The sequence below is a fragment of the Haliotis cracherodii genome, unplaced genomic scaffold (assembly GCF_022045235.1).
Source record: "Haliotis cracherodii isolate W230 unplaced genomic scaffold, xgHalCrac1.p SCAF_13, whole genome shotgun sequence".
In the NCBI taxonomy this organism is placed as follows: Eukaryota; Metazoa; Mollusca; class Gastropoda; order Lepetellida; family Haliotidae; genus Haliotis; species Haliotis cracherodii.
Window position 1 is genome coordinate 10,321,061 of NW_027266268.1, and position 53,484 is coordinate 10,374,544.

Sequence of the window (53,484 nt, forward strand, 5' to 3'; positions counted from 1 at the left end):
TTTCCAGAAAAATGGCGCTGAGCAAAAAAATGACTAAACATATATTTGTTTACTACCCCACCGATCCTCTTTGTCTATAAACATACGAAAGGGTAAACTTATATAGAGAAGGAAGACAACACATACATAAAATATTCTGTTGAACAGAATACAAATACGGCATATATCCACATTTGGCATTCATTTGATAGTCACTATACAAAAATACAATTTCGAGATTATAATGAGGACAGATTCCAGTGGCATGTCAATGTCAAACAATTTCAGAGACAAATTTCAGTGGCAACAAATTTTATTCCAGCCGATTCACTGCTGCATGTGTAAGGAAAAAACCAAAGTAGCTGATTTGTTTTTGGTTGTTTTTGTTTATGACCAACCTTAAAGACATTTTTTGGGGGGAAAAAACACCTAAACCTAACCTAATAAATTACGTCGCCTAGTGATTAAGTTGCCTGACAGCGCCGAACATCCGGGTCCATAATTGTAAATATGTGAAGCCAGTTCTTAGAGCTTCCCGACGTGAATGTATATATATGGAATATAAAGCTGAAAGCGGCGAAAAACAACGTTCATTTGCATACCCACTTTACCTAATGACGTTGCGCTTTAATACAATTGTCTGAAAACAAAATGTACTGCCAACAATGTGTCTTCTCAAGATAAAAATAAAATAACAGAAACGTGGATGTGAGATCATCTTTTATCAAGTTTATCAAGAACTTTACGGTGCTGATGTCAAGTGATAGGTATTATCAGTTATATACACTATTAGAAAACTGGTTAAAAATGGCCACACGTCAAAACGACCAAAAATTAAACGGGCCACAAACCGTCTAATATTACAATGTTTTGTTTCTATGAATGTTTGATTGACTGCGTAAAGGGTATTCCTACAAGGTTATTTCAAGATGATATTGTCATGCTGTGACTTCCCTTAAAATCGAAGTAATAATAGCAATGACAAGATAGACACAATTTTTATGGATAACAACTTCTTTAATACAGTATTAAAGAAGTTGTTATCCATAAAAATTGTGTCTATCTTGTCATCCGTCAACTTCTAAGTAATGCCTATCAAACAATTTAATAATAGCAATAAGAGGAAGACCTCCCACTCGAGGCGCATCAGCTGACGTGAGTGCGAGATCAAGCTCCTCACATCGATAGCCCGGAGCTTTCTCTACTAACCGAGAGTGTAAACGAAGGTGTCACGCGCTGGGAAGGAGCTTGGTGCGAAATATTGTAAGGGAAGTAACTCGGGGGTGGCCATCAGATTTCACGGAAATCCCCGAAAGTAAGTGTCGGAAACCCAGACAAAATGGCTGACCGGAAGTAGGCTGGGTGATCGCTATCACACAAAATATTGAACCAAAACTTGATCAGTTTGATCAAAAGATGGCTAAAATGAATTTAAGACTTTTGACTTAGTTAAGGAATGGAAGCAGGCAGACAGGAAAATCAGGTGAGTGATCATTCAAAGAATGTGTATCATTTGGATTTATCGCAGGTACGTGCTTGTAAGTTCGTGACACTGCGTTTGACAGGTGATATTTTTATGTACTGGTATCGGTTGAATTTGGTGGACGCTGTCATATTATTCAGCATTTCAGTCACGAGGACATTGTTTGTTGTTTACAAACGCTCGCTTACCGTTTTGAAACAGGTATTTATATGGAGAATGTATATTTTGTTTCGGTTTGGTTTCGTTCATGAGAAGATTTTGTGATCATGGTGATGCTCTGAGTTCACAAATTTCGGTAACTGGAATAATCATGAAGATAAATGGTGAATGCTGACTACGATTAATGAAACTCAGAAATACTTAATCCAGCCCCTTTAAACTTTAATTATCTTTATATTTCTGAATAGTTGACCTTTTTTCAGTTTATAACCAGCTGGTTACCGAGTGGTTATTTTGTATTTACTAATCAGTTGCATTTTTTCGCTCGCTGCTGTACTGGATTATATCCCAGTTTATCAAGTTTATGTGATAAATGATGCACATATACTTGTCCATTTTCGTGAAGCAAAGTACCATTTATCCCCAAATAAGTGATCCATTGTTTATTCTTTGAACAACCATCCAGACTTAGCGGGTAATGGAGGTAAGGCGGTAATTGAAGACCAGGCACTTAATATTTCAACTACAGTGCTGCATACTGTCACAAAATAAATTGACATACAATACAGTTTTATGTTATTGACAAAGAATGTATTTCAAGATAGACAGCGAACATGAACATAGTAATAAAATTGCAACAAATACATTTTGAGTTTGTGTTAAGCAAAGAACTACAAAACTGATGTTATACATGTAAAGAACAATTAAATCTAACATACATGGTGGTTATTGTGTTGCATGCTATTTCATACCCAGTAGTTATTGGAGGCGGGTGCCTATTACAGGAAATAGAGTGTGCAGATTTTTGGTATTATGTGGAATGGCAACGTGATAATTACGTTATCTTGTGTCAAGGGTTATGGGCTTGCGGTATAACAATCAATTCATCATATTCATAAGAATAATAACATAAAAACTTTCTTTTAGCACAAAAAATATTGAGCATTCTCATGTCACATCAATTTCACAGTATGCATGTGCAACTATTAAGACCTGTCATGCCATAGGTTTGTGGTTCAGGTCAAAATGAAAAACATTGTGTTTAAAAATATTTTGTCTTTTATTTGGTTTCAAATTGCAGTGTTCAAAATTAAGGAGGTCATTGTAATAAACTAAACTAAACTAAAATATTTAGGGGTCCCAAGATTAAAATACCAGGATGCCCCTTATCTTCAAGTGTGACTGTCTCTGTAGTCCAGTGGATAGATCATCTGCCTGGAGATTGGAAGGTCTGTGGTTCAATCCTAGACTAACATATAGTCTCTGAAATGAACATATCATACAGAAAATAAAAATCTAATAAAAAGGGAGCCCAGTGATTCTCTTCATTTTCAGATACTGCAATCTAGACTTGCCAAACATTATAGACTTGCATGGGCTGTAGTTGATATAAATGTATCAGGGTCTGCAAGACAGACTAGTTCAATCCTAGACAGGGGCGGTGGGGTAGCCTAGTGGTTAAAGCGTTCGCTCATCACGCCGAAGACCCGGGTTCGATTCCCGACATGGGTACAATTAGTGAAAACCATTTCTGGTGTCCCCCGCTGTGATATTGCTGGAATATTGCTAAAAGCGGCTTAAAACCATACTCACTCACTCACTCACTCACTCACTCACTCACTCACTCAATCCTGGACATGTCAAAAGACACTAAAAGATTGTACTTTTTGTGGTTATCCAAGGACTCATTGGCTTAGTAGAGCATTTGCTATGTTAGTGCAAAATTCATGAATGTGATGCTTAACCTCACCCTACCACCCTTTCAAGAGTTTAATGAGACAGGCCTTGAGTGCAAGTTGCAACAAACCAGGTATTAGAGTCGAATCATTCTGAACAAACAATGGGTTGTAACTGTATATTTTTCAAAATGCCGAAATGGCCCATAAATTTGGTTATTATTAGATATGTTAGAACATGTATACAGGTATGGAATTTAGATTGAATCCAATCATTATTTTGTGTTTTTTTCAGTGGGCAACATGGTGAATCTGTAAACAGTAACCCGAAACATAAATGATATTTGTCAAATGATTGTAAAAGTACCATGTTTCTTAATTGATTTAGAAGGTGTCTTTCCCAAATGAAAATGGTCTTGTTGGGGACTTCAGTCAAATTTCTAGTGAATCACTCACAAGTAGGAATATAATATACGAATGGCAATAAAGTCATCAGTCTGTGCAGACAATTTTGGGTCTGCTAGTCTGTACATGGCCATTAGTGTCCTTTTCATTACTTTTCTCTGTTGCTATAAACTTCAATTACTAGTTTACTCGATGCCTCTGACAGAAAGTTACTTTACTAAGGCTAGAATAAGGCTTGAAATCCCCAAATGCAGTCACTGTAAGAGTAGTTATACTGATTGAGGATTTGTAATTTATGAATTGTGTTAAGATTAATCAATGACATCTCCTGCTTTTAGATGTGTTGAATATCAACAATATCAATAGAAAGTATTCAATATATCAAATGTACAGAGAGTCAGAGGGAGGGAGGGGGTGAAGAAATTGAAATCTACAAAATGTTGTTTAGAGTGTATGAAGAATTAGAGATGCTGTTTGATGAAAACAGATGGTATTATAAGCATGCATAACATATGCAGGAAGTACTTTCCATAATTCTCTGCTGATGTGTTCAAGTGTTGGCAATTAATTGGCGGAGAATATATAATGACAAGAGGAAGGGCCTACTACATGCAATAGGCGGTCACAAATAGGGATGAACCTGTGAAGATCCGGGTTAGAATAGGTCTTCAGCAGCCCATGGTTGTCGTAAGAGGCAACTATGCTTGTTGTAAGATCGGGATCGGGTGTCATGCTCGCTGACTTGGTTGATGCATGTCATCTTATCCCAATTGCGTAGATCGATGATCATTATGTCAATCACTGGATTGTCTGGTCCAGATTGATTATTTACAGACTGATGTCATATAGTTGGATTATTGCTGAGTGCAGCGTTAAGCATGTTAAGCAACAAACAAACAACACAAACAAGGATGAAAACAGAACTGTCACATTCATTAAATACAACAGTAAAAATCAACAGGACTTCTCATGTAATCATATTTTGAAGAACTCATTGTTTGTAGTTGTTAAAATTACTCAAATGGTTCCACCCAATGTGGATACTGGTTTGGTTAACATGGCAAAGGTCCCCAGTCACCATGTTTGTCGTAAGAGGAATGAGATGATCTTGTGGTCAGACTCGGTGGCCTGGTTGATTGTGTGTCCTCGTACCTCAACAGTGTGGATCATTGCTCTACTTTCACTGGTGTGCCTGGTGTAGTTAGTTTTTTTGTCCTGATACTAGGCGTAATGTGAAGATGTCATGACTGCAGCTTTAGTTAACCCTGTATATAGGTCTGTGGTTAACCATGTCCCGTTGTTTGACACTTTTAGCCTGTTGTCTTATAGTTTAAGCTTTGTAGTGAATACAGAAATTTGCATTTGGTGGAATAAAAATAAAATTTGTTTTTTATCATGTTAAGACTTTATATTTTATTTGTTTGTGCACCCTGGGACTCCCACTTCATGCCTTTGACCATGACGGCAGACACCCAAAATTATTATGGATATGGGGAGGTCGGTGATTCGCGACCTGGCTGCGTCAAGGCTCCAGTCTTTCATGTTGTCTATTGGGTATTTTATGCCAATGAGTAAACCGTGTTTAAAAATAATTCTGTCAAAGCTACATTAAGCGAGACATTTCTTTTGTGCATTATTCAATGCAGTGTTTGTTTTTTGTTTGGTTTCACTCAGCAGTATTCCAGCTATATGACAGTGGTCTGTCAATAGACAATCCAGTGATTGATATCATGAGCAATGATCTTCGCAATTGGGTTACAATCACATGCATCAACCATGCTAGCGGGTTGACCACCGATTCTGTTTGTCACCTCTTACGACAAGCATGGGTTGCTGAAGACCTATTCTACCCCCTAAAATCATGTACATATGATCATGATGATGTCTGCATTTGATCAGTAAATATTAAATAAAGATCTGAAAAGGCTACTTTGGGTAATCATGGGGTATGTTTTCTAATTGTTTTCATGCTTATTTGTATGCGAGCAATTCAAAATGAATTGGGTTATAATGATTTATTTTGCATATTATGCAATTTATCTGGAGCTGTACTGAATTTGACTAGTCTCGCACGTGCAGATAGTTTCGAACCCCGCCTGGTCTCTGTGAACATTGATTACATACATGAACATGCCCTGGGCTGCAGAAAGTCATTGACTGTCAGTGGGTGGAGTACCAGTTATAAATGGCATTCTTTCAGCTGAAGATGGCCAACATATCAATTAGAAATTGTTGTTGAACAAGGAAGTTGTGTAGGAAGTGGTCATTTGTTACAGCGTGCGATGTCACCAACAAGTGGCACCTCCCTCATTGGGTATGGATTGGAATGTAGGCAGGCTGACCCTGTGATTGCCTGGGATTTCAAACTAAGTGTCTGATGCAGGAAAGTTGGTTATGGGGATTGCCATTATATTGTGCAAAATTGAATCCAAAAAGAAAATGTTATTGTGTTAAATTTCGAGGTATTTTACCAATGCATTCAGTATGTTCAGTGCAGTCATATAGACCTAAGTAATAACTTGACCACAGTTGAGCAATTAATTATAAATCATGGTAGTGTTATATTCCACTTTGGGAATTTTTCTGATATTTGCTTCAAACTTGGGGCCCAAAGAACATCCAGATAAATTCTTGTGCCTTTTCGTATATTTTGTCATGTTTAACTGTTCCACAGTATTCTTGATACTGTGTTTTCCACAAATTGCCAGTCACCAGGATCACTCATTTAAGTGTTTACATATATGAACTTTTGTTTCTGTACACTTTACAAGTACCCATGTCTGTATTTATAAATGGGTCCCATGTGAGGATTCTAGTGTAGAATAGGTCCTTATACCTCATGCTAGTCTGTCTCCCAGACCCTAGAGAAAATCTAAAAGGAGTCCAACTCAAGTCTAAAATGATTTGGCAAGTCTAAATTGCCTCCTGATATTAAGGATTATTCTGGGTTCCATTTGGATATTATTATTTATATTTTTTAGATATATATTTTTAAATAAGATATATTGAACCAGACTCAATTATTTTCAGGTAATCATGATATTGCTTGAATATTGATGACTGGGACATAAAACAATATTCATGTGCCTTATATTGATTTAGGGATTGCCAAATTAAACTACATACCGGAAAACAAGAACAAGACTGCCTTAGGGTCGTGTGTTCACTGTCTTCAAGTATGTGGATTATTCCTCTCATCACTGTTGTCTGGTGCATAGTCGTTGTCATAGCCCTTCTGAAAAAAACAAGTCAAGATCTCTTGATTCAAATACACTACTCGTTTGTCCAACCATGAAACAGTTTCTTCATGAGGACCTTCTTCTTGATCCCCATGTTCATCGTTACTGCTGAAAAGCAGTGATGAACTTACCATTTGCAAACCAGACTATAGTGTTATTATCATGATTATAAGAAAGCTGTCCATGTACATTTTGCCGTCCATGAAGTTGAGATTATAGAAACCGTATTCGACGTAATAAGCGCCAAGGGCGCTCTCAAAATTAGAAATAGGGGGCTCTTATCAGAATATTATTTTGGTGGAAAAAACAGAGTTGAAAGATAAATTTCGTGGTTTATGCTGACAGACTGATATGTTTATATGTGACATATATTTTTTCCAGAATTTAATTGCCCATAATTAAGAATGGATATAACACACGAGTGCATATTATACGCGAATAAATAAGTCTTGTGTACACTGATCAATCGGAAGGGGTGCTAATTGGGATTGTTCACTAGCCAATAATATATTAGCAAATATTGACGTGAGCGCTTATTAGAGGGTGGCGCTTATTACGTCGAATATAGTAAGCGTTTGAAGTGAAAGAGGTCCTTGAGGTTTGGTATTTGAATCTAGAGACCCCATCAATCTAAAATATTCAACGTTAGGACTAGGACAAGGACACCTTGACTTTCATGCTTCATTTTGTACACTGTGGATATGGTAGTTGCAGTCTTGATACTGTGTGTGCCTGTATGCATCCCACTCAAGCTGTGACTAGTTATTATACCACAGGCCTCTGCCCTCCTCAGTATCATGAATAAACATTCACTAGTCTCAGACAAAAATATCAGCCCCATTTGGGATTTGGGGTTAGAATAGGTCCCCAGCAACCTATGCTGGTTGTAAGAGGCGACCAAATGGATCTCGTGGTCAAACTTGACTTGTTGAATGAGTGTCATTGTACCACAATGATGTGGATTGTTGCTCACAATGTCAATCACTAGATTGTCAGATCTAGACTCAATTATTTAGAGACAACAATCATATAGCTGGAAAATTGCTGAGTGCGTTCTTTACAGCAAAGAAACAAAACTATAGCAACATGCCCTGCTCTAGTTTCTAAGACTGAAGAGGATGAATTTGTGTTGCAGGATGATGTGACACGATTCTGGCGCGAGGAGAGGGAAGATGGAGCCGTGTACAGTGCCTACCTGAAGAAAGTCACATACCGCTCTCAAGCTCAGGTACACAACCTTGCACTTTGTAACTGAATATTCAAACACCTTAAAGGGTTAGAAATTTTGTTTTTGCGTCACAGGACACACAAAAATATGTTGATGTATGCCCTTTGGCATGTGAGTCAGCGATAGAAACTAACATTTTTAGTCCACTAGTCCTTATAATATATATAGCAATATTCTTAAAAATGGCAAATTTCTACTAGTCCTTATGATACCTTAACTATTGGGCACTTTGGCAAGGACTACAGGACTAGTGCCAATTTCTAACGCTGTGAGCCTGACAAGAAGAATGTAAGCTTTGATCCATCTTCAAAATTGATGAATGTCTTTTGACCATTAGCAGGTGTAAGCAGTTGTAGTTTAAAACGTTTGACCCTTTCCTTTTTATTGAGATTGAAAACTCTTCCCTTTTTTTTAATTCCTGGGATTATTTTGTGAATCATACTGTGCATGAAACACATGTTAAACACATTCGTATGGTCCTCAGATCTTCGCATAGCAGTAATGAGCACTAAGGTCTGATTTTAATGAAATTGGTGATTAGGTTGTCTGTCTGTTGTATGTGATTGAAACATGTACTACTAGACATATCAGATACTGTCCCACATTTCCCTCATCCTTATGGTAGAAATAGAAGTTAGAAATAGAAGATAAATATGACTTCATTGGCCATGGGATGATGTAGATGCTGTACCCTGTTTGAGGTCTACTTGCTTCACAAGTCCGGTGATGCAATGGTTCACAAATGTGGAAACTGTTTTTTCTTCCCTCAGACAATATCGATTCATGTACATTTGCTGTTTTCAACAATGAAAACACAAACAAAATAGAAAAATATGAAAAGGAAAGACCCTAAATGGCATGTTAAATGCTTTTCATTTCCATTTTATGTTTTTCCGTGACGATACATTTACGAGATCACAAAAACATGGTTACATTTTATTTTATCTCAACAACCTACTCGAGTCCATAAACCAGGAAATTAAAAATAATGTTCTTAATTTACAACTGGCGACCTAGCCTTACATGCATTAATCTTACAGTATCATGTTGTGTTATCACAAAATTCCTTGAACCGCATGACATATGGTTATATATCTCTGATAGGAAGCATAGCATGTCAAGCATCAACGGCACTCCCATTTTCAATTATCTTCTTGGGCATATGGAGTTTACTCATAAATTTAAAAAAACAACATGCAGATAATGTTTTGAGGTGCCCTTTTATGTTTTGTTAATGTTAGTTGAAAATTCAACAGAGGGTACATGTACTTGTATTTTTCTGATATTACCCAACTGAAACAGATGGGTGTTGATTCAAAGGTCACCTGTTAAGCCAGAGAAATGTAATTTCTTGTTTTGCATATTTTGAGATAATATTATCCACTTGAGATAATATTTTGATGAAAACTACTGACCAAGAGCTTGAAAAGATATAAAAATGTGGTTTTTTTTAATCAAGCAAAGCATGTCTTTAAAAAAAATCCCATGTATTAAAGATCAAATTCCATCTACCAAGTGCTTGCTCATAGTGTAACATGGTACAGGAAAGATAAAGGTAAAACTCAAGAAATATACAAATATATAGTTCTGTGGTGTAGTGAAATTTTACTGATTGTAGACATTTTTGAAGAGGTGTGTCTTTAGTCCAGATGCAAAAGCCAACAGAAGGTGAGATATGTTGGCAGTTTGTTCCAAAGTACAGCTGCAGAGTAAGAGAAAAAAACCTGATGTTGTTTCAGCTTGAAGATGAGCATGAGCGAGAGTTTTCCCACTTGATGTGGGAGACCCAGAAGATCCGGGTGATCAAGGCAGGTACTCTCGAGAAGCTGGTGGAGAGTTTGTCAACCGTCAGAGGGGAGCTGGACTCCACCTACGTCAACATCTTCCTCGCCACCTACCGCACCTTCGCAACACCACAACAGGTGCTCAAGCTGCTTATTGACAGGTGGGTACTGATGCAGGAGAACGATGACTGACAAGACCTGGCTGGCAGAGAGCCAGATTAAAATAGGCCCCCAACACTCTTTAAGATGACAAACTTAGATCAGGTGGTCGGATGCCGTGATAAGGCTAATTGTGTGTCATCATTCTCAGTAACCATGTGACCATCTCCATGACATAGTGGATGGAGTGTCAGCCTGGAGAGTGGAAGGTGGGTGGTTCCATCTCCAGCTACATCATACCCAAAATGGTTATAAGATGCTACTTGTGTTAGCCTGCTGGCGCTTGGCATTAATGGGATAGACAAGGACTGGTGTGCTTGGATATACTGTGTCTGAGAGGGACATCCATGTTAAACTGCTGCATGGTGTCTCAGTGGGCTAGCACTATGTAACGGGCATTAGTCTGGGATAGTACAAGCATTTACACATGTACATATGCATGCATGGGCATTAGTGTAATAATCTTGAAAGCAACGTCAAATCCCATTTTACCTCACCTGTGAATCTGATGATGGTCATGCTTTCACTCACTGGTTGGCCTTCAGTTGATTATTAAAGGCCGTCTTGAAATGGATGCAAGATTGCTGACAGTGGAGTTCAACAACACTCACTCACTAACACCAAGACACAAAGCTATGATCATGTTGATGTAGACGAGTGTTCATTGTATTAAGTTTAAAATGTATCCATGATTTTATTCAATGATTAAATTAAGAAGAGTAACCATCAATATCTATAATTTATCATGAAGAACACCCCCATGAAGATCCGGTTAGAATTGGTCTTCAGCAACCAATGCTTGTTGTAAGAGGTGACTAATGGGATTAGGTGGTCAGGCTTGCTGATTTGGTTGAGGCATGTCATCGAGTCCCAGTGCTCATGATGCTCAAGATGTCGATTACTAGATTGTCTGGTCTAAACATAATAATGTACAGACCACCATCAAATAGCTGAGTGGCTGAGTGAGGAATTAACAAACAAACATGAAGAACAAGTAATCCCTGTCTGTACATTTCTGGGTCCTTTTGTTCCCCAGGTACCAGATGTTGAAGTTGTGTTGTGAGGATGACAGGACAGAACTGAATGAACTACAGCTCAAGTGAGTAGGCTTCTGCAGCTTGTGCAGTGTGGTAGCCATATATAGTCACCCCTTAGATGGGTGTCTCGTCAAAGTCTGTTAGAAGGTATAGAGACTTGATTAACAGAGATAACCAATAGTTCTTCGATGTGAGCTTCTTGTTTACAGACTGCATGGATATAGCTGGAATGTTGCTGTCTGGCATGAAACAATATTATCTCATTCGCCCTCTATTGTGGGGGATTGAGTGAATGTTGTTTAGTGCCAGTCAGCAGCATTAAACAATATTATCTCATTCGCCCTCTATTGTGGGGGATTGAGTGAATGTTGTTTAGTGCCAGTCAGCAGCATTAAACAATATTATCTCATTCGCCCTCTATTGTGGGGGATTGAGTGAATGTTGTTTAGTGCCAGTCAGCAATATTCAAGCTATATCACAACACAGTTACCATGTTACACCCGAGAAGATCGGGGTTAGAACTGGTATGCACCATCCTGTGCATGTGATAAGAGACGACTAACTGGATTGGGTGGTCAGGTTTGCTGTCTTGATTGATGCTTGTCTACATACTCCAATTACATAGATCAATGCTCATGATGTCAATCACTGGATTAACTGGTCCAGACTCAATTATTTACGGACTGCTGTCATAGAGCTGGAACATTGCTGAGTGCGGCATTAAACAACAAACAACCAATCATCTACTTTTAATACCTAACTTAAAATATCCATCATGTCCATCATGTATTTTTTTTTAAAATTCACTGCAAGAATCCATTGTTAGTTTTGATGATGGCATTAGTTGGGATAAAAATTCTTAACTATGACAGCAGGTTTCTAATGAATATTAAAGTTGATTTCAAAAACACACATTGAAACAGTCTGTTATTTCGGCCACTTGTCACAATCTTGAGTCGGGTAAAATTTATGTTTGGTGTTCTATGCTCAGCTGAGGAAGTCCATGTGTTAAAGATCCTAAGGCTTGTTGACTCGTTTTTGGCACAGACGGTTGAATCTGTGTAATCATATTTCTAGTCTTGTTTTTTTGTTCACAGAACTATTAAATCTGTGATATCCGTGTGGCTGGACACCTATCCGGAAGATTTCCGGGAGCCTCCAAACTATCCCTGTCTCCATACGTTAGAGAAGTTTTCTCTCCACTTCCTGCCTGACAGTGACCTCGCAGGTCGGGCACGACATCGGATCGAGCGCCTCACAAAGGATCATTCAGGTGCTGATGGTCAGTGTCATTTTGGTTGTGGGAAGATGTGTTGGATAACTAGATACAAGCCATGTTTCCTTTGACACTGTCAACCACTTGCAGGGAGTGAGGGGTAACATAAAACACTCTTCCTCTGTTATGCTTGGGGTTGTAAGACATGAGGGTAGAGTGGCAAGTGAAAATATTTCATCTCTTGTGCTAGCTCTGGTCATTTTGAGGGTTTATTATCCTAAGCATTACTGAGGAGAGGTTTACTTAGCATCATACAATGAAAACATGGGAAAGTGTCAGAATGAATTAAGACTAGGTCCCACCCACTTGATTTGACCACTAATCCACTTAAGTTGAGAATTTGAACATCAGATGATATTTATATAATCTCAAGCTTAGTGATGGGTATTGACATGTCTTTTATATAGTAATATATTGTAATAATGATTCATTTATTGTGATACGTACCACAATACATTATATGCATTCTATCATCTGTAATTTGTTATGAATCTGAATAATAATGAACTGATGCTTCAGGCTTCCCCTGCATATTTTTTACCACTTCTTCCGAAATTTTGTTGAATGTTGCTATGGTCACAATGCATGGGTAATAGACAGATTATACACAGAAAGTTGGTCATGAATACTTTAGCTTTTACGCTCAGAGGAATCAAGCTGCTAAATTCTGAATTTCATAATTTCAACGAAGGTAAAAAATATGATTTGAAATTAGTTAGTTTGCTGGAATTGTAGTTGAATATGTCGATGGAGACTTTGCTTTGTATTTAGCATGTACACATTCATCTGACAATTCATGAATAAACATGCAGATGATTTTTTTAGCCTAATGATATTCTTTCCTTTTTTTCTGCAGCTAATGAAATAGAATTCCGATTTTCCATCTGTGAAGAAGTTGATCATATGATAGACAATGAGTATCACAAGCCATTAACATTCAACGACATCTCTAGTCATACCTTTGCTCAACAGCTGACACATCGAGACGCAGTAAGTATCCGTCTCTTTTTGTTCTAATATTTCTGTTCTAGTGCACAAAAGACCTGGGTCCACTTGCACAAAGCGATCTTAGCGCTAAGACTATTGTAAGCCTATATTAAAGTATGGGAGTTACGATCATCTTAGCGCTAAGATCACTTTGTGCAAGTGGGCCCTGGATTTTCCCTTGCATATTATGAAGAGTTGGCTTATAAGGATAGGTTGGTTATATTTTGTGACTTGGCTAATTGTTTGTGATCATACCCTGGTGGTTTGGAGGATTGATGCTCATGCTGTCAACCACTTGTTTACAAGGCTGTTGTGATATAGCTGAAATATTCAATTCTTGTCATAATACAGGGATTTATCTTGACCTGCACAGAGGCCGATATTCAGCTCTAAGTGTGCAGCAAATGTCAGTAAATGTTCCCAAATTGGAATGAAACATTTCCCAATTCGTGCTGTCATAGTTGTAACTGAAGTTGTGGCTTGGTAGAGGTGACTTGGATTTCACTGATAGCAGCACCAGAACAGAGGCAGATGCTTAAATGCTCAGTTTAGTACTATTGCATTGTACAAGTTGAAAGTAATGTTCAAATTCAAATAATTACTTCAGAAAAATTCCAATTTTGAACAAAGTAACAAAGTTTCCAAATTTGCCTCAGTGTCCAAACTGTCGGCCCACCTGCCCGTGGCTGGTAACTTTTCTGTCTGGCTGCATCAAATATTCCTCTGTCTTGCTGGCAGATAATTTTAAGAGTACCTACAAATTCAGATTTATTATAACTCCTTGTAGATTCTCTGGTAATTGTTTGCATTATTTCAACTGAATCATGACGCAATTTGTCTCTTATTTTGGGATTTCTTAATATCTATAATATCTGAATGTGGGCAGGTAACTTTGAAGATGGGCAGGCAACACTTATGGGTCTTTCTGGGTTTTAAAAATTATTTAAAACACTGATGTGCCTGCCCAGGGCACTTTGTTTGGAATTCTAGGTAAATTTATGTAATCGGTGGCATATGATATTAGGATGGGTACAATGTGTGACCTACTTGTTTGTGTTTCATCCATCATACTCAAGAGCATGGATTGTCATGATTGTTGCTCTTGTTATCAATCATTGGTTTGTCTGGCCCAGGTTGATATCATTTTTTTGTATAAGAGTCGGACTGCACTTAAAGAGGACATTCCTTCTGTCTGTCAAAATCATAAATGTGAACATGAAACAGTTTATAGCTTAACATAATTAGTTTATCTGATTGTAAATTTCAAGTATACCCAACAGATATTTCTTGGGAAATAGGTCCCAGATATCTCGTGCTTGTCATAAGCTCAAACTGAAAGAGGATCGGGCAGTCAAAATGTGTGCCACTATACCCTGATATTGTGAATCGTTGCTCATTCTATCAACCACTTGTTTGTCAGACTGCTGTGGTATAGTGGTAATGGCAAAAATCACCATTGACATGCTTAGTTCTGAAATTTGTTTTTAGATTTTGGTCATTAAGTCACTGAGTCATAAATTTTAGATTTTAACCAATGCCCAATTCTTTTTCCAGGAGCTGTTTCGGAAGGTGGTTCCGCACCACTGTCTGGGTGCGGTGTGGGCGCGACGGGGGAAGAAGGGGGGCAAGGAAGCAGCCAGTGTTCTCGCTACTATAGAACAGTTCAACCGTGTATCTCTTCGTGTGATAGCTACTATTCTCAAAACTCGGGATCATAAGACATCGCAAAGAGCCAAAATTGTACAGAAATGGATACACATTGCTCAAGTATGTTGTCATGGTTATCTTCTTTTTGTTTAAAAAAATGCTGTTATCCTAGTGTTAAAAATGTAACAGGTCCTTTGATTAAATTACTATAACCAACCCGTGAAGATCCGTGTTAGAATTGGTTGTCGGCAATCCATGTTTGTCGTAAGAGGCAACTAACGGGATTCGGTCCCAAGCAACTTATGCTGGTAGTAAGAAGCACAAATGGATTGGGTGATCAGACTCAGCGATCTGGTTGATTGCGTGACATCATACCCTGACAGCGTGGATTGTTGCTCACAATTTTATTTCACCTGATTTTCTGGTCCAGACTTGATTATTTACAGACCGCTATCATATAGCTGGAATATTGCTGAGTGTGACGTTAAACAACAAACAAACAAACAATCACCAGGACACCACAGGACCCAACTTAATGTCAAACACTGGTATGCGGTTTACTGTCTGCACCAAACATTCTTTTTTTGTAGTTTTTTATCTCAACTTATGGACAATTCACAGACTAGCTTATTACCTTTTAACAGAAATAAACCTTACTTAACCCACCGTCCTGGCCTGGACAATCATAGCTCTTTGCAAGAAGTGTCTAATTGGAATTGGGTGGTCAGGTTCAGTGACTTGATTGTATGTCATCATAGCCCATGGTGCGTTTCTCACGGTATCAATCACTGGTTTCTTTGGTGAGTGAGTGAGTATGGTTTTATGCCACTTTTAGCAATATTCCAGCAATATCACGGCGGGGGACACCAGAAATGGGCTTCACACAATGTACCCATGTCAGGAATTGAACCCGGGTCTTTGGTGTGACGAGTGAACGCTTTAACCACTAGGCTACCCGACCGCCCCGGTTTGTTTGGTACAGACATGGTTATATTCAGGCTGCTGTGATATTGCTGACTTGGCATTAAACAACACAAGCAAAGAAACAAACAAATAATACCTGTGAAAATGATGAGTAAGGTATCAGTGAAATATGAGACTATTTGGGAATACATGTTTAGTTAATGTCAGGGGCCAATGATAGGGCTCCCCAGACAGATCTGAAGCTCTGGCCTACATACCTTAACTGGATTTTGGTTTTCTCTCTTAAAGTAGAAATATCTTTAGATTTCATGAACTTTTGTACAGATCAAATGTTGTTTTGTCCTTAAACAGGAACTCAGAGAGCTAAAGAACTTTTCGTCTCTGAAAGCGATAATCTCGGGCCTACAGTCTCACCCAGTCTACCGGCTACGCAGGACATGGTCGTCTCTACCAAAGTAAGTCTACCGAACCGTGTAGGGATTTCAGGTTAGAACTGATCTCCAACAGCCCATGCTGGCTTGGGTGGCTGGACTCCATGACTTGGTTGATTGATTACTACGACAACATGGATCGTTGCTCACAATATCAATCACTGGATTGTCTGGTTCAGACTTGATTATTTACAAGCAGCCATCATATAGCTACAGCATTGCAGAGTGTGGCATTAAACAAAGTCCACAGAGACATTATCATTCAGGAGGAAGAAGCTGACCGAAAGTATTACCTATCTTGCATGATGTTAGACCCGTGAAGATCCGATGTAGAATAGATCTTCAGCAACCCATGCTTGCCGTAAAAGGCGACTATGCTTGTCGTAAAAGGCGACTAACGGGATCGGGTGGTCAGGCTCGCTGACTTGGTTGATGCATGTCATCGATCCCAATTGCGTGGATTGATGCTCATGATATTAATCACTGGATTGTCTGATCCAGACTTGATTATTTACAGACCGCCGTCATATAGCTGGAATATTGCTGAGTGCGGCATTAAACAACAAAGCAACCAACCAACCAATTGTGTACAGTGTTTCTTCTAGCTTTTTGTCAATGCAGTCTAGGGATGCTGTTGCATTTCACTGTCGAGTTGGCTTTTCTGATACACTGCAGTGCCACCCTTAGAAAATCAAGTACGACATGTACAGTGCACAGGTATTGCAAAAGTTGAAGTAGCCGAAGTGGTCCCCATGGTATTTTATTGCCGATTATCATCCCGTGACTAACGTACATTTCATTGTTGCAGGGATACTATGGTGCTATTTGAGGAATTGTCAGAAATATTCTCAGGTGAAAATAACCAGCTCAATTCTCGGGAACTGCTAATGAAGGTACGAGTGCTGCTGATCTTTGTGTGAGGACTTGTGTGTCATCAAATACTGACTAACAGTACACACCATGTATTGTGTGATTAGAATTACAATTACTGAGCAATATTTTATTATTTTACCATATGCATTGATGTTTATAACAGAATTTAAGACTGTATCTTACAAGCATTATCTTTATTCCAGTGATTCTGCTGTTTCATCAGTGCTTCTTGTTGATGTTGACAGCTCGATAAGTTGTTTAATTGGTCAAATTTAGATTTTGACATTTATAGAAAAAAGAAGACGTTTACACAAAACACAAATATTGAAAGAAATGCAGAAATTATCCTGAGATTACATGAATTTTATTTACAAGGTATGTTAAGCTATTAGAATAACGTCCCCGTGGGGATACTGAATTGTTTTCGGTCACCGGCAACTTACGCTGGTAGTAAGGGGCGGCCAAATGGATCGAGTGATCAGACTCGCTGACTTGGTTGATTGCCTGACATCGTCCCCTGATGGCATGGATCATTGCTTCTTAATTTTATTTCACCTGATTGTCTGGTCCAGACTTGATTATTTACAGGCCGTCTTCATATAGCTGGTATATTGCCGAGTGCAGCGTTAAACATACAAAACAAGAACTACATGTGCAGTGTCTGACTATGCTCTGTTTCAGGAAGCGACAGCAAAGTTTCCCGATCTGGACAGCCAAAATAAGACATTAAAGCGACGTAACATGCAGAAGCGCCAGTCATGGATAGATAATGTAAGTCTTGGTTTCCCGGTGTTCATCTCTGTTGGGATGGAATGAGCATGTGAAAAATAACTGTTTGTAGATGATCCCAAAAAATCCACAGAAGATGGCTGGCTTCATTAGCTTGCTCATCCTTGAAAGGATAGGTTCCCAGTACCCCATGCTTGTCTTCCTTGAAAGGACAGGTTCCCAGTACCCCATGCTTGTCTTCCTTGAAAGGACAGGTCCCCAGTATCCCATGCTTGTCTTCCTTGAAAGGATAGGTCCCCAGTACCCCATGCTTGTCTTCCTTGAAAGGATAGGTCCCCACTACCCCATGCTAGTCTTCCTTGAAAGGACAGGTTCCTAGTACCCCATGCTTGTCTTCCTTGAAAGGATAGGTCCCAAGTACCCCATGCTTTTGCCTTGAGAGGATAGGTTCCCAGTACCCCATGCTTGTCTTCCTTGAAAGGATAGGTCCCCAGTACCCCATGCTTGTCTTCCTTGAAAGGATAGGTCCCCACTACCCCATGCTTGTCTTTCTTAGAAATATTGGTCCCCAGTACCCCATTCTTGTGTTCCTTGAAGGGTCAGGTCTCAAGTACCCCAGGAGGGGCGGTCGGGTAGCCTAGTGGTTAAAGCGTTCACTTGTCACGCCAAAGACCCGGGTTCGATTCCCGACATGGGTACAATGTGTGAAGCCCATTTCTGGTGTCCCCCGCCGTGATATTGCTGGAAGTGGCGTAAAACCGTACTCACTCACTCCTTCAAAGGACAGGTCCCCAGTACCCCATTCTTGTCTTCCTTCAAAGGATAGGTCCCATGCACCCAATCGTTATTCTCAACGGAATTTCCAAGGCAGAATATGTCTCCTCTATCCCATGTTTGTATCCTGTAGGAATTTCAGAAAGCCCTAAAATTGAAATGACATGATTCCTAGATGCACATGTGATGTTGTTGCAGGGTATTGTCCAGGGAACAGTGCCGTACCTGGGAACGTTTCTGACAGATCTGACCATGATCGACACAGCCAACCCTGACATGACAGAGGAAGGCCTCATCAACTTCGAGAAACATCGGAAGGAGTTCGAAGTGCTCGCTCAGCTCAAACTGCTCCAGTCAGCTGCTCAGATTTATAACTTCAAAGAAGATACTCAGTTCTGGATTTGGTTCGATTCAGTTAGAGTGTACAACGATAATGAAAGGTTAGCTTTCCTTAGATTGTGATGGAATTCAGCTTACAGTGATAATGAAAGGTTAGCTTTCCTTAGATTGTGATGGAATTCAGCTTACAGTGATAATGAAAGGTTAGCTTTTCTTATATTTGGTGTGATTCAGCTCACAGTGATGTATGAAAAGTTAGCTTTTCTTGTATTTGGTTTGATTAAGCTTACAGTAATAATGAAAGATTACCTTTTCTTAGATTCTGTATGATTAAGCTTACAGTGATATGTGAAAGGTTAGCTTTTCTTATATTTGGTGTGATTCAGCTTACAGTGAGATATGAAAAGTTAGCTTTTCTTATATTTGGCTTGATTCAGCTTACAGTGATAATGAAAGGTTAGCTTTCGTGGATTTGGTTTGATTCAGCTTACAGTGATAATGAAAGATTAGCTTTCGTGGATTTGGTTTGATTCAGCTTACAGTGATAATGAAAGATTAGCTTTCGTGGATTTGGTTTGATTCAGCTTACAGTGATAATGAAAGATTAGCTTTCATGGATTTGGTTTGATTCAGCTTACAGTGATAATGAAAGATTAGCTTTCGTGGATTTGGTTTGATTCAGCTTACAGTGATAATGAAAGATTAGCTTTCGTGGATTTGATTTGATTCAGCTTACAGTGATAATGAAAGATTAGCTTTCGTGGATTTGGTTTGATTCAGCTTACAGTGATAATGAAAGGTTAGCTTTCGTGGATTTGATTTGATTCAGCTTACAGTGATAATGAAAGATTAGCTTTCGTGGATTTGGTTTGATTCAGCTTACAGTGATAATGAAAGATTAGCTTTCGTGGATTTGATTTGATTCAGCTTACAGTGATAATGAAAGATTAGCTTTCGTGGATTTGGTTTGATTCAGCTTACCATGCTTACAGTGATAATGAAAGGTTAGCTTTCGTGGATTTGATTTGATTCAGCTTACAGTGATAATGAAAGATTAGCTTTCGTGGATTTGGTTTGATTCAGCTTACCATGCTTACAGTGATAATGAAAGATTAGCTTTTGTGGATTTGATTTGATTCAGCTTACAGTGATAATGAAAGATTAGCTTTCGTGGATTTGGTTGATTCGGTTGAAGTCTACGATGAAATTGAAAGAATAGTGTTTAAGCACACCTGAGTCTGACCCTGAAGGGAATCTTGGTTACCAACCTATGCTGGTCCGGCAACCAAATGGATTGTGTGGAAGGCCCAGGGAGTAGGTTGTTGCTCACAATATTGATCATTGGATTGTCAGGTCCGGACTCAATTATTTACAGAGTGCCATCATTTAGATGTAATACTGCTGAGTGCGGTGATAAACAAATACAAACAACAGCATCAAGTGCCCCTGTTTCCCTTGCAGCCATGAACTGTCTTGTGCAATAGAGCCTCCCATGGAAGGGTCAGCCAAGATCAAGAAGAAATCAGCCAGGTGAGCTACTGCTTTCATCATGTTCATATAACACAACTACTTCATTATCAAAATATATCCGTGTATTACTCTCAGCTAGATGCTATCGTATTTATTCAACAAAAAATAGATTTCTACATGTATGATAGAACCATAAATCCCAATACAAATACTTAAATTTCAGCAAATTTGTTTGGATATTAAAAGTAATATTTGAAGAATGATGAAATTATCTAAACTGATGTTATTTGAAGAAATCACCCTAAAACCACCATGTTTTCATGTGTAATGCAGTAAAGTAAAGTATTTCTGCAAATATTACCCCCCAAATATGATAATTTTGTCGTTTAGATATTATCATACATACATGGAGAATATTTTTGTTCCAATATGTATTTCTTGCACTGTTTAGAGCAAAGGCTAAATCTGAGCCTATCCTGACTTGTGCAATTAAATTTTGCTCTTCTCCCAGGTAAGATCTTAAATTGTCAGGCAATCCGCTTGCAGGGTTGGTTGTGGTGTCACGGTGATGGTGTCATTGCAAGAAATGTGGAGAAAGGGGTAACATGTTTAGCAAGCTTAGCTTAGATAGTGCTTATGTACTTACATCGTGCTTTATCATTTGTAGGTTCTGCTGGGGTGGTGGGGTAGCCTAGTGGTTAAAGCGTTCACTCGTCACAATGAAGTCCTGGGTTCGATTCCCCACATGGGTACAATGCATGAAGCCCGTTTTTGGTGTTCCACGCCAGTGATATTGCTGGAATATTGCTAAAAGAGGTGTAAAACTATACTCACTCACTCACTAGGTTCTGTTGGGAATTGGTTGCAATGTCACAATCAGTTTGTGGTTTGAAAAAGCAGGAAAGATGATCTTATGGTGATTGATTCTGAACGAGAATAGGACATCATAACTAGACAGCATATCCCTTTATCTGTCATCATTATCTACGATGAAACATTACAAAAGCAGCTGGCCATGAAACCTTGTGGGTAGTCACAGTTTCCTCATTTTATACATGTAATAATGAATCTTCTTATCCCTCACAAATTCATTAAATGAGAATGTAAACTGTATAATTAAAAAATAATCGATGACAGATTTTACCGGTTTGGTTTCCTGGTTGAAACTAAAACCAGCCAATCATTGGTAAAATGGATTAGTGTCATAAAACACCAATCACATACAAATCAAATCTTTGACTCTGATACGATATTCTCTCTGCATGAAGATCTGAGACATCTTCCTAGGTTGTGTCAGGTGAACCCTGCGCAAACTTTGTCCACCCAATCTAAATGAAGGATATGTTGCTTCTTCAGCCAATCAGATGTCAGCTTTCTAAGACAATTCGGCTTCCAATTCTTTTCCATTTCAATTTGGAAATTTCTGTCTCTACAGTCTGTACCAAAAACTCCTGACTCATAGTTTAAAAGATTCCTTTAGGTTGAAGAGTTACTCCTTCACAAGAGGTGTATTTATGTGTCATGAACTAGTCACTGTACACCTTTTGATGTAAGGATTTGGAAGAAGAAAAGTTGGTTATAGTCAGATAGCCTTGTGCTGTTACCAGGTTACCACTGACTGATTGCAGCATATTTGCTAAGTGCTAGATTTGACTTGAGATACAGTAAGGGGCATGGGGTAGCCCAGTAGCTAAAGCGTTGGCTTGTCACTTCGAAGGCTGGGTTAGATTCCCCACATGGGTACAATGTGTGAAGCCCATTTCTGGTGTGGTTTTGTTGGAATATTGCTCAAAGTGCCATAAAATCATACTCATTCCCTCACTCACTCAGTGAGAACCCCCCCCCCCCCCCTCTGAAGATCTGGGTCAGAATAGGTCTTCAGCAATTCATGCTTACCGTAAAAGCCGACTGTGCTTGGCGTAGGAGGCGACAAATGGGATCGGATAGTCAGGCTCGCTGACTTGGTTAATGCATGTCATCGCATCCCAATCACTGGATTGTCTGGTCCAGACTTGCTTATTTACATGCTGCCACTATATAGCTGGAAATTTTGCAGGGTGCGGCGTTAAACAACAAACTAACAAACAAAACAGTGAGAAACAGTAAATTGCCAGACTTGTTCGTATCCCACAGCCGTGCCTGAACCCATTCGCCATGGATTCAAATCCTAGATCCTCATTTGTCAACATCTTACCCATCCTGATGGGTTTCACCAATGTGGCAGATATCTGTTACTTGCCTCACTATGGGCCTTAGACCCACCGACCAGTGAAGATTCCGGGGTAGAATAGGTCTTCAGCAACCCATGCTTGCCGTAAAAGGTGACTATGCTTGTCGTAAAAGGCGACTAACGGTATCGGGTGGTCAGGTTCGCTGACTTGGTTGATACATCGATCCCAATTGCGTGGATTGATGATCATGATATCAATCACTGGATTGTCTGGTCCAGAATCGATTATTTACAGACCGCCGTCATATAGCTGGAATATTGCTAAGTGTGGTGTTCAACAACAAACCAGCCAACCAACCTTAGACCTACCAGCACATGGATATCATTGTGTTTTGTTCAAAAAGGCTTTGCATATGATTTAGCGATCAAGGTAAGATTTATGGTCACATTGGCAGTATCTGCCATATTGTAACTGTGAATATGATTGAAGCATGTTTGACATTAATCAGTACTTTAAATCGGGACCTAAAAACTTGATAGACAAATGGCATGAGGACATTTCGCAATTTCATCTACACTTGAGGGCACATTCTATTGAATCGTTATCAAATTTGAAAAATATTTTTGGATTATAATCAGTGAATGTCCCCGAAAACAAACTAATCTGAAATCCTGACATTGCTGCATTGGGATGTGGGTATCATGCATTCCTTAAGCTGATGACCTGTATCAGATACATGCGCAACTCACTGTATTTACTTGGTGACACGACTGCCTCTGGGGTACAGGATAGAAAATTTGCTCTGAGAGTGGAAGGTTGGTGGTTCAATCCCGGGCTGTGCCGTACCACAAGAAGTTAAAAGATGGTACTTGTTGTTACCCTGCCTTGTGTTGGGCATAAAGGGAATGAACTACAGCATAGCATATCTCACAACTAAACCGGCATAAGTCTGGACTTGAACAAGGAGCCACACACACGTATGTGGGCATCATCTAAGAGAAATATCTTGAGTGTGATGTTATCACCTCATATCACCTTGCTTTGCGAAGGACAATTTTGTCAATTTGAACAATTTTTAGGACTTCAAAGACTTTAATTACTGTTAAGATTATTAAGGTATTAATATCCTTGAATTTCAGTGAATTGTTCAAATATTAAGGAATCAGACAGCTCCCCCCTCATCTCCAAAAGTCTTTTCTGAAAACCAAATGTTTTACTTTTTCAGCCTAAGTAACCAGTGGTATGTAAATAATATGCTAATTCTCTGAGTGATATAGTTTCCATGGATACAAGATGTAGAATGTGTCGTCCCTCTGTTATAGGCATATACAGCTACATGAACCGACATTTGCTCAAAGCCTTAGGTGAGGTGTTGGATGCAGCCTCATGTCAGCCATAACACAGCACTCTTAGTTTCTTAGGCTTGAGGAGTTTCGAAATCATTCATTTCTTTTCTTTTTATGATAGACTTCTTAACATACAGTCAACTTTCATTACGTTTAAACAAAAGTGTCTGGTTATCTACTAATGAGAGTTGACTGTTCTTGTCAATACTTGAAGAAACTTTTGTTCCAAGTTTGAACCTAGGAACTTGTTAAACATGTTAAAGAAACAAATCATAGCTCTGTGAATGGCATAACTATCTTAACATACACTACCGTAGTCACTCTCAGGAACCCTTGTGTGCTCTAAGCACTCTTCTAACATGTTCTTTATTCCCTTACTCTGAGGTGAATTAATCAAAGTCAGGAAAAGCTAAAAGTATATAATCTTTTGAATTAATGTCAAAGAATTATCTTCATGGCCTATGTTGCCGTCAGCTGCCTAAGAAACCAAGATGTTTATGGCCATATTGTTGAATGATAGCACCATGTTTCTACTTCCTTACTGGTCAGGGGACAAGTATTAAGAACATAGACTTGAGACTATACAAGTAGTAGTGTTCTCACTGTTGGATCAAGATGGAGCAATTACTGAATATAATCTGGCAGTTATTGGGCTGGACCATGCAGTATTCTCGGGGAGGGGGAAAACCTTGTTAAAAAAATGGTGGAAAGAAATATCTCCCCCCACCAAAAAAAAATCAAGAAAGCTTGGACATTGCCTTAGTTCAGTGTTTGACTTGACTGTTCAAACTTTCAAAATTGTTTTTTTGCATCTAATGAATTCATATAATTTTTTGCTGAAGGTTGCTATGGTAACATGATATTTACCCCTGACTAGTGAGGATGATCCAGGTGGAGCGTGTTTGTCACTAACCCAGTAACCATGGAAACACTGTATACCCAGTGTTGTGTACCTAGCTGTGCGGTTGATGGTCACCAGTTGTGATATGATGTTGGTGTATGTGTGCTCATGTGTGACTGACATCTATTTGTTATACTTACACAATGTATATGTGAAGTATAGTAATGTTTTCTGCATGAAAAATATATACTGGTTATGTCCTCAATGTGTGCCAAATTATGAAAGTGGTGAATATGGATTACCATCCAGTTCTTCATCCAACATGTCCTAGTCAAGATTACAATCCACATTCCCTTCCAACATTCCAGTTATACCCCATCCAAGTAGAGATTACAATTCAGTTCCCTGTGCAAGTCTAGTTTACAATCCAGTTCCCCATCAATGTCAAAGTTACATTCCAGTTCCCCATCAATGTCGAGGTTACGATCCAGTTCCCCATCAATGCCAAGGTTACATTCCAGTTCCCCATCAATATCAAGGTTACATTCCAGTTCCCTATCAATGTCAAGGTTACATTCCAGTTCCCCATCAATGTCAAGGTTACATTCCAGTTCCCCATCAATGTCAAAGTTACATTCCAGTTCCCCATCAATGTCAAGGTTACGACCCAGTTCCCCATCAATGTCAAAGTTACATTCCAGTTCCCCATCAATGTCAAGGTTACGATCCAGTTCCCCATCAATGTCAAGGTTACATTCCAGTTCTCCATCAATGTCAAAGTCACAATTCAGTTCCCTCATCCAATTCGAGATTGTGTTCTAGCTCCCATTCAAGTTGAGATTGCATTCTTCAAGGGAATAGGGTGGTCCAGTAGTCAAAGGTATGGCAATAAGTTGTGCAGAGTTATTTCCCTCAGTGGTGCCAGGATAGGCTGTTTGTGGCTTCAGATTCAAAGATCCTCCCTGATCATGCTCCATGGTCTATCAGCACCATACGTGGACACTCAAAGGTTTAAGGCTGCAGCATTTTAAGGCTCACTCTGAGGTATACCTCAGGAATAGGTTTCTTTGTACAGAACTAATCATCTCCCCGTTTGACGTCCGATATTTGTAACTCTCTGTTTTATGAGGGGCAGGTAGCAAGTCACTTCCTCAACATTTTATTTTTCAACAACATATTTGCCCTTCATTCCTATGTTAACTTATATGAGGGGCAAGGGTGGACTAGTTTTCTACGATGCCACAATTCACTGCAGCTTTGCATCCTGTAGTCATGCCAACTACTGGTGGTGCTAGAATTTATCTAGGATTCCAAACTAAGTGCTCCTGGCAGGAAAACTGGGAAAAATTCATAATTCTTTGTCAAAATAGGGAATTTTGTTAAAGATTTTATCTTCTCAAATAGAAGGTAATTCAACATTGCATTCAATGCAGTAGTTTAAGACTAAACACTAAGGCCTTTTTTATCCTCTTTATTGGTCCTGTTACCAGTGAAATGCAAGTATCCTCCACAAAGCAATAACATAGGTTATCATTGGTTGTATATACATCGGAATTTGTGTAGATATTGGCTGCAGTCTTTGGACTTCTGAGCAGGATTAGATAAATTCACTGTCGTGTGTTTGAACTCCTGATTCAGCATGATTGTGATCCTGGTCTGTAAGCATCAGACCGTGTTTGTAGGTTTCACTGGTACATGCCTATAACCTGCAATACTTCTTTCTCCCAAATTTGGGACATGGGTGGCCTAGCAGCAGAAGGCACAGCAATTCTCTGTTCAGAGTCTTGCCCTTGCGCAAGCCCGAAACCTATGATCGTAGCTTTGAATCCTGGTTCACCTTGATGTTTTCAGGTTTGTCAGCATCATACCCATGCTAGTGGGTTTCACCAAAGGGGTAAATGTCTAAGACCTGCATCACTTTGGGCTTTCCTCCCTCATCAAGCTGACACGCCATGATATATAACAGGGCGGCATTAAACCTAACTCACCCTTCCCACATTAAGCTGATGCTCTGTGATATGGTTGAAAAACAGCCAAACAATACAATTCCAAACTCTGTGTGAACTAAGAACCAGGATGATCCGTGGGTGGAATAGGTCTTCACCGACCCATGCTTGCCGTAAAAGGCGACCATGCTTGTCATAAGAGGCAACTAACGGGATAGGTTGGTCAGGCTCACTGACTTGGTTGATGCATGTCATCGTATCCCAATTGTGTGGATCAATGCTCATGATGTCAATCACTGGATTGTCCTGTCCAGACTCAATTATTCACAGACGCCATCATATTGCTGGAATATTGCTGAGTGCGGCATTAAACAACAAACAAACAGTGTGAACTAAAGATGTGGTCTTGGCCTGCGAAATATATACTGTAATAATTACTTCGTCTAACCCTCACCGAGTGTCACGCTATGCCTTTGTTGTGTCTCTTCTTGTTTTCAGAAACTGATTGAGGACTGTGTATTCTTATGTTTATTGTTATGTTAGCTTTATTAGATTGCATTTGTTGTAACTATTTTATGGTCTTTGTGTTATTATGATGTGATGATATATATTGTCCTGCATTTGAAAATGTAAGTTTACTAATCCCTTCATGAAAGTACTGTACACTTTGTGATTTCTTTCCAATGTTCTTTTATAGGAAGCCATAATGAACTATGAGCAAGAGCACGAACAGATTACCTTTCCCACACATGTCAATTTTGTGACCAATCCTACATGTTCTTTTAGCATGCCCCTAGGGCAGTAATGAAACATCTACCTCACGAATTGCTACATATCTTGATACATGATTCACGATAGGTATGTGTGTGAATTCTCAATGTTTCATGTGTCCCAGCTAACAAGATGGTGTTAAGTAGGCCAGTTTGTGTATCATGATAGGTCAGTTTAGTAATTTAGGCTTGTTCTGTTAGTCATATGAAGTCATTCTTTGCATGGTAGGTGGTAAGGTAACGACAGCCCCTGTAGTCACGGTAGTTACTGGGGCAGGTTTTCGCTAATCTTACACATTAAATGTAAATATTACTTTAAGATGTTGATACAGAAATAAAACATTGCTAGGTGTCGTTTCATCAGGAGATTTCGCAATGCATGGATATGTCGATGAATCATGACATCCACAGGCCCAAATATTCCTTGTATGAACCTCATGCTAAACGTGTCAGGGTTCAGGGTAACCATTCCCTATTCCTATTAAGTGACAGGTCTCAGATCACTGCCTGATTATGTTTCTGGGTTTATCAGCACATGCTCATGGGTTTCACCACAGTCTAAGACTTGTGTCACTTAGAGCTTTTCTCCCACATGAAGCTGACACGCTGTTACTTATATCCTGTTCAAAGTGACATTTAATCTATCTCACTCCCTTACTCTCCAGTTCACAGATAGAAGATATGAAACTTTTTATGGTAACAACTTGTTTGTTGTCTGTAATGATTCAGGGCAACTTCTTGCCCCTAAGGGTCGGTCAGGTAGCCTAGTGGTTAAAGCGTTCGCTCGTAACGCCTGAAGACCCGGGTTCGATTCCCGACGTGGGTACAATGTGTGAAGCCCATTTTTGGTGTCCCCCTGCTGTAATATTGCTGGAATAATGCTAAAAGCGGGCATAAAACCATACTCACTCACTCACTCCTCATCAGGTGAATACTGTGTCAGCATACTATGTTACTATATAGACATGGTATTGTTATCCATAAAACAAATCATGTTCTTCCAACTTCAAAATGCCCAACAATGACTATGATTACTGATAATTGTTTTGACAAAGTTAGTCTTACTAAACCTAGCTAGGCTTGGACAATGTGAGTGTGTTCCTTGGGTAAGGTCAATAGGTCTGTGCCTGTAACCACAGATCAGCCAGAGACATGGCAGCCTTTGAAATTCACACTAGTCTGCTAGTTTGGTGGTAGAGAGATAGACTGATGTTTAGTTGGGCAGGAGTTACAGAAGGGTGGCGAGATAGAAAGGGTCTGGGTGTGGCCTCTAGTAACCTTGGCAAGGTTAAATGGACTACTGTTAAAAAGAAGTTCAAATATTACGTTGGAACTCAAAATGAAAAGAACGTGTTCCATGAGAAGGTCAAGTATAGATGTTTGGCTTGTTGCATGGAGGTCTATTGAAAACAATAATCTACTTACATTTATTTCGTTTACCAATATGATGACTTTAAGCAGGAATTTGTGGTATCCTGATATGAACTAGTAGAACTAAATCATCTAGTTTACAGAATTTTTCATTTCCCTCCAGTATTATTCCATTCATTTGGTCATGCTAGAATCCAATTTTTGTGGGTTTGAATACCACATTCGCTATGGTTATGATTCTCGTGCTGGTGAGCTTTACCAAAGTGGTAGATATCACTTTGGGATTTCCTCTCAGATGAAGTTGTGATTCAACTGAAATACTGTTCAAAGGGGCGTATACCCCATTTCACTCACTCTTGGTTGCAATTGACCAATATGATCTACAGATTGTAAATACATGTATGTACAGTGTATAATGATATCTTCTGTGTTTTTCAGTCTAGGTCACAAGCCTGCCAAATTTGACAGCAGCAAATTTGGTTTGTTTGCATGTGGGCTAGAGGACAGAAGTAGTCTCTCCAGTATTCCCGACACCATCACAGCCTCCCTAGCTGGGCCACTGGTAGGTCATCTTCTCTCCGAGATCTCCCTAGCTCGGCCAATGGTAGGTCCTGCTGTCATAGGGATCTCCTTTTACAGGTCACAGGTACATCATCCTGACATGTCATCTTCTCACCGGCTTGGTCATTGGTAGGTCATCGACTTACTGAGACGTCCCTAGCTTGGTCATTGGTATGTCATCGACTTACTGAGACGTCCCTAGCTTGGTCATTGGTAGGTCATCGACTTACTGAGACGTCCCTAGCTTGGTCATTGGTAGGTCATCGACTTACTGAGCCTTCCCTAGCTTGGTCATTGGTAGGTCATCGACTTACTGAGACGTCCCTAGATTAGTCATTGGAAGGCCAACGACTTACTGAGACGTCCCTAGCTTGGTCATTGGTAGGTCATCGACTTACTGAGACATCCCTAGCTTGGTCAATGGAAGGTCATTGACTTACTGAGACGTCCCTAGCTTGGTCTTTGGTAGGTCATTGACTTACTGAGACGTCCCTAGCTTGGTCTTTGGTAGGTCATCGACTTACTGAGAAGTCCCTAGCTTGGTCATTGGTAGGTCATCGACTTACTGAGACGTCCCTAGCTTGGTCTTTGGTAGGTCATCGACTTACTGAGACTTCCCTAGCTTGGTCATTGGTAGGTCATCAACTTACTGAGACGTCCCTAGATTAGTCATTGGAAGGCCAACGACTTACTGAGACGTCCCTAGCTTGGTCATTGGTAGGTCATCAACTTACTGAGAAGTCCTTAGATTAGTCATTGGTAGGTCATTGACTTACTGAGACGTCCCTAGCTTGGTCTTTAGTAGGTCATCGACTTACTGAGAAGTCCCTAGCTTGGTCATTGGTAGGTCATCGACTTACTGAGATGTCACTAGCTTAGTCTTTGGTAGGTCATCGACTTACTGAGACGTCCCTAGCTTGGTCATTGGTAGGTCATCGACTTACTGAGACGTCCCTAGCTTGGTCATTGGTAGGTCATCGACTTACTGAGATGTCCCTAGCTTGGTCGTCGGTAGGTCATCTTCTCTCTGAGATCCCCCTACCTTGGACTTGTAGGTCATTTACTTACTGAAGTCTCCCTAGCTTGGTCTTTGTTAGGTCATTTTCGTACTGAGATGTCCCTAGCTTTGTCGTCAGGTCATTTTCTTATTGAAATCTACCTTGCTTGATCATCAGTAGGTCAGTAGGACAAGTCAGTTTTGGACTAGTGGCTAAGTCACAATCATTCAAATCTCCCTACCTCATCTACGGTTAAGTCACCATGATGTATGAGTCAAAGATCAGAGCTGGTGACTGTCTAAATATCCCTTTTTGGCCTCATAGTCACTGCTATATCATCCTGTATTTGGCTGATCATTTAACACATCATCATGCATATCTTATGCCATCCACTTCCTCATCACAATGATAACATTTATGACATGACTTGAAATGAATCAGCTTGTAGCTAGTTATATATCATGTTCTCAGATAGTTTAGAAACCAAATTAGAGCTTTCTAGTTATTGTAATGTCATTGTTCCTTGTCAGTTTCCTTGTGTCCATTCAAATAACTGAAAACAGGGATTTATCTAGACCTGCTCAGATGCACGATATTTGGCCTTAAGTAATAATTCCCAATTTGAATAAAAAATTCCAAATTTATTCGGAATTTGAATAAGTTCATTTAAAACAATCTAATTTTGAACCATATCCCAATTTTTTTCCTCTTTGCCTGCCAAGGGCACTTCATTTGAAATCATAGATATATCCCTGTGCAACTGTCACATCTCTTTGCAACTGTCTCAAACTAAATACTGGTAGGTTCCTATGTAAACATGGTATTTGGTGTACAGTTTCTTTGTAGCAGATATTTTTTTATGTAGGGCCTTCTGTTTATTATTGGTTAGTTCACAAAATATCCTTCCAGATTAGTACTGCAAGTAATGAATGAAAAACAAACTTTGATGGGTAGAATGTCTACAGCTTCCTCGACATTGTCTATTTCAGATGTCTCATTCCTCGTCAACATCGTCTGTGATCTCCTCCGACAGTGACACCTCCTCCTCCCCCTACAGGTCCTGTGACACCTATGTGATCCGCGTCAGTCTGGAGCCCAGTGACCAGGCCAGCACCCACATCTACAAGAGCATAATGGTCAGTGCTTGTGTGGACCATGCTCCAGCCTGGGCTTGGTTAAAACAAGAATTGCAGTTAGATCCACTATCTGTCATAGATCTCCTAAAGCCAAGAGATGCAATAGCGAAGGCCAAACTAACTCTATTTCTGAGAGATGGACAGCTACTCGAATGTATTTAAACAAAGCAGCCAAAGATAAAAATGAAATCATATCAGTATGCAATAATAGAAATCATATCAATAAAAAAACCAGAATATTTTATGAATACTAAAACTCACAATAGAAATGTGTACCCAACTCAAACACATGAGTCCCAAAGAGGGACAGGTCAGCCGAAATTGCTACAGCAGAAGGCGACCGCTTTAACACTAAAAGAAACAACAACAACGCTTGTGTGGTCTAGTGGTTAAGCGTCTGCCCGGAGAGGGAATGGTCGGGGGTTCGTTTCCCGGCCGTGTCATACCAAAAGACGTTAAAGGGTCCTGATGGGGTATACTGTTCAGTGTAAAAGACAGCTAAAAAAAACTATTAAAAGATGAGTCAAATGTTTATCTAGAATTTATCGTAATCGATCAAAAATCTCATAAAAGTTGTATATCACTTGATATAATACTAGTGAAGCAACAAAACCAATCAGTGTTTGGTATTTGCAAAAGACAAATTACAGTAATGAAAAGACAGCAGAACTAGCGGTCCCCATGTTTTTCTACAGACGGACTGGTGATCTTCAATCGCATAGAGTGGGCATGAGTGGCCCTGTCGTTTTAGGCGCCGCGATTCGAATTGTGGGTTCGAATCCCGGTTCACCCTGATTATGTTTCTAGGTTTGTCAGCACCGTACCTGTGCTCATGGTTTTCCCTGAAGTGGTAAATGTCCCAGACCTGCATCACTTTGGGCTTTCCTCCCACATTAAGCTGACACGCTGCGATATAATTGGAATACTGATAAAAGTGGCGTTAAACCCAATCAATCAATCAATCAATCAATCAATCAATCCTGTCTTCGTTATAATAAAGCTTCTTAAAAGCCAGTTAGGGGCCAAGCGTTTAATATTCTGGAATTTTATTTGGTCCCTCAAGATATAAAATAATAGATGATCTCTTTGGCTGTGTGTAATTGTGATGCTCTGCTTCTTGCAGCTGTGTAACACTGACCATACCAACACAGTGATACAGAAGGTCCTGGAGAAGTACTCCCTGGAAGGCCAGCCTGAAGACTACTGTCTACTGCAGATATTGCCGGACGGAGGAGGTGAGGGACAAGGGCAGGGTCATCCAATAAGGGGCAGGCTCATAGGGGTCATTCTATATGATGAGGGTGGAGCATAGGCTGCTCATCAGTGGATGGAATGGTGGGGGTGGGCTGCTGTGTGTCAGCATGTGAGTGGGGTGGTGTCAGTCCATGGGATGGGGGAAGGGCATTTGGGTTGTCAGTCCATGGGATGAGGTGGGGAAGAGGGTCTGTCCTAGGGATGAGGTGGGGCAGAGTGTCAGTCAGGTGGGGTGGAGTGGTGGGCTGTTGTCAGTCCATTGGTAGAGGTTGGGAAGAGTGTTAGTCAGGTGGGGTTGACTGGTGTCAGTCCCAGGGATGAGGTGGAGAAGAATGTTAGTCAGGTGGGGTGGGGTGGGCTTGTGTCAGTCCATTGGAAGAGGCGGGAAAGAGTGTTAGTCAGGTGGGGTGGACTGGTGTCAGTCTGAAGTGGGGCAGAGTGTCAGTCAGGTGGGGTGGAGTGGTGGGCTGGTGTCAGTCCATTAGAAGAGGTGGGGAAGAGTGTTAGTCAGGTGGGGTGGAGTGGTGTCAGTCCCAGGGATGAGGTAGGAAAGAGTGTCAGTCAGGCGGCTGGGTGGTGGGTACGTATAATTGGGATGAGGTGTTTTTCATTGTGTTAGTCCATGACATGATGTTGCTGATAACACACTTTGATATTCCATCCTTTCCTTTTCAGAACTTTTGATACCGGAGAGATCTAATGTCTTCTATGCCTTGAATAGCAGTATTGATCTGAAGTTTGTGGTGCGAACTCGTGCAGAACATGAAACTCTCACCCTCAGGCGGAAAGGGAAGCGTCGAGGAAAGAAACTAAGCTTGTAGTATTTGGCAATGTGCAATATGTGAACACAAGAGTGTTAGTGATGAGATGACACGTTGTGAGAATGTCCTTCAACATCTTCACTGCTTCCATCATCGGCACAACAAACATCACCCCTTCATGGATACTTGTTTCCCCATTTCTTGGAACCAGAAGCAAGACCATAACACGTATAGCCTTTTGAGTGTTGAACCATTTCCTCGTGAATATTAACAAACACTGATCTCATGAAAAGCAGTCAAAATTAGTTTCTGATCAGAGAAACTGACTCCAAAAGATATACAATTCTACAAAAATGGCATAAAAAGATCGTCATAAGAACAAGACATAAGCAGATGATTTTCACCTTCTATACAGTGCCTGAATTCTGCTTTATTTCAGTGCATAGTATTAGTTTCGTCGCTTTTGTTGAATAATAGAGAGGACAATTGATCTAATAGTGGTGTAACGATATGGCAATACAGTATTGTATTATGTTACATGGTTCATGGTACAATACATCGATTTACAACCCATGTATACATGATACATAACATTACAAATCATATTGATGTAAAAACGTCAATAATAACAGAATCAGTTCAACAAACAGCTGAGGCAGATTCTGTAGTGTTTGCGGGATGGCTATAAATAGCATAACCGTCACAGTACCCTCTATATGTTTCTGCCCTACAATATCGGATCTTCGATCTCGGAAATTTTAACACAAATGACTCAGGGGCGTGATTGGATACGAATCGTATCGCACCCATAGCATTGAGATTCGTAACGTATTGTGATCCCACCTTATCGTTACACACCTATGATCTAAAGGTGAAACCCAATCATTGATGTCATATTACAGTTAATACTCAAAAATGGAGGATGTTACCTTGAAGCTGTAAGCAGTGGAGGAGTTCATCAATTGAATGAAATCATGATGTATCTTCCATTATTTGTTACCATGGTTACGTGTGACTGTCCTGTTTTTTACATGCTTTGTATGTGAAGTTGACATGTGTCGTGTGATATGTTTTGTTGATTATTGTTTAAAGTGATGAAAGTTCCAGAATGGTTCTAGTCAGTGTGTTTGTTTGAAGATATTTGTTTGTTTGTTTGTTTGTCTGTTTTGTTGTGTGTGTTGTTGTGTTATCGTTGATTTGAAGTTTCAGGTGTTAGAATCAACAGTGCTTTTATCATATTCCTATTTTCCTATGTTTACAATGTGCCATGACAGATAGAGATCTGGTCTTAGATTATTTTAGATTTTAAGATACCATTTTGCTGGAATTGTACCTGGTGATAAGAGGTAGGAATACTACCTTTATACAGGTAAGGATGAAACCTTGTTTTATAAATGATAAACATGCGTTATCACAATACTTTTAATGATTACTTTATTCGAAATGATTATTGCATGTAAGGTAAGGTGTAAATTGATTGTGCTTTTAAGACTAATATGTTACCCTGATGTTTGTGGGTGTTGAATTATTCATCCAAGATTTGGTGCCCTTCAATATTTTGTGCTCTGACATGAGGATAATACCGTAAGAACATCTATCAATACCAAATGATTCACATATTTTTTAGAAGGATATGTAGGTTGGTTTTGAAAGGAGTTTTTAGATACTGCTAGTTTGGCAGTTTAGGCATTGATTGCTTTAAACAAATCAAATTCAGAAATATGAAATTCAAGGAATGATTGTGTGCATGTTTAGGCCACACTTTTTTAATTTTATGTTTCACGGATTTCTTCCAGCTTTTCCACACAAGGTCTGTTGAATTATAAATAAAATTAAATAGCTATGCCAATCATATCATTTATTTATTTATATGAAAGAAATTCTGCCATGGAGTTAAACTGCAGCTGACTTTTTGAATCACTGACAGTGATGTAGACATGGAATTTATATATAACATTTTTTATTGTAATGGAGGGTCTATTTTACTAGCAGGAGACATAATAATAAATATTATTATGTTTAATTTTGTTCTTGGGGTGGTAGGCCTGTGTAACAAAAAATAAAAAATGTGTGGCCTTATTGAACCATGTTAATTTATAGGAAGATGTGTACAAAGAACACCAGTAAAAAATAGCATTAACATTGATAACATGATTCAATAGTAATCTGTACAGAGTTCTGTCCCTTAGTTGTGCCAGGATTGTGGCCATGTGTTCGAATTCCAGATTCGGCTAGTCAGGATACTTGGTTTGGCTGCACAGAAACAGCGATGATAAGTTTCAATATAGTTTTAAACGTCTATGCAGCATCACTCTCACTCATTGATTTGACGTATCAGTCAATGAAGATTTTCCTGTATCAATTTGACAAAAGCAGTATCGATTATGTCCTGAGCATAAGTGCAGTGAATGATGCACCTTTCAACCCCAGTACTCATGACTAAGTGAGTCAATAAGGTCTATTACTAGAGTAAAATAGGTTAACAATACCGTAATTACGTCTGTCCTAAAGTGTCAGTCAGTAAATGGATGTAAGTTTACAATTGGTGTATGCTGTTGAACATTCGTAATAGTTGTCTAGTGTTGTAACAGCATAATAAATATGGGATAGTAGTACGAAAAGACTTTTTAAACTGAAATAATTATGCAGCATTCTATTGAAGCAACCTTGGTTGATAGTACACTGTGAAGACACTACCATTTCCTTGTGAAAAAATTCAACTTCCATTCCTGAAATTTTCCATGAAAATCCAAGTTCTTCCTCGTATGTGGCGAACCTTTAGAGCTTTTTACTTTTGTTTTTTCTTCCACATTAAGCTGACTGTAATGCTATATCTGAAATAATGTAAAACACAAGTTATTTATGTTTCATTATTGTTATAAGTTCATTATGTCAGGGAAACAGATGGCCCATTTGCCTAAGATGTTACAATTCACTGTGCAGAGTTGCATCCCTTTGGTGTGCCAGAATCCTAGGATTGTTTTATCCTGATTATGATTCTGACTACATACCGATGGGTGTTTTCAAAGTGGTAAACGTCTAAGACCTTCATCACTTTGTGCATTCCTCCCACATCAAGCGTACACGCTGTGATGTCACTGAAATACTGTTCAAAGTGGCCTTCACTCCAACTTGCACACCAGATATTAGGAAGGTGAAGGTCATTTGTCAGTTCTGACTGTGTCTCGTACTCGCCCCATAGATTACACCAGATGACCTCTGCTAAATGTTCTGAAGTTCTGAGTTCTCATTTATCCAACTCTGATTAATAAGGAACTTTTGTTTATCCTTAAAGACTAATGAATTGAGCAAGTCTTAAGAAGAAAATGAATAGGACTGTATGCATGTATGAGAAAGAGTAGTAGACTTAAAACAAGTCACACCTTGGACACTCAGGGTAGCTGTACATAAGCAAGGGAGGTAAGCAACTGTTAAACAGTTAAACACTAGCTAGAAAGAGTGAATGTTATGCATTATTGCTATCGGTGCTAAACTAGTCTCCATTTTCTGTCTGCCAACAACCTTTATACAGCAAGCCAAGGAATACTTGTCTACCAAAATATACTGGAAATAGTTAGATATTGAACAGCATTGAATTAAGGGAGGTCCTTGAGGTCTACAGTTGTGTTTGAATGTAGAGACCCCAAAATCATTTAACTCTAGGGTCATGTCAAGGATCCCTTGACTTCCATGTTTTATTTCAGAAAAGGGGATACATGAATTCCATCTCCAAAACCATTTTAAGATAAGTCCCCTGGCATTGAGTGTGGTTGGGAAAGTTTGAAGGGTATGAGAAGGTTCCTTCCTCAGCTTTCATCATTAGGATGATTGTTTTTCTTAAAGAACGAAGCTTTAAGACAGGTATATTGATTAAGTACCAGTGCTATTCTAGTCTTTCTACAAGAAGAAAACCAGTTCCATACAGTAAACCTCCGTTAATCTGGAAATCTGGCATTCTGGACAGGTATTGTTATGTTCCGTGCACATCAACATGTTAGTGTGGAAGTTAGTAAATTATGATGATTGCACTTCAACAATATACGTCCAGATTAACAAGGTCTTGCTGTATTTGAGTTTCTCCTCTAGATTCACATCCTTAAAAGAAATCTGATTCAGTCAGTCTCTTCTACATCAACCTTTATATAGCCTTGTCAACGACTAGTGTTGATCACAGATAGTTTTTAAAAATACTCATGGCAAAAAATAAGGGAACTAGCATTGATCTGCATTTAATGGAGAATTTTTCAAACCTATTTTTAGCACAAAGGGACAATTTTGCCCTTGATATTGATCTTTCAATTTTTAAAACTGAAATATGTTTAGAATATTTAGGAAGAATGAAAATTGAAAGCAAAAGTCTCAGTATCAGGTGTGATATGTTTGTTCCCTTATTTAGTGCCTTGAGTATAATCTTGCAGGTCACAATCTCATAATGAATCAGCATTCACCATGACCCTTGAGATGAAACAGCATTGTAGAGACTACATATATATATAGTAGTTATAGTATAGTTTTGCCATTTCTGCATATTTCTCAAGTCACAATGCAATTTTTAGTAGTTAGCTAACCTTATCAGGAAGTTGAGGTGGGAAAATGTCTGCAAGTCATTCTTTCGTAATGAAACTGCAAAGTTCAGGGAATATAGATGAAATATTATCAGATTGTACATATACATCTCATCTACAAGGAGTTTAAGGAGTTTTGTTTTCCGGTCCCAATTTATTAATTGGTGAAAGAGTGATTTTAGTGCACCGACTGCTGTGAGCCAGTGTTGTTGTGTGGGAGCTACACTCAATCACCTTTGTCAGATTGATTGTGGAATTGTGCCCTCGTCTGTGTTGAAACAATAAACAGTTTTTCTCAAGATCAGATAGTTTGTAACCCTAGTTTTAAGAGTCTTGTCTATATGACATTCGTTAATATTTTACAAATAGTATGAAATATCACTGTCAGTCAACACTGAAATTAATTCAACTTTATATTTCTTTGGTGTCTTGACTTTTTGTTCACAAGAATAAAGGACAATAAGAAAGAAACTGTAGATGTAAATATACCAGCATATAGGGAAAACAAGTGGCTCAACATCAGTAATCATGAAAACATGGCCTATATTTGCTTTGCGTTTATCATTATGGGTGTACTGGTAGTCTAGTGGTTAAAGCATTTGCTCATCGCACCAAAGACCTGGGTTCGGTTCCCCCCATGAATATGGCCATCGCCAAACTCTGCTGTTCCCTACCAGGATATTGCTGAAGGTTTCAAAAAGTGGCTTAAGAGTCTATTCTGTGGTAGTACTTTATTAGATTAAAACATGAAATATTTGAGTCACAGTAGGTTTGACCATTTTCCTGCCTCTTCTTACTTTAAGGGAGTTATAATATACCATGCCTACCTCATGCTCCAAAACTGAGGATTATCAAAAAGAATTGAATATTTTATTCATATCACACAGTGTTTTTGTAATATGAATGACCTTTATACTAAATATGACAACCAACACAAATAGCTTTAGCTATCTCCTGTCACTGCTGAATAGATTAGATGTTACACAGAAACTGCAGGAGATTTTATGCACATTGATGGTGCAGTTGTTAGCACAGTTATCAGAACCTTGCATCTTTAGTTCCTCAAACTTGTTCCTGAAGTATATTTTCAAAATGAAATAGAAATTTCTGTCAATGGCGTTGAAAGTTTGTCTCTGAGTGTTATTTATGAATTGTCTTCCGTATTGGTATCTTTGTGAAATATTGTAAGATATTGTTGTTTGTACTCTATTTGTGTCAACTGAAATGCACGTTGTTCTATTACTGTCAGTACTGAAATTAACACAAACATCTTTGCAATGTAAAAGTGTTGATAATTGTGATCATAACCAGGGCTATTTTCATACACTTCTCTATTTTCTTTCAGGAATGTGGATTTGATTCTTGAATTAATTTCCATGAAATTATGTCCACCTGTTTAATCAGTATTACTAGCTTGATATTTCAGAAGTCCACAACATTGAAATGAAAACTGCATGTACATATTGTCTTATTGTGCTAATTTCTTTTTAAATATGTAATTTGTAGCCCGGAACCTGAATAGTTCACCTTCTATTCGAACCTATTCTCATGATAAATTGAGTTGGGTTCAATCATTAATTCATATTTTTTGTCAAAAAGTATATTTTGATATTCAAAGTCCTAATGCACAAGGGAAATAGAATCCCATTACTGAAGACATGTCTCAATGCTAGGTAATCTGTATACTATTTTATAGTCTCATTATGCTTGTTCCTCCCATACTGTTGATTACTGAGTTGCCATGTCATCAGCTGATCAGTTTGTATCACCTTCTGGGATATTTTGATGTCAGTATGAACTAAGCCTATTGGATACAGCCTTCACTTACAAACCAAAGGACTGAGTTTGATTGCTGTATGGGGTACAGTGTGTTCCCCCTCTTGCTGTCTGTTGTTAGACTGGTGATAAGTGCTGAAAGCAGGGTAAATATAAAACATCAACACCAATAATAACCAGTCTCGATTATCCTCCAAAACAGATTCAATTGGGCATAAAATGCCAAATAGTGGCAACAATTATACAAGTGGATCTATAAACCTCTGCGATGACACCAGGTGTTCGCAAAAGGTTTATAAGACCTTAATTGCTAAAAATCATGTAAAATTAGATTACGAAAAAGGGCAGACCACTGATATTTGGAAAAATGGAGGGATGAAAATTAAATGTATTGTATCTATTATCAAGTTGACAACGTGTGCTCAAACTATTATAATATTGTCTGTGATTCCCACTGTGCTATTTCTGTGCTGATGTATATGTGTTGACAGTCACACTTGACACTTGATGTTGAAACCTTGTGGAATCCCTTGTCTGTGTTACAACATCCTTATTGACTAGGGCCTTTTGTTCTCCCACACCGTGCCTTGGATCGACTGCATCAAGTCTTCTGTGAGTTGTGTCCCTTGGCTATGTCAGGATTTGCTGCTAGTAGGTTCAAATTCCAGATTATGAGTCATATATCAAACTAAGTCGATCAGTGATTCTAGTGGCATAGAAAAGAGATGAACCAACCAGAGTTGTTGGGTAGCTTAGTTGGTAGTGCCTCCTGTTCACTACACTGTTCTGAGTTTGATTCTGTCAAGGATGATAACGTGCTCATCCGTATGGTGCTCAACTGGTTGAGGCGTAAGTCACAAGCCCTTCAAGGATGCAACTTATCCTGAAATATTTACAAGCTCGAATAGTAACAACTAACAACATATGAAGCAACCCTTATAAAGCTGGAAATAAGGCATCTGGATATGGTTAACATTACAGAATCTAGCTCGGTGTAGCTGGTCATGGGGAGTGCCAATTTGCATCCTTTGACTCACTCGTCAACTGCCTGTTTCCCCAACTCCTTCAGATTTGATGTGGGGCGGTCGGGTAGCCTAGTGGTTAAAGCGTTCGCTCGTCACGCCGAAGACCTGGGTTCGATTCCCGACATGGGTACAATGTGTGAAGCCCATTTCTGGTGTCCCCCGCCGTGATATTGCTGGAATATTGCTAAAAGCGGCGTAAAACCGTACTCACTCACTCCTTCAAAGGACAGGTCCCCAGTACCCCATTCTTGTCTTCCTTCAAAGGATAGGTCCCATGCACCCAATCGTTATTCTCAACGATATTGCTGGAATATTGCTAAAAGCGGCGTAAAACCATACTCACTCACTCAGATTTGATGTAGAAGGTCCTTCACCAATAGTTGTGTGGCTGTAGATCGTTATGAATTTGAGTTTCCAGCATTCTATTATGTTGTCCAGTTCATATATGTTTCATAAATGTCTGTATTTTCTGGAAAATACTTGGGTTGAAATAAGCACCATTAGCCGAATTCTTATAAGGACAAAAGAATGATCAAGGTGAGTAATGAAACTTCAGTTCACTGTGCAGAGTTGCATCCCTTGGACCCACCAGAATCCTATGTTCAGGTGTTCAAATTCTGGTTCGCCCCATTTTGTTTCTACATTTGTCAGCACAATGCCCCTGCTTATGGGTTTGAGACCTGCATCACTTTGGGCTTTCCGCCCACTTTAAGCTGACACAGCGTGATATAACTGGAATAATGTTAAAAGTGGTGTTAAACCCAAATCATTGACTCCCTCTTGTTCAGTAATATATCCTCCAACTCTTATCTAGAATTTATCCAAAGCAGACAAGGGCTTCCTCATGTGCGTATTCATGCTTTTAGTTACTTTGCTCAATGTTGTACAAATCTTACCGGTACACAAGCTTGTTTTACTTTGTTTTCTTTTTTCTTGAACAGGCACAAATGTTTTTCGTTGCCATCATCATTTACATGTCCCACTCCCAAACCATCCCTTCTCCACCACCTCAATACCCACCCATCCTTTATCCATGCCCAACCCCTATCCTTTATCCATCCCCAACCCCCATCCTTTATCCAAACCCTTTCTCATCCTTTATCCACCCCCAATCCTTTATCCACACCCCAATCCTTTATCCAAACCCCAATCCTTTATCCAAACCCACATCCCCAGCTAGATCCACACACCCATCCTTTATCCAAACCCACACTCCGGTTAGATCCACACACCCATCCTTTATCCAAACCCACGCCCCCATCCTTTATCCAAACCCACGCCCCCATCCTTTATTCAAACCCACACCTCCATCCTTTGCTTCAATCCAGACCTCATCATTTCTATGTCAAACATCATTAACCCGTGAAAAAGATGTCGGACATATTTGCATCTTTTGTTTTTACTCCAGTTAACACCAGGCACTCTGTTGGTTTAGCACTTGGTTTGTGAATTTCTATTTTCATATTATCACTGTGTCCTGTTCACTGCATCTTCATGATTCCTGTACACATGAAATGTACATGCATTCAGCGAGGTGTGTTACCTTCACATGATACTACCATGGCGCCAGGCTGGTCGGAGAGTAGGATTGTGATTTTTTAAAAAACAAAATCAATGACAACAAAAATAATTGTGTGCTTTTGTAGATTAATTAATCACAAATTTGATTGTATTTTTCACTCTATTTTTGATATTTTAGGTTCTGAGAGTATACTGAATATCCTCACTGTCTTTACACACATATTAATACTATATTTTGTAAAACAACTCAAAACTTCATCAAAATATCAAATGAAAAAATGAAAAGTGAATTAAATACTATATGAATATTCTTATATGTTACGTATATGTATAAACTGAATTTGATATCAGCTATTTAATTGCATGGTTAGTTTCCATATGGTTGAATGATTGCATGTTAGGTTCCATGTAAGATATATTTTTTTATTTCACCACTTTTCTCTGTTCATTATTTATACATAGATCTCATAGTACTTTTATTTAATTTGTGCAATGCTCTGAACTTGTGTTTTTTTTAATGCAATGGAGACTTTATTTCCCAGATCATAATAATAAGATGTAATTATTAAACTATTTAATCCAAACTTTGCTCAGTATATTAAAATGGTTAGTATATTTGACTTATTGAACAACATATCTATTTATTCCTTGAAAGATTAAATTTTGGAGAATATGAAATAATATGCATATATTCATAATGGTATGTTTGTTATCTTGTTACTTTTACCATAAAATTAACTCTTTATTTACTCTGGAACGATGTATTGACATAACACTGAGAATATAAATATGGATTAACTAATGATAAACCTATGATTACATGATAACATGTCTGCTTGATTATTCTCCCTCTCTATATTAATATGTTGTCAGAGTTAATATTAATCATAATTATTCAGGTTATATGAAGCATAATTAGAATATGATGTATAACCAGATAGAGAGAACTTTGATATGGAATGTCATATATATCCCCCTTAAACGAGGAAAGTATTCTTTTCCATGAAGATAGTCGACTTTTGATTTGTTTTCAGACTTGGTATAACATTTGTCCAAAGGAATTCATTTTAATATTCTCTACTAATTAATGTAGAAGAAATGTGCCCCCATACATTACCTGGTTATAATGATGATGAGGAGGAGGATGATTATTATTAATATTATTGTCATTATTATTATTTATTATTATTATAAAAAGGAACACCAAGCTGTGAAATTGATGATGTATTCATTGAACTAATTATTATTGATAAACAGTCGTCTCCCAGCATTTAAGGGTTGTTTATTATGAATTGACTTGGCGAATTGCACAAAAACTTTGTTTGTGAATATTTTTGCATTTACAAGAAATGTGTATCTTTAGTGATTCTGAAAAGGGTACCTCAGTACATAAATACAAGAGGTCTTACCAAACTGTGACAATGTCAAGGTCATGCCTGGCTGATTTTTTGCTTGAATATCAAAATATATGTAGATTTTTAATTTTTTAATATATATGATGTGTAACTATTCAGTTTGAATATGAATAAATTGAATACCTATGAACAAAACTTATGTTTTTTGTGTTCTTACTGAGATGAAGTAGTAGGGGTTTGTTTTTATTATAACAGTCAACCCACATCTGTGACTGGATAAAGGAAGACTTAGGTTAAGGCCAGTGGAAATGTCACATTTGAAACTTTTGGAAGGCTTTGAAAGAATTGTAGGAACTTGTAAGAAACATTCATATGACTGTCAGCTAACATCTTTCCTTGCTTACAGTTGTATGTTTTGTACTTCTGAGATAATTAAATGAAATCGTAGGTAGGATGAAGGCAGAGGGTGAATTTTTCAACTTTGGTGACCGCCTCCGAGGTCTAGTGATAGAACGTCTGCCCAGAGAGCAGAATGTCTGGGGTTCGATCCCCGACCGCATCTCACCAGAAGACATGAAACGATTGTACTTGTTACCCTGTCTGGCGTTTGGCATTAAGGAGCTGAAACAAGGACTGGTCGGCTTGGAGTCAGTATACTGTGTCTGAATGGGATATTCATGTTAAACTGCTGCATGGTATCTCAGTGGGCTAGCACTATAAATCGGCATCAGTCTGAACTAGTACAAGCACACATACACACACACACACACGAACACACACACACACGCGTGCATGCACATCGATATAAGTGCAATAATCTTGGACGGGGCGTTAACCCCATTTCACCCAACTTATCTATTCCTAGGCACTCAAGATACGACCACAAATGTGTGTTTCGTAAGTACATAATGTTTATTTTGAAACGGTGTTTAGTATGGTTAGCTGATGTTAGCTTTGATTAAGGTGTGCAAAACCATTTTGGAAGGCTTTAGTACGTTTGTGTCGTATTATATCAACATGCACACACTACGCGCGGGATATGCAATAACATATATTCCTGATCGTTTAATTCGATTTGTATGTGTGGCATCTTGTAAAGTAAACCAAAATTTGTGAAACCATGTTTCTTTAGCTATTGAACGATACGTCAATGGTATTCATGACAATCATAAGATTCTCTCACCTTCCTCCTCCAACGTCTAGCTAGCAAACTGCTTGATGAACATTATAAAGTTATGGGGACTCAGGATAAACCCTTGACATGTGCCAATGTTACATTTGAATTATGGTGATAAGCCAGAATCAGTTCTCTCACAAGCACACAGTGATGAATACATTTTCAAAAGAAACTTGAAAAAAATTACCTCTAACACTTTTAAACATTATCTACTTCGTGATGTTAATAAGAAATCTCCTCGGGTCAGTTAGCAGGCTTAGCAAGATCATTTTAAGCTATCTCAACTATTGTGGTTCTGTTAGCTTAGTTTTGTAATATACAAATCTACTACAGTAAACTACGGTTATAACGACCTCGAAGGGACTACTATTTTTAGTTCGTTATAACCGTAGTTCGTTATAAGCATATATACAGCATAACTACAGCAAATAGTCGGGACTAAAAAGTAGGTTCGTTATATCCGTCAGTTCGTTATAAGCGTGTTCGTTATAACCGTAGTTTACTGTATATGAATCTTTTATGATTGGGGCTTGGTTCTTACCGTCTTCTGTCGTCTCCTCCCCGGCAGATGGTGAAGCCAGAGGTAGACCTCACTCTATCCCAACTAAAAAAATCCGAAACAAATCCTTTGGTTTATCAACAAGCGTACAACCAATTGCGCACTCAATATAATTCTCACAGGTCCATTTTTACAGACGGGTCCAAGGATGGTGGCAAAGTTGCTAGTGCCACTATCATTGGATCCTGAACTGTCTCCTCAAGAATCCAAGATCTAGTTCAATTTATACTGCTGAGGCCAAAACTATCTTAACAGCTTTGACCTATATCAAACATCAAAACCAATCTAAATTTTTTATCATCTTCTCCGATTCATTGTCATGCCTTCAGGCACTTAAAGGTGTCTCTTCATCCTATAATCCTAGATATTGTAGAACTTTTCAGTGATCTTTCTACTGGCCAATGCAGCATCGTCTTTTGCTGGTTACCAAGTCATGTAGGCATAACAGGTAACTCAAAAGCCGATGCTGCAGTTAAAGCAGCTCTTGACAATCCCTTATCTCCACTACTTATCCTGTACAGCGATTTCGGGATCTCATGCAAAAGAGGTGGGACACTCAACCAGGAAGCAATAAACTTCACGAATTAAAACAAACAATCGGTCAAACCTATTTGGGTTGCCAGTCAAGACATGACGATGTCGTATTGGCCACAGTCAGTTTACATGTGCACGGATATCTGCTTAAGACAGATGAGGACGAACCTCATGGAAGTGTATCCCTTGTGATGAAAGTTTCACCGTCAAGCATATATTGTGGACTTTGCAATCGCAAGGGATTCACATTATTAAAGTGTAAATTTAAAAGATATCTTTTTACCGTGTCGGCGGGCATCTCATCATAAATTACTTGAAAGAAATTGGTCTGTATAATAAATTTTAAATATGTATGTGAATATTTGAATGCTTGTTTTTAATTTGCTGTGATGCTACTATTAACTGACATTACTGAAGGCTCTGTCCAGGAGGTTAAAGTACCGGAAAATTATTGTCCGGCTGTGTGTCACGTAATCCTAAACTAATCAATGTAACTATCATCAACCAGTGTTTTTAAGCCAACTCATAGATGAGTATTTTTTAATATTGGCTAGCATTGTGCACAACCACCAGTGGCTAAAGTGATGACGTAAATCCTGCTGGGGTATCATGCAGGAAGCAGAAGTACTGTAAGTCCCCATGGTCCCTAACAAGGTGGCCTAGCTTTGGTTACTAGTGGCCTATAGTCCGTGCTTTAAAACTGTATATATAATATTGTTATGCTCAAATATATTTCATAAATTGTTTTTAAATATAGTATGCTCAAATATGTTTCATACTTTGTATCGTCGCTACATGTCTGAAATAATGCCGATGCGACGTTAAATTTTAACTCACTCACTCAGTCCTTGACGATGAACTTCCACGACTGCGCATTCCCAATAGTTGATCGAGTTTGTGTTAGTTGGAAGATATTTATCTCCCTTAGTCGTGCCAAAAGGTGGCGCTGTCCCAGAAACCACGTTTCCGGGTTTACTGGAGAACAACGTTGCCAGACCTACGTGTGTTGTAGTTCTAAAGCTGTACGTCTATATTTGCCCAAATGAAAATGTCAGGTACATCCAGGCTAACTGAGAGGCCAAAGCCACCGACGGTAGACCAGATAATGACAGACATTAAATCTTCAAAAGATGACGACCCCGTATTCACTTTCGGAGTGACAGGCATATCGAGAGGTAGGCTAGATGATAGATCAAAACAAAACTGATTCAGGTCATGAGGTGTAGAATATTCAAGTTTGATTCATAGTGGCATAGACTATTATTGTCAACAATTGTCAGTGGGTTAAACATAGTTACACTCTCTTGTTATGACAAGGGAGTCGCTTTAGAATATGTTCGCCACTATTTTCATTCATTTTAATACAATATCAAACCCTGAATACACTTGCAACCTTTGAAATTCATTAAGACCAGTGAAAACCTTATTTCACCCGTCCTCAGAATTTGTAGCTTGTCCTCTTTGATCAAAATCAAAATGTTACTAAATTTATATTTTCTATCATGTTAAACTGCGGCATGGTATCTCAGTGAGCTAGCAGTATAAATCGGCATCAGTCCGGACTAGTAAAAGCACCCACACACATACACAAGTGCATGCACGTTGCTATATAAGTGCAATAATCATGGCCACGACGTTAAACCCAATTTCACCTCACCTATCAGTTTTATTCAGTTCCTATTTATCACTAGGTACATGTTTTAGACTGAGAATGACAAAAAGGAGCGGTATTGTCCTTTCTTGTACATTGCATGTCAACAGTTCTTGGTGTTTTCAAATCATGCATGAAATAATTTCTGAGCATGATATCACATATTTAGTTCATGCACAATTCAATTCTCATACCAAAACAATAGAGCTCTGCACAGCAAAGCTGCTCCTCAGTGCTCCTCAGAATAAACTGGCCTTGGTCATGTTTTTATTAAAGGCATATTGAAGAGAAAGCTAGTGTGTTTTTGTTATGGATGAGTTACAACTAATTGCCAGCTTGATTGGACTGGAAGACAGTGTTCATCAAATTTAAAATATTATGCCTGTCGTGTGAAGCCAGTCACCTTGCAGAAATAAGTCAGGGGTTTTCTTGGGGATAAGCGCTTCCTGACCTGCTAATTGGCCTACTCGCGTGGGTGATAATCATGCCAGTAAGATAAATTAATTGTCAACCTGTCACTTGGGATATATGGAGTAATCTGCCCACTGTGTGAGACAATGTACCCTTTGCATACTGGTTCAGGATACAAAGGACTTGAACACTGGGTACATTACCAGAGCTCCAGATAAGCTTTTGGTGTTGTGGGTATTTTACCCATGCATTTTAAAATCATTGGGTATCAGTAATTCTATCTGGGTATTCAAATTTCTGTTACCCACTAGTTTTTACACATGTGGGTATTTAAGTTAAATGTTTAAAAACACTATTCATCTAGTCCCTGCAAACTGGTGTCGTGTGGGTTCGAGAGCTTTATAGGACTAAAAAATACCACGATACTTCCACAAGAAAGTGTGATGGCAAATGATCGTGATGTAACTGTCATCGTGGAGTATGGCAAGGTTGACGGAATGCCCATTTATAATTTCAAAATAAGTTGCTGATTAGCTAATCGAATACGCAGGGTTACTTCACAATATTTTGATGATACAAACAAGTTTTATTTTTGTAGCGTATCTGTAATGTTCATTGCGTATTTGATACGCTTGGATTTTATTTTACTGCATATTTCTGATGCATATTTTACGCAGATACGCAGCTTATCTGGAGCCCTGATTACTCCATATAACCGACAAGACAATAAATATTGTCTAGCCAAAAGGGTGACATGGATGGCCCAGTCGTCTAAGAGTTGTAGAGTTGCATCCCTTGGGGACGTCAGGAACCTATGATCACATGTTGGAATTCCAGTTCGCCCCGATTGTACTCACTCTACCAAATGCAGTTCAGAAACGATTTTTTTGTTGCATACAGATTCCACACCATTGTCAGGTGCAGACAGATCGTTGGATATGGGCAGCCACAGTGAAAAGCCAATGGAGAGTGGTGACCACAGTGGAAAATCCCCCGAAATGCCCGATATTGGAACAACATATCTAAAGACACTTCAACTCTTGAATACAACTGAACTTTTAAAATCCTCCTCTGAAAACCTAAAGGATCAGTTTGAGCAGCTAGAGAAGCTGGGTACAGAGGTCACAGAAGCCATTGCCGAGTTGAAGTCAGCAGCAAAGACAGTCAAAACCAAATCATGAGTCTGCTGACTTTGGAAAGATTTCTCAAATGTGTGGCTATAGTTAACAATGGTTAAAATTGGTGCATGTTTTGTGTTGCCTGGAAGTGTTCACTGGACCTGCACGGTCTTTGTCTGGGGGGTTCTGAGACACAGTATGTCCACAGCACTCAATATGTTTCCTGAGAGGCACATTGGGACGCAGGCATGTGGTCAGACCTGTTCAGAGGTATTTGGCCCCAAGTCTGCAGAAAATGGCAGTAAAAATTACAAGTTTCCCAATTCTTAGATTTTTCGAAAATATGAACATTTAAAAAATTCAATTTTGAACAAAATGAATATTTTCCCAATTTGCCAGCGAAGGCACTTTTGGAATCCTAGTTTGGAATCCCAGATAAATCCCCGGGGAATACAGTTCAAAGTGGCTTTAAACCCAAGTCACTGACTCACTCAATTGTTCTCAAGTCCACGTTTCAATACAGTTCAAAGTGGCATTAGACCCACTCACTCACCCACCCACCTATTCTCAAGTCCATGTTTAAAATGGACACTGCCACCATACCATTCACTTATTTGCTCTGCAATCATCAGATGATACCTTCCTTTAAACTTATGATTGTCCATGTTTCTAACACTATTAACCAAGCATAATTATCAGGTATTAATGATAAACTAAATAATGCTATTATTTCTTGTATGATTTATTTCTTGACCACCAAAGTGGTAAATGTCAGACCTGCATCATTTTGAGCTGACATGCCATGATATGTCTGGAATGCTGTTCACAACAGTGTTCAGCCCAACTCACTCAAGCACTCTCTACTTCATGTCCAGATTACAGATGTCAACATTAGAAATAAATGCAAGCCCAATAGTATGAATATCCTGTGGCTAGTAAAATAAGAAAAGGGCTGGAATAGTCACATTTTGAAGGCTGTAGTCTGTCAGCTAGCTCAGTATCACAGAGTGTTTTAAGTATGCCACTGTGCATACATGTAATACAGGGGTCTGGAAAATTTAAAATCCCAATCGGACATTTGCATTTAGGCCACGCCCCCTTCAAATGGCATATTTTAGTACGGCTTTTCACACACATTGGAATACGATGTCCTCAGATCTTTGTGTAGTGGAAGCAAGCACAAGATCTGAGTTTAATGAGATTGCCCTAGGAGGAGGTCTAATAATGTGTGCTGTTGATCGTATCTTTGTGTTCCGGGGGACGGTCGGGTAGCCTAGTGGTTAAAGCGTTCGCTCGTCACGCCGAAGACCCGGGTTCGATTCCCGACGTGTACAATGTGTGAAGCCCATTTCTGGTGTCCCCCGCCGTGATATTGCTGGAATATTGCTAAAAGCGGCGTAAAACCAAACTCACTCACTCACTCTTTGTGTTCCGTGGCAGTTTTTTTCCGCTAAGATCAAAATTCCTTAGTCAAGGTGGTAAGGAAGTGAAGCCAAATTGATTTTTTATAGCTGACATCAGATTGGCCTGAGAGCTTCTGTCAGCTCAGGGCCACCCCTGGACCTGTACACAGAGAGGTATTGTATCAGAGTTGGAGATCTGATTTTAACAATCTTGAGTAGTGATGCACTAGTTATTGCATTTATTTATAGCATTACAATCCTGTATTGCAGTTAAGTATGAAGTTACCAGAGTCTAGTCTGAATGTTTGATTGTTGTGAGTGACTGGAACTTACAACTGTAAGTATTTATTATGCAGATTAAAGGGATGTGGAGAAGAAACTGTTTTATTGTTTGTGATATAAACCAGAAAACGTCTCGGCATCACTTACTCTATAATACAGCCAGGTTTTGAAATTGGAATTGTATTCATTTGCAATCTGAGCACATTTGTACAAAGTGTTACATTCATATTGTAGTACAGAAACTGATTATGTAATGACAAGTGTGTGTTTGGTTTAAGACCACTTAACAGTATATCATATAAGTCCTTTTTGAAAACCAAATTTATGTAGACAGTAAAATTGACTGAGAGAGAATTTTGATATTTGAACCCTTCTCTTTTATAAAAGCTGGATGCACCCTTGAACATTACCAGTAAAACAGCCATGTTGTGGAGAAGGTAGGAGTGAGTTATTCATATTAGGGCAGCTGGTTGTGGGGTAGAGCAAGAATTGCAGGCAAGTCAGCATCTTCGGTCTGTCAGCGCCATACCAATACTCTTTGGACTTCACGAGTGGTAAATGTATGTCAGGCCGTTGTGATTATGGGGACATAGTGTTCTAAGCTTAGCTCACTCACTCTCTATGATTCTGGGATAGAATAGGTCTTCAGCAACCCATACCTGCCATAAAAGGCGACTATGCTTGTCGTAAAAGGCACTAACATGATCGGAGGGTCAGGCTCACTGACTTGGTTGATACATGTCATCGATTTCAATTGCGTAGATCGATGCTCATGATGTCAATCACAGGATTGTCTGGTCCAGACTTAATTTATTTACAGACCGCCGTCATATAGCTGGAATATTGCTGAGTGCGGCGTTAAACAACAAACAAACAAACACTCACTATGAACTGGACCTGAGAAGACCCGGAGTAGAATAGGTCTTCAGTACCCATGTTTGCTGTAAAAGGAGCCTATACTTGTCTTAAGAGGCGACTAATGGATCGGGTGGTCAGGCTCCCTGACTTGGTTGATGCATGTCGTTGTATTACCATTGTGTGGATCAAGGCGCATGATGGCAATCACTGGATTGTCTGGTCCAGACTTGATTATTTTCAGACTGCCTTCATATAGGTGGAATATTGCTTAGTGAGGTGTTAAACAACAAACAAACACTCTGAATTGATTGATATGCCATACAATCTATCTCGTTTACCTGGGTCATGTCGCCTCAATGGCTGCTAAGGAGCATGTGTGATCTGGTGTAAGATGATGTGCGGAGTTGTGTCCCTTAGCCATGTCAGAATCCTATGATTCGAGTTTGAAACCTAGATTCTCACTGATCGTGATTTTTGGTTTGGTAGCAAAGTAACTTTTGCTGTTTGTTGTTTAACTCACACTCAGCCATATTTAAGCTTTTGGATGGCGGTCTGTAAATAATTGAATCTGGATAAGACGATCCAGTGATTGACATGAGCATCGATTCAAGAATTGTGATACGATGACATGCTTCAACCAAGTCAGTGAGTCTGACCATCCGATCCGATCCAATTAGTTGCCCCTTGCCACAAGCAAAGTCGCCTTTTACAGTAAGCATGGGTTGCTGAAGACCTATTCTAATCTGGATCTTCACAGGTCTGTACTGGTGGATTTCACCAAAGCAGTAACCTCTGAGACCAGCATCACTTGCATCTTTCCCAACACATAAAGCTGTGATGTAACTGAAATACTGTTCGAGCATCCTGAAACACGACTAGCTCATTCCCCCAATGACCGCTGAGCGTACCTGCTTGTGAGTGGTCACCACTGTGACCCTCACGACTCTGTGCCTTCATTCCTTCCGCTTGGTCTGGTTCTAACAGGATCAATCATGCCAAGTACAAAGTTTCTTGGCGTTACAGATCGGTTTATCATGTCTGGACAACCTTACAGGACACTGCTACAGAGCTGTTCAGAAGAGGATGTCTTGAAGCACCAGTCATTGACTTGGTACAAACTGGATTGTTCATTCTAATAACCCACAGTCAGCCATATTCCCGCTTTGTAGTGAGTAAGTATGGCTTTACGCCGCTTTTAGCAATATTACAGCAATATCACAACAGGGAACACCAGGAATGGGGTTCACACATTCGATGGGGAATTGAACCCGGGTCTTGAATGCTTTAACCACTAGGCTACCCAACTGCAACAACAGAATGTAGGTGGATGGGAATTTTCATAGAGATAATTTTGATCACGGTTAAATCTCGCAATTTTGTTCTGGGTAGGGAGGAGCCGCAGAATGTTATTTTTTACATGGAACAATTTATTCTTTTGGTCAGGACCCGAGGACAAATTATGTCATAAAACATAAATAACCCCTCCCCAGCAAAA

The 53,484-nt window shown here is 39.1% G+C and overlaps 2 protein-coding genes across 8 annotated transcripts; both read left to right on the forward strand.

Moving 5' to 3' along the window:
- Nucleotides 1-1,314: 1,314 nt before the first annotated feature.
- On the forward strand, nt 1,315-42,146 carry LOC139459606 (ral guanine nucleotide dissociation stimulator-like 1). 7 transcript variants are annotated; one of them, XM_071241168.1, is made up of 18 exons: nt 1,315-1,462; nt 8,077-8,169; nt 9,909-10,114; nt 11,149-11,211; nt 12,247-12,431; nt 13,282-13,415; nt 14,967-15,179; nt 16,335-16,438; nt 17,223-17,307; nt 17,969-18,058; nt 18,989-19,230; nt 20,591-20,659; nt 21,051-21,110; nt 24,093-24,134; nt 29,483-29,648; nt 31,593-31,739; nt 32,863-32,974; nt 33,669-42,146. In XM_071241168.1, exons 1-18 carry the CDS (start codon nt 1,436-1,438, stop codon nt 33,812-33,814), a joined length of 2,184 nt encoding a protein of 727 aa, XP_071097269.1. In that variant the 5' UTR covers nt 1,315-1,435; the 3' UTR covers nt 33,815-42,146. The 7 variants fall into 7 exon arrangements, with proteins under 7 accessions (XP_071097269.1, XP_071097272.1, XP_071097270.1 ...); XM_071241171.1 differs by having other exon boundaries at nt 29,483-29,606; XM_071241169.1 differs by having other exon boundaries at nt 12,247-12,422.
- A 5,070-nt stretch (nt 42,147-47,216) lies between these two features.
- Nucleotides 47,217-51,216, forward strand: LOC139458871 (UPF0449 protein C19orf25-like). The gene is made up of 2 exons (XM_071240307.1): nt 47,217-47,441; nt 49,229-51,216. The coding sequence occupies exons 1-2, from the start codon at nt 47,309-47,311 to the stop codon at nt 49,507-49,509; spliced, it is 414 nt and encodes a 137-aa protein (XP_071096408.1). The 5' UTR covers nt 47,217-47,308; the 3' UTR covers nt 49,510-51,216.
- Nucleotides 51,217-53,484: the final 2,268 nt, after the last annotated feature.

Excerpts from the sequence above, each read along its gene's own strand:
- LOC139459606 (XM_071241168.1), top strand. The coding sequence starts at position 1,436 with ATGGAAGCAGGCAGACAGGAAAATCAG. Across the intron at positions 21,111-24,092 it reads AAATTTTGCTCTTCTCCCAG|GCATATACAGCTACATGAAC; the intron begins GTAAGATCTTAA and ends CCTCTGTTATAG. Across the intron at positions 31,740-32,862 it reads ACATCTACAAGAGCATAATG|CTGTGTAACACTGACCATAC; the intron begins GTCAGTGCTTGT and ends TGCTTCTTGCAG.
- LOC139458871 (XM_071240307.1), top strand. The coding sequence starts at position 47,309 with ATGAAAATGTCAGGTACATCCAGGCTAACTGAGAGGCCAAAGCCACCG. Across the intron at positions 47,442-49,228 it reads AGTGACAGGCATATCGAGAG|ATTCCACACCATTGTCAGGT; the intron begins GTAGGCTAGATG and ends TGTTGCATACAG.